At 39.1% G+C, this 62,581-nt stretch overlaps 2 protein-coding genes and 1 long non-coding RNA gene across 11 annotated transcripts; 2 read left to right on the top strand and 1 right to left on the bottom strand.

The window, feature by feature from the left end:
- Positions 1-9,398: 9,398 nt before the first annotated feature.
- LOC128071827 (uncharacterized) lies at positions 9,399-12,412 on the bottom strand. Its single transcript, XR_008202017.1, has 2 exons — positions 11,258-12,412; positions 9,399-9,794 (listed from the first exon to the last, which is right to left on the bottom strand). It is a non-coding gene; the product is annotated as an uncharacterized LOC128071827 (long non-coding RNA).
- A 212-nt stretch (positions 12,413-12,624) lies between these two features.
- LOC128071805 (interleukin-1 receptor type 1-like) lies at positions 12,625-35,415 on the top strand. The gene is made up of 13 exons (XM_052664903.1): positions 12,625-12,740; positions 13,984-14,058; positions 16,707-16,790; positions 18,023-18,089; positions 19,678-19,909; positions 21,969-22,158; positions 23,064-23,238; positions 24,178-24,243; positions 26,955-27,075; positions 27,904-28,049; positions 29,661-29,804; positions 30,575-30,739; positions 31,597-35,415. Exons 3-13 carry the CDS (start codon positions 16,788-16,790, stop codon positions 31,953-31,955), a joined length of 1,668 nt encoding a protein of 555 aa, XP_052520863.1. The 5' UTR covers positions 12,625-12,740; positions 13,984-14,058; positions 16,707-16,787; the 3' UTR covers positions 31,956-35,415.
- On the top strand, positions 32,274-56,758 carry LOC128071804 (interleukin-1 receptor type 1-like). Of its 9 annotated transcripts, none has more exons than XM_052664894.1 (13): positions 32,274-32,368; positions 39,749-39,818; positions 41,186-41,372; positions 43,517-43,583; positions 46,303-46,552; positions 46,846-47,038; positions 48,009-48,171; positions 49,328-49,393; positions 49,839-49,959; positions 52,013-52,161; positions 52,462-52,605; positions 54,400-54,561; positions 55,091-56,758. In XM_052664894.1, the coding sequence occupies exons 3-13, from the start codon at positions 41,325-41,327 to the stop codon at positions 55,480-55,482; spliced, it is 1,755 nt and encodes a 584-aa protein (XP_052520854.1). In that variant the 5' UTR covers positions 32,274-32,368; positions 39,749-39,818; positions 41,186-41,324; the 3' UTR covers positions 55,483-56,758. The 9 variants fall into 9 exon arrangements, with proteins under 9 accessions (XP_052520854.1, XP_052520853.1, XP_052520856.1 ...); XM_052664896.1 differs by lacking the exons at positions 32,274-32,368; positions 39,749-39,818 and adding exons at positions 39,947-40,073; positions 42,520-42,683; XM_052664893.1 differs by lacking the exons at positions 32,274-32,368; positions 39,749-39,818 and adding an exon at positions 39,946-40,077.
- Positions 56,759-62,581: the final 5,823 nt, after the last annotated feature.

The following is a 62,581-nucleotide window of genomic DNA, read 5'->3' on the forward strand; positions in this document are numbered from 1 at the left end:
CTCGTTTCCTAATGCCAACATCTTTAGGGCTAGTGTGTTCTGTAAAGTGCCCACTGTAGTCAAAAGGAGGAACTTGCCCAACATGGAATCCTCTGGATGGGCATGAGGCCTCCTCTGTGTGGTGCCCAGCACGCAAACCAAGCTCCTTCCCCTTCCCACCACTCACATGTGTGCTTCAATAAGTAACACAATAAAGCTAACAGAAAAGCATGGATCAGATTTGTCATGTTTTCACTAAATTAAAAGATGTGCTTGAAAAGCTGCTTTCAAATAATGAAAAATGAACTGTAAGAAATTTATGAACAAAGTGTATTTTGCCTGTTTTCTTTTAAGATGCTATAATTGGTACGCATTAGGCTGCTCTCAAAGAAGGAAAAAATGAAGTTGGAGGAATTCTATCAAGTGCAATGCCATGGGAAAATAACAGCTGTGTAACTCGCTGGACCTGTCTGCTTTACTTTCTAAAAGCAGAGGAAAGTCTGATCTGCAAGAATATATATGAGACAGCTCAGCTAACGTATACTTTGGTCATCTGCAATACTGCTGAGTAACATGGCACAAACACCACACAAATGAAGGGTGGGGAGGTAAGAACAGCACTTATTGTTGAATCATGTAGACAAAAATGATTGTCTCCAGCTTGCCTATACTTAATGTGAATTTTCACCCTCAGTATGTCCTGTTTAAGAAAAGAAAAATAAATAAATTAAAAAGGCACATTATTGTGGTTTGATTCCTCTTCCCTCATTCAGACTTCTTAAGAAGAGGAAGAAGATGAAATCAGAAGGAAGTGAAACTCACTCATCAGCTTGCAGCATAAGGAAGGCTGGGAGAATTCAGAGCTCAGAACTTTTTCTCCCGTTTGATCTAGGGAGGGAAGAAATTGATGCCTCCCATGATATCACCTTCCCAGCTCTCCAAAAAAATGGCCAGAAATCTAGCCAGAGAGTAGGAAGTACCAGTTAAATGGTAGTGCCTAGCTGATCCTCTTGCATCAGACATTCTGGTCATCCACATTATAATAATATCCACTCTGATGGTGAATTATCATCAGCTTTAGAAAATGTTCTAAAGGAGATAGTATTGAAGTCCCTTGTGCCTTCTATTTGGTTGTTCTCCTAAACTTGCTATATTGTTCGGTGTCATAAACTTGGACCTTCCTCATCTTGTTACGTCTTCTTTGAAATGGAGAAATGCCATGGCTGCTGCCATTGGTTGAGTCACCATCCCTGGACGGTGTTTAAAAACAGTTTGGATGTAGTGCTCAGGGACATGATTTAGCTGAGGGTTGTTAGAGTAAGGGTAGTGTGGTTAGGTTATGGTTGGACTTGATCATCTTAAGGCCTTTTTCAACCTGAGTGATTCTATGATTCTATGATGGTGTTGAATGAGATGGCTCTGAGGTCATTACTTAAAAAAAGAATTAATCAGTTGAAGTTTCATTCCATAATGAAAGTAAAAGAAATTACTGTTCAGTGAAGGAAAGCAACCTGTTGACTGGTAGCCTACCAGGTTACGTTCTTATACAAGCTTTCTTTGCAAAAAGAAATACAAAAAACACTCCAGACAAATCTGCATCATTGATTTGATGCCCTTTGGAATCTGTAAATAAAGCTGAGTTCCTTAATATTTACTCCTACTCAATCTCCCTGAATATTTAATTTTTATACTCTTTAATACTTAGAATCATAGAATATCCTGAGTTGGAAGGAATCCATAAGGATCATAGAGTCACAGAATCACTAAGGTTGGAAAAGGCCTCTAAGACCCTATAGTTCAACCATCCACCTACCATCGATGTTGTCCACTGAACTTCATTTCATGGCTTTTATGATTTTTATATTGGTTTTATACTGTATTATATTGTGTTATCTTGCATTCCGATATCTTATGTAGTAAATTAACTTTCCTCCTTAGATCGTTGACACTGTTTTGTTTTCAGGCCCATTTCCCCATCCTTTTTCCTTTTCCCCCCTCCCTTTTCCCTGGGACAAGGTTCCACGTGTTCCCCCACCCCATTAGTCATGGAACCAGGCTGAACCAGTCTGTAAACAAGAAACACTTTTCCGTACACCTGCTCTTTCTTTAAGCATCTCCAGAGACGGTGATTCCCTGGGTAGCCTGTTCCGATAGCACACCACACTTTCTGAGAAGAATTTTTTCCTAATATTCAATCCAAACCTCTCCTCGTACAACTTAAGGCCATTACTTCTCATCCCTTCACTAGTTATGTGGGAGACGAGGCCAGTTCCCATCTCACCACAACCTCCTTTCAGGTCATTGTAGAGAGGGATAAGTTCTCCCCTGAGCCTCCTCTTCTCCAGTCTGAACAATCCCAGTTCCCTCAGCCACTTCTCATATGACTTATGCTCCAGACCCTTGCATCATAGAGCTCAACTCTGACTCCACACAGGATCACCCAAAGATAAGACCATATGTCTGAGAGCAGTGTCCAAACGTTTCTTGAACTCCAGTAAGCTCGATGCCATGACTTCTGCCCTGGCAAGCCTGTTCCAGTGTCTGACCACCCTCTTAGTGTAGACTGTTTTCTTGGTACCCAATCTGAACCTCCCCAGTCAGGCTTCATGCTGTTTTCTCAGATTCTATCGCTGGACATCAGAAAGAGGAAACAAGTGCTGTCCCACTGCCCCTCTCATGAGGAGCTTTAGGCCACTGTGAGATCTCCCCTCCTCTTCTCTGGCTAAACAATGAATTTCAGCTGCTCCTCATATGTCTTCCTCCCTAGACACTTACCCATCTTTGTAGCACTCTTTTGGATGCACTCTAATAGTTTTAGGTCATTTTTGTATTGTGACACAGAAAACTGCACACAGTACTCAAACTGACATTCAAGACGTCTGCTTCATGTATAAAAATGATCCTGTTCCCCAAATACATGCAACTCAGTTGCCTCAAAGTAAATAAAGAATGGTAAAATAACAAAGCTCGATGACATATATCTCATTCTCTAGCTCCACTTCTACATAAAATGGTTAACCTGTGAGTCAAAGCTGTGGTTACTGTTTGGATCTCTCCACCCTCATGTCATAGTAGCCACTAGACACTGGAATTACACATTTGTATACAGATTCCATTTCAAACATATCATAAACATCTTAAAGCCTACAGCTGATCTTTTGCAGGGGATCGCAAATTAACTTTTTTTCCTACTTACAAGCACAGCCTTGCTTTACTTTATAATGGCATTTCATTTCACTTTTCTGTCTTTCTTCTTAGTATATCCTTATAACTGGCCACAAGTTTAAATGCAAGTCAATGGTTTTAGCTTACCGACTGGATTTCTTTCTCTAAATCCTTCTTACTTCCACTCCTTTTTCTCTGCTGATACAAACTCTTTTCAGCATTAGGCCATCTTTTCCAAAAGGCTGAATCTGACTGCCTCTAATAAATGCAGGTCTTACTCAAATTTCCTTCTTTTCTTCTTTACACAAATCTGTGTTCTGATAGTTTCAAAGGTCCAAGACAAAGGCTGGTACAATAATACTTCCTATATAAATAAAATTATCAAAATACAAACACATGGTTCTCTTATAACAGGGAATCAGGAACAGATTGTGTAGTCTCCCTTGAAAAACGATGCAGAGAGTCCTCATTCATTGCTATTATCACCCATGTCCTCCTATATAAACATTTCTTTTTAACAGCTTTCTGTTTTAAATGCATTCCATCTTTCTTGGGCAAAAGTGTATATTACAATTCTTTTCCCATTACTTTCTATTATGGGACAAGAGTAGGATGCAATATCATGAAAATTATCATCATAAATAATATGTATTAAGGTAAAATCCTGTTAAAAAGGCAAAGGGCGGGAGAATCAGCAACCTGTATAATTAAAGGGATCCCTTTTGCTTCTGAAGTTTGAACAATACAGGAACTTGGTATTTGATTTCTCAATGACTTTGTCTTGATACCATAGAGATAAGATGAAAGTATTTAGTATCAAATATGTTCTAAAGCTGAACTTTGATCCCTTCCTCTGAAAGAGAGTTATCAGGAAAGGTCATAGCACACTCTCAATTCGCCCATCATTCTGTCATTCTGGACAGCCTTTAGATATTCCTCTGAGTTTATCTCACAACATCTGAAGGTACCGTTTATGTTTGGTCTTGCAGAGTTTTGTGTGCTCTGAACAATGGCCTTCATCTGTGCAAGATACCATACTTAACACAGTTATTGTTTCTACAGGATGAGAAGCTGGTCTGGAGAATGGCCCTGGCAGGAGCCATAAGATGTAATATTACATATATTCAATTCCCTGATCTAATTTTGAATACTTTTAATGGTTTCATCTCCCTAGTGCAGACTGAATGTCTTTTACATTTTTTGTGCTTCTATCCTTGCTCTACTTCACCACACAGCAAAATGGAATTTCTGAGAGTCAGGCTGTGTATCCACCTCTGCAGACAGAGAACTCACGTACAGTCTAGAGAAAAGACAGAGGAGATGGGAACACAGGGAAATCCACAGAAGGCAAGAAATTGATTTCAAAGTATGTCAAAATAAACAAAATTTGTATTGGGGCATGGCAGCTTACTGTGCCATCTGTTTTTTATTTATTGTGGGTGGAGAGCTGGTTGTGATTACAACGGCACAGGCAAAATATAAACCATAGCCCAAGAATTCAGTGAACATAGCAGCAGTATTCTACTATTGCTTGCATATCAGCTGCTAACACAAGAAAGCAAGGACTATGGGAACAGAGGCAACTACTCAGGCACTATTTAGCTTGGAGAAGAGAAGGCTCTGAGAAGACCTCATTGTGACCTACCAATATTTGAAAGGAGTGTATAGGGGAATAAGTCTGCTTATGAGGGTGGATACTGATAGGACAAGGAGGAATGGTTTTAAACTGAGACAGGGGAGGCTTAGGTTAGATATTAGAAGGAAGTTTTTCACACAGAGGGAGGTGACACACTGGAACAGGTTGCCCAAGGAGGCTGTGGATGCCCCATCCCTGGAGGCATTCAAGGCCAGGCTGGATGTGGCTCTGGGCAGCCTGGTCTGGTGGTTGGCGACCCTGCATGTAGCAGGGCGGTTGAAACCAGATGATCATTGTGGTCCTTTTCAACCCAGGTCATCTATGACTACGAATATGATTATTTCTACTCCTATACCAAGGTAGCCCTTGAGCATAGAAAAAATATTAAATTTTAATTAAAATACAGCACAAGAGCTCTCCGTGGCTCTGTGATTGTTGAAAGCAGCATTTCTTTTCCCCTTCCATTTCCAAAGTGCCAATGAATGGCTACAGTCCAGCTGATTTTTGTATCCACATACACACAGAATGAATGTCTCTAAGGGAGAAAGAATAATGCTATGGGAACTGGGAATGCTTAACACCACTATTTTCATTTGCCAACACATTTTAAAATATTTCACTGACAGAAAACCATCTCATAAACTACTTGTATATTCCACATGGTTACTTTCTTTTGGCTGAGGAGAATGCCAGCTCTCCAGGCAATGTTGAGTTTTAGTGCAGAGCAAAAAACCTACTGCAGGTACTACTGGAAGAAAAAAAATTTCTAGTTCAAAATGAAGTGCAGCTCATAAAAGAAATTGTCATTTTTCTCTTCTGTAACATGATCCAGTAACAAATAACAATAAAATTAATTTTAAATGCACAAAAAACGTATCATAGATGCTATAGGCTGTTCAGACATGTCTGAGTGGAATTACCTCCTCTAATGTAGACATCCAGGGCACAAGTAGATGTCTGTGGCTCAGCTAGTTACTTGGCTTCATGCCTGGTGACTGGAGTGCAGTTTGTCTCATTTTCAGGTGTCTCTTGGTGGCTCCATTTGGAGCCTGTGTTGAGATGAGCTCTAATCTTAGTATTCAAGTTATGAATTGTGGAAGGATGAGGGATGTAGGGACCAAAAGTCTTGAGGAGCTTGCCCTGAAAGGGAGGTGATAAGATTGATATATATTGCTGGGAAATAAGAAGGAAAAACAAAGTTAGAAGGGTGTGGTAGTGGAACACTGACACCTCCATAGTGAGAAAATTGTTTTTAATTTCTGCTGCGTGTTGTAAGATACAGATAGGATTTAGGAGAAACAGTTATTCTTCAATAGTTGGTTTCCTTGTGTTAAGGTGAGAGAGAAGTGAGAGAGAATAGCAAGGTTACCCTTACAAAGTCTGAGCTAATGTTTGCATTTGACAGACATGTGGAAGGAAGAGGGAAGAAGCAAAAAAAAAAAAAAAAAGAGATTTTGAATGCTGTTACGAATGCTGCTGATGACTAAAAGTCTGCTGGCAATGGGTGTGCCCTGACTGATGTGCTACAATGAACGACGGGGATGCCATAGGGAGGGCCCCGCCACAGTTAACCTTTGTTTATGTGTGGGAACTGCAGTTAAACTATGCCTCATAAGTTTTAAATCTGTCTGTTTTGGTGGTGAAACAATTTTAACTACAGCTAATATTCTGGTATTGAGTAAAAGCTATGGCACCACACAACCATAGTGGTCTCATTTCACAGAAGTGTTCATGTTAATTTCTTTCCATATGTACTGCTAATTAAATGACTGAAATCCAGTCCAATTTCACTTCTTATCTGATTCTTGTCCTTCATCTTTGCCCTTGGCTCCTCTTTTTGCAATTTGGGTTTATGGTAAAGTGAGTAGTAGGTAGTGTAGTCTAAAATGAAAAAACCTCTGTCAATTACTACATTTTGGATTTCAGAATAAGTACTAAAGAATAGTGGATAGATGTTATTGGGAGAGAAGTACAAATTCAACAATAAGCCTAACTTCTGAGGCATTCTTCCCAGACAGCCTGAAAGCACCACTTTTTTAAGTGAAGGAATATGTTGTAATTCCAGCTGCATTCACCACTCTAGATTCTTTGGTCTTTTCCTAAGGGTTCCTTGCAATTAGGCTAGCATTGTGTCCCAATTCAGTCTGTACATAAAGCTTCTACAGACTAATCAGTTAAAAACTTTGTTCTCCTTGTGCATGCAACTTGGGCATTACCTGCATCTTGGGCATTACCTGTCCTAACCTCAGCTCACAATTTCTCACAGTTTCACCTTTCTGATTCTCTCCCCTATCCCATCCATTAAAGAGCATCTGTATGGTGCTGAGCTCCCTACTAGGGTTAAACCACATTTGGTAAGGTGAGAAAACAAAAAAATGGAAGATTCTGAAACAACTCCATGACAGTGCCATCACAGAACATCTGGAAATGCATAGAAAAGACAGAAAATTGGCTGCTTAGCAAAAATAAAAAAGAAGGCAAGTATCCTGCTGAGTGTCTGGAAGCGACCAAGGCTTCATTTAGCATAATGATTTATGTTCAGCCAGTTAGAATTCAGCCCTATGAAATACAATAAATTATAGTCCTAAGGCAAAGGGTTCACTTTCCAGTCACGAGAAATAAATTACTGTACAGCATTTTTTCACCTATTTTCTCATGAACATTATCTTCCACACAGCTCCAATTTTGTTTTTCTGTGTTTTTCTGTCTCTTTTTTTTTTTTTTTTTTCCAGCAAGAAATGCCATAGCTCAGGCAAAAATAGCTCAGTTTTCTTTTCCAGTGTCTTATGCTATTCCAAGGCCATAGCTTTCATGGGTGGTAGGAGAAAACAACTGTACTGTCATTTCTACCTGCTTCTGCGGCAACAAATCCTTCTTTCTCATCTATCTAGAAATTACCAAGAATTTTCAGTGTCCACTGGGACAGAGGTTTATTTTGTAAAACTCAATCCACAGCAAGTTACTGCTTCCAGAGATTCAAGTATCATATTTCAGAATCTGCTATACCTGTGTGCATCCTTTTTTGCATTCTCCTTGCAATTCAGAGGAATTTGTCACTCTAGTTCACTTGTTGCTTTTGTTCACATAGTTTTTGTGGTTTTCTAGTAAGAGACTAAATAATCTGATTATGGACATGCAGCCTTTTTTTCCCTTAGTGCACACTCTGTTGTGTGCTGCCTCTTTCTGGCTGAAAAAGACAAAATTGAGGATCCCTTTGCTACCATTCCAGGTTCCTTTTTCTATATGTTGTCCTTTACCATATAGTTTTTACGAGCAATTTTTGAATGGCCATTGTAAATAGGAAATTCCAAATGCAGAAGCAACACAGTCTGATAGAGATAAGAGGAATTGCTTTGAATTAAAAGAGGAAAATTTTAGGTTAGATGTTAGGAGGAAATTCTTTACTCATAGGGTGGTGAGGCGCTGGCACAGCTGCCCAGAGAAGCTGCAGTGCTCTATCTCTGGAGGCACTCAAGACCTGGCTGGATGGGGCTCTGGGCAGCCTGAGCTGGTGAGGGGCAGCCCTGCCCATGGCAGGGATTGGGGATGGCTGGACTTTGAGGTCACTTTCCAACCCAAACCATTCTGTGGTTCTGTGAAGTTAGATGGCTACTTCATAACAGCAGATGGACTGTATTCACTATAGCTGAAGACATTTCAAACAAATAGCTGGATATGAAGATTAAATTGCTGCATCCATCTAAAAGACTTCATAGCAAATTACTTACAGTCATGTCAACTGTACTTTTGCTGACTCCAAGAGCTCTAACCCACAAAGCAGGATAACGTCTTGAGGTGGCTGTGCATCAATCAAGAGATATAAACTTGCGAAACCTGATTTTCATTTCACGGACCCATCTGTTGGCTGGTGAAGCCATCACTTTCTTTGGCTTTGATGATTTTTTTGCGTGCCAACATACTGTCTCTACCTCAAAGAAGTCTTAAGGATATCAGTAATACCTCTGCAAGTCATTCTGGCATCTGACTTCATTTCATACCAGAACTACTGAGGTAATGTTAGTAATACAAGTACTGATGATTTACTTAAGTAGCAATTGGTAAAGTCAAAAAAGCAGGGATTTGGAGGACCTCCTAGTTGTGGTGGGTTAAACATTGCCATGTTAAACTGTATACACCGAGTTACATTTGGGAATGAACAAGGCTATAGAACTTCTGCATGCTGAAGGCAAAAAATGAAAAATCCCCAGCAAATGTCAGCATTTCTCTCAGGAAGCAGAGAAAACAGTCACAGAAAAGATAGAACAGAAGCATCCTGTCACTCTGTAAATAAATCCACAGTGATATGCATTTATCTGGGTGGATGGAAGGAGAAAGGCACTCCTAGCACTGCTTGCATTCCTGCTTAAGAGCTGCAGTAGCAGTCACACAACTGCTGAAATCTCCTCCACTTAAGCTGCAGTTACACATGGGAACATGGAGATGTGATGAAAAATCTCTCAGCACTAGTAGAAGAAAAGAAGCTTATTTTTTATTTTAAACAAAATTCCAAATACTAAAAGCTGTCTTTTGAGATAGTTGGTGTGTTTAGGCTTTTCACCTAAAATGTCAGTTTGAGATTTTTTGCTCTAATCTGTATAAATTTGCTCCAAGTGCTGACAGATACACCTGATCAAAGAGAAACTATTTCCTTTGTGTGGAAATACTGGACAATGGGCTAGAACAAGCCTGAACACATGAAAACATGCTTCCAATTACTGCAAAGAATGTACTGAGGGAAATCCTGAGGAGAATGACTTGGAGGTGTTGGATGTTGAAAAGCTCAACACGAGCCAGTAATGTGCACTTGCAGCCCAGAAAACCAATTGTATCCTGGGCTACATCAAAGGAAGTGTGACCAGCAGGGTGATTGAGGTAGTTGTCTCCCTCTTCTCTGTTTCCTCCAGGAGTACTGCATTCAGCTCTGGGGCTCCAGCATAAGCAAAATGAGAAATTGTTCAGTGCAGGTCCAGGGAAGGGGAATGGGCTGTCCAGGGAAGTGGTTGAGTCACCATCCCTGGAAGTGTTCAAGAAACATTTAGATGTTGCACTGAGGGACATGGTTTAGTGCAGAAATATCTGTGGTAAGTGGACAGTTGGACTGGATGATCTTAGAGATCTTTTCTAATCGTGGTGATTCTCTGATTCTATGATGTTCAGAGGGCTGAAGGACTATGAAGACAGGCTGAGAAAGTTGGGATTATTTAGCCTAGAGGAGGCTCTGAAGAGCCTTCCATTATCTAGGGCCTATGGGAAAGATGGGAAGGAACTTTTTAAAAGAGCATGACCTGATAGGACAATAGGTAATGGCTTTGACTGAAAGAGAGAAAATTTAGATTGACTATTAGAAAGAAATTACTTTACTATGTGGCTGGTGGAACAGGTTGCACAGAGAAGCTGTGGATGCCCAGTCCCCAGAGGCCTTCAAAAGCCAGATTGGGTGGGGCTTTGAGTAACTTGTTCTGGTGGGAGGTGTCTCTGCCCACATCGGGGTGTAGGGTGGTCTTTAAGGTCTCTTCCAACCCCAAAATTATGTTATTCGATAAATTCTTGGACTGAGCATCCTGGTAGACACAAGCTCTGATGTTGTTGAAAAAGATGTGTTCATCTATAGATGCGTGATAGTGATGGATGTGTCAACTGTCATAACTTTCAGGGTCAACAGAATGAATCACTGCATTGCTCTGAATTTCACCTTGGTCATCTACTGCAGCATACTGAAGGACACAAGTCTCCAGCTACTTTCTTGACGCTGACTGACTTCTGAATTACACAGCCTTACTAGCAGCAACCTGCCATGTGCTCAGAGGTCTGAGTCCTGAAACATGTCCCAGAGGCCTGCAGTTGGAAGCAACAATAGGCTTTTCCCAAATGTACGTAAGCTCAGTACCCAGGTACATTCACACAGTTGAGTGTATAATTGGAGTAACAGATGGGGTTTCTCAACTCATTAGGGAAACCAGTTCTATGGCGGAATGAGAACAGATATGAGCAAAATTATTCTCCTTTAACTGGAGTCCTACTAGATGTTTCATGATAAATCCATGTAGAACACTCTTAAGAAATCCTAGGAAACATTCTCTCTGCTCTGAGAATGATGCATACTTTGCTACTGAGTCACAAATTTGGCAGTGCTTACGCTTGCGTGTGTTCTTTTAAAATTGTACTTTTGGTTCCTCATGATCAGTTTCTCTAGAATAATGTCACATTTCTCTGAGTTTTTACTTGAGAAGTGTGGTTGTAGCAGATATATCACAATTGTGGAAATTATATATTTCAGTATATTTCAGATAGGTAGGTGTTATCCTTCCTTGAAAAGGTGGGTTCCTAGCATGCTCCCTGTTTCCACGCTTTCCTTGTTATTGCCAACTACTAGGGTAGATTTCCTTCTCTGGAACCCCACCTGTCATCAACTTTCAAACTAGTGTGTGCAGCTTAATAGGAAGAGTTGCTTTAATTATTGTGCAAATAAACACTTACAGCACTCCAATATCTCTGTTCTGAGGACTGCTGAAATGGAATGTTCCAGTGTTAGCCAGTCACCTTAACACAACCCTTGACTCGAAAACTGTGAAGGAAAAAACAGCTAAAAATACTCAGTTGGCAAAGATAAAATTGAGTTTGCAAAAGCTTATGAGCACGCAGGGCAGCAGGAATAGAAAATTACACTTCTAGTTTAAAAGGGCTTCTCCTCCAGTAAGTTGGTAAATATTTCTCAGCCTTGCTCTCTGAGAACTCTGTGGCTCAAGGAAACTCTTCATCCTAATTGTCAGTATGGAAGAAGCCCAGTAGGAGAATCCCTTCTTTTCTCTAATTAGTGTTAATGAAACCAAGAGAGAAGCAATCTAGCACTTCTACCAAAAAAAAGACCAAGCTTCACCCTATGGAAATAGTAATGATAGTCTCTAAGTCTGGGAAAGAAAATATGCTCTTCTGTTTAATAAGGAAAAACATTCCTTCCCACATTTTTTCTAAACAAGTTGATGACAGTCCCTTCACAGTGGTTTGGGAATTGTTCAGACTCCAAAGGGAAGCTTCTTCTTAAATTGTTTGTAATTCATATTAAAAAGTATGCTTACATCATCTGGAATGTAAATGTAGCTAATGCCTATGGATCTTCAGAAGGTTTGAATAAAAGCAGAGGTGGGAATAGTCAACCACTTCAAGTACCCACCAGACACGTCTTTGAGGAGTGACCAAGAGTTGGAATCAAAATGAAGGAGGCAAAAGCAAATTCAGGGAGGAGAGGGCACTGAATTGAAGAGTAAGGGCAAGGAAGAAATTGAAGAGAAACTTCTTCTCTGGAAAAATTTACATTTTTAAAAATGTTTGAATATGCTTAACGTCATCATTAAACCAACGAATGAGAACAGTTACCACTTAAATCCAGAAGGAAGAAACTACTGTTTGAACTGGAGAAGCAGACACCCCAACACAGTGGTAGAGACAGGTGATCAAATGACTTCTCAGACGGCAAGCAAACAAAGCTCCGAATAGCAAAGCTGAGCTACATCAGGTCACCACGGTTTAAGACAGTGGCTGCACGGAGCCCTCATTCCCTGAGGAATCCCAGGCAGAAGGTCCGTGCACTCAGGAGTGCTGTGCCCTTTTCACCATGGACACGACGCAGCTGGGCAGCTGGGCAGCTGGACCGGTGACCGGAGCAGGTCAGAAGCCTTAGCGTGACCTTCCCGGTCACGGCTTGCCAGAAGCCCTGAGGGCAGCCCGAAGGAAAACACTCAGAGCTGAAGCCAACGCCTCCAGGCCCGGCGGTGTCGCGCCGGCAAAGCCACTCAGCTCCGCAGCCCGCCAGTCCCGCACGCGCCGCGGAGCTCCGCCGGCTGAGAGGCGGCCTCTGGGCGGGGCGAAGCTCCGGTGCGCAGCCGGGCGGAGCAGGGGCTGCCGCCCGCTCGCGGTGCGGCAGGGGCCGGGGTGGCCGCGGGGGTTCGGGGCACGGACGGAGGTGAGGAAGGGCTGCAGCATAGGGGGGGAGGGTGCGGTGCCGCGGGCTGCCCAGGGTACGGCCGTTTGCCGGAGGGCTGCGCGAGCAGGGAAGGCCTTTCTTTCCCTAGGGTCTCCCGCGTGCCCCGCGTTGTGCGGCATCCCGCGGCTCCTCGGCAGATAGGCTGAAGGCTGGGTGCCCTGCCGGAGAGCTTTCTGCTGCTTTCAGGAGTGCTGCGGGCTCTGCTGAGCTTTGTTTGCCCAGTCCCACAAAATCTCTGCGCGTCTGCTGGTTTTCTAGGTTTTGTGACGCTTTTTTTTTTTAGGAGGTATTTTCCTTTGGCTTCTTCACTATGTACGGGACTATCTAAACGCGGGTAGAAAGTGCGATATACAGAGGAAAAGTGTGGGATCTCACAGCTCAGCCACGCTTCTTTTAGAAGTTCTTAGAGCAGGAAGCAGGACAAAGCTGGGTGCAAATCTTGACGTAGTACAACACTGCAGAAATGGCTTATTGCTTAACTGTGATCAAGCAAAGGCTTTTATAATTTGTTACTTCTGTGAAATCGAGAGCTTCTTGCCTCCTTCACGCTTTGGTGAGTGAAAGCAGTGCCCTGGCAGCTGCAGGACTCTGCAGCGGAGCCTGAGAGCAGCAGCCCTCACAGCCCCAGACCGTTCTGTGTGCAGTCACAGCGTGGTAGGACTGAATTAGCAGTTGTCAGCTCTTGAGCTGAAGAAATGTTTATGGTTCTTTCCAGAAGCGGCTCTTTAAGTTTGGGAAATTTCTTCAGGGATTTCTGGAAAATACTGTTTGTTGGCTTTGTTCATCCTGAGCTTGGTAACTTCAGGCTTGTTTGACTTGGACTGCTTGTATGTGCTTAGACTCTCAAAAGCAACTTAGGGTTGCTAAATGAACACTCTTCTTTCATAGCAGTTGTGAAATCAGAAAGCATTAAAAACTGCAAAATTGACATAAGGCTTTGCACAAAAATTGTTTTATAATGCGATTCCCAATTTAGATAATTTTAAGCCAGTCCCTAAAGGAGAAATAATACTTAAGTTCCTTTTTTAATAAACTCCCCCCCCAAGAATAACACATTAATTTTTATATTATTCTGCATCCCTTATCTTCTATATTTGTATTTTTATCTCTATGAGCCTTTCTGGGCCACTTAAATCGCTCTTAACTGTTCTCTGAAAGCGACAATGAAAAATTTGTAATTTACTCTGAGTTTAAATATTTTCACATTGTTTTATATTGACAGGAGCTGAAATGATACAGAAAACTGTTAGAAGCTGCGACTGCAAAATGAGCTCCTTTTACTTGATGCTGAAAGGAGGTACTGTTTTCAGTTTCTTTGAATACTGCTAAGATCTCTTCGTTCAAGGTGATTTGGATGCTCTCATTGACTCCAGCTTAATGTGCAGTGGAAATCTGTGCATAAGCATCTTTTGGTTGTGCTCAGATCCACTGATGGCTGGTTCTGTACACCTACAGATATCCATCTTTTCTTCCTCATTCTCTGCCCCCCGTGTTGTGGTGAAAGGTGAGGCAGTATGTGCAATGAACATCTTGTTTAGAATCTAGATGTACAGTAGCTAGCGCTTTTCTCAGAGCTGAGCAGGAAGTTGGCTTATAGGGATGTAACCACTTTGTAGGCATTTGATTGAGGTGACTTCATTTGAATGAAACAAAATCTGCTGAGTAATGGTTTTATACTTACAGGCATGGATTTTCTGCAGTATTGTAACTTGCAGAATTGTCTGAAAAGGAGGCAGTGAAGGAATAACATTTGTGGTCATCACTATAAACAACCAGACTACCACAGTGGCCACCCAGGTCCTCTTTCAGAGGGTGCTTGTGTATCTTTCTGTGTGACTGTTCAGGACAAGGGGAAATGGTTTCAGGACAATGAGAAATGGTTTTAAGCTGAGGGAGGGAAGATTTAGGTTGGATGTCAGGGGGAAGTTCTTTACAGAGAGAGTGGTGAGGTGCTGGAACAGGCTGCCCAGAGAGGCTGTGGATGCCCCGTTCCTGGAAGTGTTCAAGGCCAGGTTGGATGGGGCCCTGGGCAGCCTGGTCTGGTATTAAAGGGGGAGGTTGGTGTCCCTGCCTGTGGCAGGGGGGTTGGAGGTGATCATGATCTCTGAGGTCCCTTCCAACCCTGGCCATTCTGTGATTCTGCATGCCCGTGTAAAATGATCAGCTACATTCTGCTTATATATTAAGCATCTTAGAAAAAGGAGTTGGGACCTCAGGTAGAGTAGCCAGGTAACAAGGTATTGGCTGGTAGAGAATCTGTCTTGCTTTGCTTAGAGACACAAACTGGCAGGAGAATAATGCGTGATCTGTATGAATTTCTGTAAGGGGTTTAATCTTGTCTTGTTGGCTGTACTTTGGACAAATACATAGGTTTTTTGATTAATTTTTGTTTTCTCCCTTCTCACCGCTGTTTCAATTAGACTTTTATTAAAGCTTTACTGAAAAAGTTCACTCACTTAGATATGCTGCAAAATTAAGGCATTTTACACCTTCAGACTGTTATGTTGTGTGCTGACATGCTGATCAATTGCCTTAAATCTCAATTTCTGTCTTTTTTCTTCATGACTTATAGACTAAGAGTCCCCCTAGCAGTAACAAGTCCTTGTAGGTAGTGATCAATATTGAAAGCCACTTAAATTAATAGCAAATTGCTAATAATTGTAGGAGTTAAATGTTTCCTAAGCTGTCTTGAAAGTTTTGTCACTGTATTGGCCTTTGGAAGAAAATCTTCTTAAAATTTGGAAAATAAACATATAGTTTTATCTTTTGAAAAGTTTCCTGCAGGACAATTTTGCTTATCTTGCTACATGCAGACTTAGGAGCCCGATGTCTTTAAAAGCTGTTCTTACTGCATTTAGAGTTGGCATTGTGCCTAAGACAAGTAAAAGGGAGGCTCTGTGAAGAGAGATGTCCTCTCAAAACAGAAAGTTAGGTCCACATGTTTTCTGTTTTCAAGATGCTAATTTTAGAAAATTGAGGAAGTAATAAGTTATATTTCATCTATGCGAAGATAGAAAAGTAACTCGGAAATCTTTTTCAGTAGATCAAACCACAAAGATGATTGGTGGGTGAGTGGGTGTTTTTTTTTCTCTTTTTTTCTTAAAGACTATGCATACATGTTTCCTTTATGCACAGTAAGTCTTGAACTGAAAGAGTACTTCAAACTAAGTACGCAGGCAGTAAAGCTAGTGCTCTCTCTACGTAAGTGAGACTGAGTCTCTGCATCCCTATCACAGCAGCATGGCTTATTGCTGAGACTGAGTTAGAAGACAGTACAGGGTTAACCAATAGGTATGTGAACAAACAACAGTTTTCTTTAAACAAAGTTTGCTATTTCACATCAGTGATTTTAGATAAAGTTTCACTGTATATTCCGCTTGAGAAGGAATGTTTGTAAGAACCTTGTGTGTCACCTGAAACCATGCTAGCCAGAATAGAATAGCTCTGCATACTATTTGGTATTGCAACTACGAAAACTGCAGTTTTCTTTGCTTCTTTTCAGAATTTCAAAGATTTACTTTTGCAGTATTTGAACTGGTGGGGAGGGAGTTTGTAAAGAATAGAGCTACTTTAAAGGCTCAGTCTCTAGCATAGAGTAATAGTAACTTGGTTATTCTTACCCTAATTTAGGCATCATTTCCTTTTAGTGGTCAAATTAGTCTTAAATAGTAGCTGGTTATGTCTGTCTTTGTTGCTCACGTTGACTCATATGTAATGTCATCTTCATTTTTTTGGTGGAAAAAATATTCCCCAGAGATCTTTCATAGGATTTTTGGTCAATCTTCGGGTTTTGTTGGTGCTCTTTTGTGTCTCCACTGCAGACACAGTGAAGTAGGTGCTTTTATATTTAGGATGTCTGTAGAAGAAGACTGGCTCTGTGTGTGCGTACTGTTGTCCAAATCATGTGTTTCATACAATCCCTTTTTTCCCTTCTCCTTTTTACAGGTAAACCAAAGCTGCAAGAATTATGATCAGCTCTTTGACAAGTGACAGGAAAACCACATACAAGGCAACTAAATAAAGGCTATGGTACGAGTGCTTTTTCAGATATACTGTCCAAAACGAGTAAATACTTGGAAACAGTTATATTCCAATGTTGCACTCTGCTCCATGTGTCCTATCCTACTGCCCCAGCACATCTGGTTGAAACAGTATTCTGAAACAAGTAGCTAACATGGCTTATTTGCTGCTATGATGAACTACTGTGAGCATAAAAGTAATTCAAGGCAGTGTATATTTTTCAGAGAATGTATTCTCTTTTTCCAAGCCGGTTCTAGCTGAGTAGAAACCTGGCACCTGTGTTCATTACAGTTTGCAATATCTGTTGCATGGGAAACCAGATTATTTTAATGCTAGAGGGAACAGTGTGCAGTATAGTCATGTAAGAAAGGCACAACAGCTATAAGCAGACATTAACCTGCAGAAAGCTATGTCAGAAATGAAAGGGGTTAAATGTTTTCAAGCTGTCTGTCACTAGATGTTTTGGGAAGGTCTCTGATGACATTTGCCAAGAAAAAAGAAAAGAGGGAACTTGGTTAAGATACAAAGGTTTCATGAAAGCCAGTTCTGGGATACAAGGGCAGTGGTTTCTGTCCAGTCTTGCTACTGTTAGGGGAAGCTGCAGAGACCTGAGATGTCTTGAAAGTTTTGCTTTTTAGTAACCGCAGCAATTCACGTTAGCCACAGTTTACCCATTTGGTAACATTGTCACCCTTAGACAAAATTTGAATTTTTGCTTGCCTTGTAGTTACAGTGTGTTTGTTCTCCAGCAAAGGACTACAAGTTCATCTACTGTCAAAAGTAGTGCTGCCTCAACTGCACAAGCTCAGTTTGAAGAATGAAACCTTATGTATCCCTGCAGTTGTGTCTTTTGTAAATGTGTGGAGAGCAAGGGCTTAGTCGATCTTGTTATCTAAACTATACATGAATATCATTGTATGCAAGCATAATTTCATTTATGTGAAATGTTTTTGGGGGGCTTTAACCTGCTGGCAGATGAAAAATACACATTTACACAAGAGTTTTTCCAGTAGAAAATAGGAAGCTGTAGTGTAAAGCTGAAAACTCAGCAGCCTTTTGCAGGCACCAACTATTCCAATGGCTGCAATTTTCCAAGGCTGGGGTTAAACTGCCAAACCCATTTTACCCTCCTCAAGATGACTAATGCTTGTCCTCAATTTTTAAGAGTAATGTGGGGGGCAGATGACAGTGCAGCTTGGAATGCTCTCACCATACTAACGGAAAATAATTTTGCCTTACAGCATAAGATGACATCTACATTTTTGCTTATTGGTCATCTAATTCTAGTCATACCTTTGTTCAGTGCTGGTAAGTTAGATGTGTTTTTGAAATTGCTATTTTAAAAAGAAAGCCTAAGAGACACAAGTTGAGTATGTGTAGTAGAGAAGAGGGAAATCACTGTATTTAGTATTTGTTTTTGTTTTAGCATACTGAAAATATTCCAAATGTTTCTTCTTGGATCGAAGCTGTGCTGGGGGTGGTTAGGACAGGCTGGCATAAATTCAGAGTACTGAGGCTTTGAGTAGCCTCTCCCTAATTCCTTTAAAGAAAGTGTGAAGAGGCTGGCGTCCTTGAAGTCGCATTAGCTTTTAAATGTCTTCTTTAAGAGTGGTACTGTATCTCTTGCCCTGAGAACAGACTGGTAGTGAGCTCTACCAGTTATTAATTAATAATTAATTAGTAATTAATTAATAATTTGCTATTACTATTACAATATTTTAATGGTAGATCTAAGTTCTCAGTAGATTTTAGGCTACATAAATTAATAGTGTTTATCTTGCTGTTCTTGGCATAAGCAGGCTTATATTAAGGAAATAGCTCTCTAGGAAACTATTTGAATTAGGTGGCAAGATGGTGTTAAGGTAGGAAAATTACTGAAGACTTTTTTTAAAAAAAATCATGAGATGAGCTTTGAATTTACATAATCATTCATCAAAATTTGCAAAATAAATTGCCAGTGGTTCCCCCCTCCCTCGGAATTCAGTGTTGCATATTCAGAAGCTTTTAAAATCTGCTTCATAGCCAACTGGCTGACTCTGAGAAATGGGTATTTTCTAAAAAAATTTAAGCATATAGACTTCTTGATGACTTCTTGCAGTATTTGTTGTTCTCCTGTATTATTTTAAACTGATGCTTAGAAATTCCTTATTAAGACACCTGATTGTGTAATGTCAACTTGTTACATAGCCATAATTATAAAGGGATGGTGCTCTGGACAGAGAGGAGAGAAATTGCAAACACAGTAAGGAAATAATATATTGTAGTCAAGATTTCCTAATATAAAAACCTCATCTCTTCAAATTTAGATTGTATTATGTGTTGGTTCACAGACTTAATTTTATTTATGTGGAGATCTTAATCTAATTCCACACAGTCATGTGCTTCAGGTCAGACTCTTCTTTTTTTCCTCCCCTTATTTGTTTTTGGCTTTACAGTCATAATGGCCAGGGTAGTGTGTGGAGTTCCATGCTGCTACCATTTGCACTGTGTCTTTTGTAGACAGATCAACTAAGAGTCTGGTAATTCTATGTAAGTGCTATCGTGCTGAAATAGGAAGGATGTGAAAGATGAGAAGCTTGTATTGCCTGGCAAATCCCACATATCTTCATATGTCATGGTTTGCTGTGTGACTATTGCTGACTATGGTAACTGAAGTTTTGACCTAAACTTTGTAGTGCTAAGCATGTGCTTACTCAACCAGAAGGTACTGAAGAGATAAAAACAGTAGTCTTCCAATGTTTTAATGGTAAATAATTATGGAAAATTTAATTATTTTAAATTGAAATGGATATATGGATATTGATACTTCTTAAAAATATACAGATTAAAAGCATTAGTAACTTTTCTTTCTCTCTCCCTCACTCTCTCTTTTTTTTTTTTTTTTTTTTTTTAATAGAAGAATGTGTTATTTGTAATTACTTTGTTCTTCTTGGAGAACCTACAGCTATCAGTTGCCCAGTAATTACATTGCCAACGCTTCATTCTGATTACAATCTGACTTGGTATAAAAATGGTAGTAATACACCGATAACCACGGAGAGACATGCCAGGATCCATCAGAGGAAGGGCTTGCTTTGGTTTATTCCTGCAACACTTGAAGATTCTGGACTTTATGAATGTGAAGTAAGGTAAGGAGTGAAACAAATGGATTACTAATGCTTACAGTGTAGTGATATCTGTGGGACTTCAAAGTACAGATGATTTTTTTTTTTTTTTTGGGGGGGGGGGGGAGGGGGAAGTGATCTTAGATTAGTTAAAAGCAGTGTCTTGACCATGCTTTTTGGTGTGCTGCCTTTTTCTCTTCCAAATGTGTTGAATTTGGCATTGCAGAAGTGTTTTGTACAGGAAACTTTTTATGTCAAAGGACAATAATATTGACCATGGTGTGGGTTTTTTTTTTTCCCTGTTTGTTTTCATTGTTTGTCTTGGCAGAATTGTAAAGTCACTGTAAAAAGTCTTAACTCCTTCAGCTATTCCCGTGTTCATATGGCTGTTTGATAGCAGCAGATCAAAATAACATTTTAATTTCTTCATTGAATGTGATTAAATGGAATAAGGAGCTATGAACAGCAAACTCTGTATGCTACACACTATCAACCATGTTACACACTATCAACGCATACAGACTTCCTGGATAGCTTTGCAAGTCTGGGGGGATCCTTTTGGGGAATTTACAAACTGAGAAGCAGAAACCCATTCTTATATGTCTTATTATAAAAAATTACCAAACGCTATTTGTCAAAAATGAGAGTGCATATGAAGAGCAAAGCAGTGTGCTAGCCATCTTTAAAGATAGTGAGAATATTGTTTCCCCAGCATTGTTAAAATGATTTACATGCATAGAGAAGAAAGAAAAGAAATAGATTCCTTTCAATTAGTGCACTGGAAATTGCCACTTCAGGTGGTCAAATCTTACTTATGGTGGCTGAAATCCACTGTGTGCTGAACAGGAAATTAATGCCAGCAAGGCACATAGAATTTTATTTATTTATTTATTTATTTATTTATTTATTTATTTATTGTCATGTCTTCCCACATCACACCAAGAACAACAAATGCAAATCTTTTCAAGGAACCCAAGTCTTGTCTTTCTTGTTTGTTTTTATATGTACATTTGTTTGTAACTCCATGTTACATTTGGATTCAGAAATGAATCCAAAATTGAAACAGGGAAGAAATGCAACCATTTCAAAGCTAACTAGGTATTACAGTAAACACAGATTTAATTTAGCCATGCTTGCTTTGTGTTTTCTTGGGCATTTGACCTCCTAAGTTTGGCTTGTGTAATAGCAGCATGCCAAAAAATATATAGTAAAGCTCAATTGTATTAACAGTAGGCTACGTTTTGTGCATCATGCATTTAAGATTTAATCTTAAAACTTATCAAGGTGCAGCATACTAAAGTTGTAGCCAAGTCTGTGAAAATATGCATCTGTCTCTTCTGAAAGCATCTCACTTAGCATGCCATGAAGAAATGAATAGTGAACAAAAGTTAATAATGGCTATTTCTTTATTTCTGTCTCAGATTTCTGTCTTGTAGTACCAAATCTCCTGCAGAGCTTTGATACCACAAATTCTTTTTGGTGTTCTGTGAGCTCTCAGTCAGAAGTGGTTTCGTGTTGATATTACACCATATTGTGCCTTGGTACATTTGGTGTATGTCTTATTCAAATGCTTTGTCTCTCTTGTGCTAAAAGTTATCCTTTGCCCCTTCAAAGATTATTATCAGTGAAATCAACCCATTTTCTTCTTCTGTTTACTTCCAGCTCAGCTGAGACTGAAAGTGTTCCAGAGCAGTTATGGTTTGGGTGACCCTGCACTAATGTGTATGGGCAAAGATAGAGCTGAAAACAAAAATGCTAGGTTGCTGCTCTGGGCTCCACAGTGTGAGCTGTGAGAAGTTCTGAATTCTCATCTGGTGAAACTTCCAGAGCAGATTTCACTTCAGTTCACTACACAACATAAGAGGTTATTCCCATCTCTCTTGCTCTGGAACAGAAAGTGAGGGAGAAACTGAGGGTGATGTTTAAGAGCTGGAGAGACTGTAGCAATAGTGATAGAGGCAAAGCTGGAGAAGATACCGAAGTCTCTGTAAGTCCTAAAATCTCTTCTCTATAAATTTCTTGACTTGCTGGAAGCAGGGGCTGTGTTGTTAATGACCTGACTTGTTTGCTCTTCTCATTACAGGAGTCTTAACCGCTCTAAACAAAAAATTATAAATTTAAAAGTTTTTGAGAATGATAATGGTTTGTGCTTTAATGGAGAAATGAAGTATGACCAAATAGTGAAGAGTGCAAATATTGGAAAGATTATGTGTCCTGATCTAGAAAACTTCAAAGATGAAGACAATATTAATCCTGAAATACACTGGTATAAGGTATTGTACATATCTATTTAAGATATAGAAGGAAATATTATTTTTAAAGTGTGCTATGAAGTAACTGTGAATTGAAGCTTTAGAAAGAAAAAGTTTGCTCTACAGTTTGAATATGGCATCAATCTTGCCACAGTTAGCAAGAGATACATATTTAAGAAGACACTATGTTGACATTTAGGCTGTAAGTTCTATCAGAATCCTGTATGTGTGTTGCTTTTGTTTGTTGATTTGTGAAATTTGCAGTTGATGTAGCTAATAAGTTGGTAGGTAAGGTATGGAGGTGATGAGTTTAAAAACTTGTGTTTTTTAAATACTAAGCTCTGCATAACTATTTCAGTTTCTCTGAATATTAGGCTTATCCATGTCATAGAATCATAGAATGGCCTAGGTTGAAAAGGACCATAATGATGATCTAGTTTCAACCCCCTGTTATGTGCAGGGTCGTCAGTATGTTGATTATAGTATAGTATTCTTACGCCTCTTGCTCTGAATCAAGCAAAATATTGTGTAGACCATGCAGACACTGAAAGGTATAGGATTTTTTCATACTGAGGTAAAATTCTAGAGCAGTTCAACTCTTAATTTTGATGCTGGCTGTCAAGTATTTGTATCAGTCTATGTATTATATTTGAAATAAAATGAACAGGTGTAGCATCAAGGCTCTTTTGAGATGAAGTGATTCTAAACTGTCTATAGGTCATGGAAAAGAAAGTCACTGCATTTGCCCTTGCCACAGAAGTGATAATACACCCAACATCATGAGTCATTGCTACAAAAGCTCAATTTCATCTCAGTGAAGTAGAAATGTAGGCACGCATTCTCTAAATTCTGCTTCAAATGTAATGATTTTTAGTTCATTTGCGTGATAAGTCCTCCTAAATCACAGGCATTTTTGATACTTCTAGGAGTGTAAGTCTGGATTTCTTGAAGACAAACGACTTGTTTTGGCAGAGGGTGGAAATGCTGTATTGATCCTCAATGCTACTATCCAAGACAAAGGAAACTACACGTGCCGTATGGTATATACATTCATGGGAAAACAATATAATGTTTCACGCACCATGAATCTGGAGGTTAAAGGTAACTACACAGGTTTTATTCACTTTTTGTTTGTTTGTTTGTTCTCTTTATTTCTAAGTTATTTGTATACAGGCGTAAGCAATCTGGCATGACATTTTTCAGCTCTGTGGGATGAGGACTGCAAATTTTCTTTAAATCAGTTTTTCCTTGAATGCAATGATTGAAGTGCAATAATGCATATTGCTACCCTTGAACATGGCTTTTGAGAAAGAATTGTCTTTGTAAAATGAAAAATCTGGGGTTAGGAATAGAAAGAAACAGTGGTTACTGGGGTGGTGTTTTTGTTTCTGTGGAAGGAAAAAAAAAAAAAAAAGACCAAACATGTGAACAACCATTAAATCAAAACCACCAAATTATTTTTATTGAGATCAGGACAGCAGAACTTTTTGTAGCCCTGCTGGTCAGTTTGTTTTTGTAGGCAGCCTTAATGGTGACCTGATCTCTACTGTGACAGTAATCCTTTCAGAAAAGTTGGCTAGAGCTGTATTGTCCATCTTCTTAGATTGAGTCAGTTTTCTTAGGTTAGATGACAATACAAGAGCAGTTGCTCGATAGCAATGATAGAAGATTGAGTCATTGTGATAATTCCTCTTTCTCTTCCTTATCTATCTCTCTGACAAAGTTCATTGCATTATTTTTGATCTTGTTTCTGTTTTGTGGTTTTGTATTACATCTATCTAAATTTCCACTGAATTTAAGACTTAAAAAAATAAAATTGTAAGGTAAACTGAAATCTGTCTTGGAAGCTAAAAGAATAATTTAGTTGGAGCGTAGCACATCTCATTAGAGATTTTCTACTGGAAATTTGAAGCTGGCAGTAGATACAGTGCTACAATAGAACCATATAGTAAAACAAAAACATTGCAAAACTTTCAGTTAGAGTAAATTGTGAAAATTGTATTGCCCAGAGGTTTCATTTACTTATTTATTTTCTTTCAGAAAGTCCACTGAAGATGAGACCGGAGTTTATTTACCCAAACAACAATACAATTGAAGTGGAACTTGGTAAGTAGTGAATATTTAAGAAATCATTAAAATTTAGTTAACAGATAAACTCCCTAATTTTCTGAAATAACGTGGTAACAGTTCAGCTGATTTCTGCAAGACTGGTATGTAGACATGTGCATTGAGAAGGATGGATGATTGAGCATGATTTCTTGCAAGTAGTTTGCAGATAGAATAACGAGTGCACCTAAGATTGGAGTCTCTTTATCAGCAATGTCAGGTTGGATGTGTCTATATTTGATTATGGCCATCTATCCTTTGTACCACTTCTCACTGCCTGTGTCTTGGCATGTCTTCAATTCATTGGAAATATGGTTATGTATATGCAACATGTTAGGATATTTACCAGATGAGCATTTTCGGTAGCTTTTCTCATCCTGTATGTTTCCTCTCTCTCTACTCTCTCTGGAAAATGGATTTTCCAGGTGATTTTCCAGATGATCTTTTAGGGAATTAAAAGATTTTTGATACTGATCTTTTGTGAAGCACTGAAATCTTAGTTTATAGATATTCCAGATGCTGTTAATCTTAGAAATTTCTTAAACAAAAGAGATTCTGACTGGATAGGAGGACCAGTGGAGTTGCACAGAGAAGCTGTGCATTCTCTGTCCTTGGAGGTTTCAAAACCTGGTTGGATAAAGCTTTCTAGTAGCCTGGGCTGATTTTGTAGCTGGCCCTGCTTTGAACAGGAAACTAGACTAGTAACGTACTGAGGTCATGCCCAATATCAGTAATCCTGTGAGTTGGTGAGCTTAGAGTATAGTATGTGAATCTTTTCCTGAGAAGACCTATACATGTTTAGATTGTACCATATATAATAAATGCGTTGTACTGATCTAGCCTAGAAGAATGAGTTTTGAAACTGTATGAACTGTGAATTTTTTTAAAATCATTTTGTACCAAGTAGAACTGTTTCCAATAAAAATCTTTGATTAAAAAGGGCTTTAACTGATCTTGGAGAAATGTGAGTGGCTGTTGCAATTACCTAGTACAGAGAGGTCTAACATGTCTGGCTCTGTTTTGAGGAAGCAATTATAACTGCTAATAAAAATATTAGCAGTTAGTTCATTAAAGAAGCCCAGAGGAAAGGTTGTGCTGGGGCTCTAGCGCCATATGGGAACCAAGGCCAGAGAATCGTGGATTACTCTTCGATACATCACACTGATGGTAGTCAAACCACTATTCAGGGGTCTGATCAGCTTAGGCCCTTAAAAGGCACTTTAATTTACTGAATGCATAAAGGACTTTTTTAATCCTTTGATAGTACTTACTGAGAAAATGGAAGATCAAGTAATTGTCATTCCAGGGGCTGCCTGTTATATTCTTGGCTTATATTAAGATGTGTTATGGGACACCTTTTTGTTTAGACAACTACATTTTAGATGAGCATTTGGATCCAAATTTGTTAAAGCTTGAACATTGTTGATTAAAATTTGCTGTTACATTATTGCTCGTCGTAACTGATCTGAGGCATCCAAACCAGCTCTAATTACTTCACAGACATTGAGAAAGCAGTCGTGCATGGGACTAAAGGGAAACACAAGGCCTTCACCTACAAGGTGGGCTTATTGTAGCTGAAGAATTAACACAAAATAAATGTTTCTTGATGACAGGGAGACTCTTTAAAGGAAGGGGTTTCTTCAGGCAAACTTTATTCTAGAGGGAGAAGGTTGAAGAGAATCTGGGATTTCTATGTAAACCCTGTTCTAGTAATTACTCTGAAATAAACCTTTAGTTCACATGCATGCTTTTGATAGAGACTATCCTTTGGTGGAAGCATCTAGATCTGTGGTTCTAGGAAATGAAACCCTGAGATCATTACATAACTTCTGTTGGTAAAATAAAGAAGGAAAGGACTCCATGAAAGATGCTTCCGTTCTTGTAAATGGAACTGTTTGAGGTACATTCGCAATAAATACATTCTGCAACTTGACTTGCTTTCTTAATGCTACTGTATGATGCTCATACTGTAAGACCTGGATTCTTGATGGCAAAGGAACTTACAGATGGGTGAACTTGCTCTGAAAATAGAGTGTCAGTGTAATCAGAAACGATTCCAGTAGACAATGTTGGCCAAAAGACTCTGATCTGATGTAGATACGCGTGGTGACTAAGAATAGGATGCAGCTCCAATTCACAGGTACCTCCCTGTGTCTGCATATGTCTTAAGGACTTAAACTTGTGCTGTTATTAATAGAAGCTTAATTCAGTTGCCTATCCATAGATGTCTAGTGCTGTTTTGGATGAACTGACTGCTCCAGCTGTGCAGGTTTCCTGAAGATTTAGAGTATTATCTACCAGCACTGTACAGATGTTTTTGAAATGTTATCACACTGTGTACAGGCAACTGATTTGAGCCTCGGAGATTTTTGAGTGTAGTCAGAGGAGTCTGGAGAGCCATTCAGATGGAAAGGCTCAGGTATCCATTCCAATAGCAGATTCCAGTGGAGGTGAACTCCTTTACTAGGTTAGATATTTAGTTCACATGTAGACATGAACATTCAGATACCTACATTTAGGGTGGAATTCACATCCAGATTGGAGACACTCAACAGTGGAGTAGAAATGGATGAGTTTTATGGACTCTGCTTTTTGTAAGGTAAGTGGGTTTTTCCTTACCCCTCTTTTTCCAGCTGTTCCCCTAACACTGGAATGTGCTTTTGTTACAAGACTTTCAATTGCTGTATTTAATTTTTTGTTTTGCTTTGTAGGCTCTCATGTAGTCATGGAATGCAATGTATCAAGTGGTGTGTATGGCTTGCTTCCATACTGGCAAGTTAATAATGAAGATGTTGATAGCTTTGACAGCACCTACAGGGAACAGTTTTATGAGTAAGTTCTTATACATTGAACTTAAGTGCATTTCTGTGTGATGCAATTGGTAGTAATTTGTGGTGAATTCACTGTAAAGTTGACTAGTAGTTAATGGCAGTAGTTGTTCAAAGAACGATTAGAAATCTGCATCAAGTACATGATATCCTTAATGCTTGATTTAAAATGTATAAGCAATTTCTTAAAAACACAAATGCAATGAAGCAACTATATTCAGACCTTCAGAAAGTTGTTATGAAACGTACCATTTTGTAAGGCTTTTTTATGTATTTGTTTTATGCAGTCCTTTTACTAATAGTTTACATCTTGTCCTCTATCATTAACGTGAGAAGGAAAGATATTTTAAGGCCAAAAAAAAAAAAAATCACTCTATTTTTATTTGTTAAATTGATATAGCTGTTGATTTTGAAGTACACGGAGGAGAAGACCTTGTTGTAGAATATTTAGGGTTATATATTTTTTTCATTTAGGTAAATTAAGTACAAATTAAACCAGAAAAAAAACACAGTAATTTCTTCCAAAACAGAAGGATCTTTGTTGCTGAGTGACTAATTTATACTGTAAGAAATTGTGGGTATGCTGTCTGTTTTATCATCACATCAACCACTGCCACTAACCATAATTCTTAAAACTAAGTGTAGAGAAGAATGGAGGCGGTTTTTCAACTGCCCATTTCAGAATCATGCAGAAGCATTGCTGTCTCCATCACCAGTGCAAAAACTGGATAATGTCATGTTGAATACTGTTTTTAAAATGATTTTTTGTATGTGATTCCAGTTTCTGTTGACGCTTCTTTTCTAATTCTTTTTCTTTTTCCCCCAATGAAAGAGAGGGAATGCCTCATGGGATTGCTGTGTCTGGAACAAAATTTAACATTTCAGAAGTGAAATTGAAGGATTATACTTATAAATTTTTTTGTCACTTCTTTTATGATTCTCAAGAATTTACATCATACATCAAATTGGAACACCCAGGTAAGCTGCCTCATCTTGATAAAATTATGATCCTTGGTGATTACTTCCTAAGTAGTTTTGACACCACATTACTTGTGGCTAAAACTGTGCAATGTACCTTTGTGCTAAGCGGGCAGTACAATTCAGTATCTTCCTCTGTGGCATCTTTATCTCATATTCCTTTTCACAGTAAGTTTAAAGAAAATATCACTTGGAACGTGCTTTGCTTTTTCTTGTTTGGTGTTTGGGAAAAATCAATGAAACATTTAAATTACATTGAAGCAAATATGAGTCCTTGGCAGAATATTGTGTTTCATTTTGCACACTGGCACATGGATCAGAGGAGATAGATCAGAAGAGCTGTGAAAATGGCCAATTCTCTTAGAGAACCAAGAGGAGACATAACTAAGAATGGAACTAGGCCTTAAAAGCAAAGAAATACATCTGTGGATCTGGTTGTTCTAACTTCACTAACAACGAATGGGCTCAGATTGCCAGGATAAGAAAAAGTTGTTTAGATAATAGGAAACGATCTTAAGGATGATAGTGAAGCTATGAAATAGTTTGTTTGGAAAGGTTATGGGATTACTGATGCATCACCTTCTAGACTCATGCACGTTGACTGGGAGCATCCAGCTGCTCGTTGGATATCTTGTAATCAGCTCAGAGACAGGATATGATTGATCTGTTGCTGACTAGCCTGAAATCTTTCTTTTTAGTATATAAACCTTATGCTAAGGGTAAAATGAGCATGTAAAACCACAGATTCAATGCTCAAGAATTTCGTTCTTTGTAGTTAAGAACAGATGCACAGAAAAGCAAACCACCAGATTTAATAAGCAGCGACTTATTTTATTTTTTGATTTAGCTATGGAAGATTATCTGGTCTGCTGAGTGGCCAAGCTGACTTGGTCAACTGTGAGCCAATCATTTGACAGAGGTTATTTTCAAACTGGCAACACGGTAAACAATAATTGACTGAAAGTGGATCAGAGCTCTAGCTTCCTACAGAAGTATAAACAAATTATTGGCTTACTGTAAACTAAAATTGTCAGGGTAGCAATTAACCTCAGAATTTTTCAAATGTGCATCAACTAAAAATTGTAGTTTGTGGAATTGTTTGTGAGTGTGATTTCTTTTTTTCTTACTTGTTTTTTGATGTGTTGAAGACGACAAAGTAGGAGGTTCAGCAGTGGATCTTTGATGAGGCTGGGTACAATGGCTGATTAGTCTGGAAAAAGCAGCATAGTCAGGAAGCCTTCTCTGACTTCCTTCCTTTCTGACTGAATAAATTTTGTACAAGAACTCTCACTGTACTGTAACACTGAGATATACATTAATATTTTGGTGTATTGGCTGAGAGAAGCCCTTCTGTCCCACTGTTAAGGTACCTTTTCTCTGAAAGATAAAATCTGACGTGTCAAATGACAGTATTTGTTAAAAGCATGCATGAAGATATTTCAATTTTGTCATTCATTGTATTTTCTACTTTTCCAATCCCTTATTGACTAAACAACACTTGAAAAAAGGTAGACAGTTTTTAACATTTCTTTTCTTTTTCTGTTCCTCATCTGTAATTCTACTTTCATTTGTTTTGTTTTGTTTCTCCTTTTATTCCATGTTTTACTGCAGTTCAGAACATTCGGGGTTACTTGATTGGAGGAGGAATTTCTTTGATATTTTTTTTGTTTCTTATACTCGTTATCTACAAGATCTTTAAAATCGATATTGTGCTTTGGTATCGGAGCTCCTGCCATCCTTTCCTGGGTAAAAAAGGTATGTTTATGTAGCAGTGCAGGTGTACTTTGAGAGTGCTGTGTGTTGCATGGAGCAGATTGTCTCCATGGAGTATGACTGGTAATTTCTCATGAGTTTTCTCTCTGTTGTGTGCTAGCATTCAGAATAACATTGAATGGTGTGCTGACTGTAAGAGCAGCATGCTGAAGTTTGGGCCATTTCCAAACACCTGAGAACAACTACATCAGTAGGGAAACAGAAAATATCTACTAGATATATTGATATTCATTGGGACTTCTGTAAAGTCTTATGTCTGGTCTTTCTGAAGTTATGTTTTCTGACATATTAAATGTGCTTCTGATCTTGAAATTTGCCAAGTATTTTGTTTTTGCGTCTAAGTGGTTGTGTTTTGGTTACAAGAATGATCTAATACTTACATGGCTGCTGGAATTCTAAAACACGCAATTGTTCTATTGCAACAGCTATTTTCTAGATAATTCAGTGGTAATGTTTTTTTTTGATAGTTGTTTTTTTTTTAATATTTAGAGTTGAATAAGAATACTCAAATATATTTAATTTACAGATCTCTTGCCTGTTTAGATCCAGCATAGTGAATTCTTGAGTCCCATTTCTACAGATATATCAGGTTCAATAGAATTATGCATGCTTAGATAATAAGATTAGAACCCAGAGTAATGTGTCAAGTGGGGGATGAAACAGAACTTAGCAATATCTTTTTTGTTTATGTCTTTGGAATCCTTTTTGTAAACTTTTTAAAACTTTTTTTATTCTCATTGCTCATTCTTTAGTTTCAGATGGAAAGATCTATGATGCTTATGTTCTATATCCAAAGAACAGAGAGAGCTGCTTGTACTCATCAGATATTTTTGCTCTGAAGATACTGCCAGAAGTCTTAGAAAGACAGTGTGGATATAACCTCTTTATATTTGGGAGAAATGATTTAGCAGGAGAAGGTGAGCTGTCTGAAAACAAATAATACTCAAGTTTTCTCATAGGTAGCTGAAGCAAGCTGCAAAAATAACTCAGGAACAGGGGTCTTTGAATGTCTTTCCACAGACCACTATTTGCTTTGTCTTCCATTTGCGTGTACCAAAAATTTGCATATCAGAACAAGCTATTAATGTGAAAAGGTCATAGCTTTATCTAGGTGTATGGTTTTGGTTGCTGTTTTTATGCAGAACTTCTGAACATCTACTCACATGTGGTCAGGTTGTGTTGTTTTAGTCAAATCTACTCTTGACAGCTAACATAGCTTGCACACTCTTATCCTGTCCCTATTTATGAGTAAAAGTTGGCTCAAATATCAAACAGTAAACAAAGCAGTTGGAATGTATGGGTACCATCTTAATAGCTGGAGCACCTCTCCGATGAAGAAAGGTTGAGGGAACAGGGCTTGTTTAGCATGGAGAAGAGAAGGCTCTGAGAAGACCTCATTGTGGCCTTCCAATATATGAAGGGAGCATATAAACAGGAGGGGCAGTAGCTGTTTATGAGGATGAATAGTGATAGGACAATGGGGAATGGTTTTAAACTGAGACAGGAGGTTTAGGTTAGATATTAGGAGGAAGTTTTTCACACAGAAGGTAGTGTCACACTGGAACAGGTTGCCCAAGGAGGCTGTGGATGCCCCATCCCTGGAGGCATTCAAGGCCAGGCTGGATGTGGCTCTGGGCAGCCTGGTCTGGTGGTCGGTGATCCTGCACATGGCAGGGGGTTGAAACCAGATGATCGCTGTGGTTCTTTTCAACCCAGGCCATTCTATGATTCCATTCTATAATTAATTTTGCTTGACCTTTTTTTCTCTCTGCAGCTGTGATCAGTATTACTGATGAAAAAATCCATCAAAGTAGAAGAGTAATAATTATCTTAGTACCAGAACCATCATGTTATGGTGTTTTAGAAGATGCATCTGAAAAACATCTTGCTGTGTATAATGCTCTTATCCAGGATGGTATAAAAATAATTCTGATTGAACTTGAAAAAATAGAAGATTATGCAAACATGCCAGAATCCATCAAATATGTTAAGCAAAAGTATGGAGCTATCCGATGGAAAGGGGACTTCTCGGAAGGGTCACACTCAGCAAGTACGAGGTTCTGGAAAAAAGTGCACTACCACATGCCGTCCAGAAAACATGGATCTTCATCAGGGTTTCATTTGTCACCATGAGACTTGAATTCTCCCCAGGCAACAACAGAAAAATGAAGTGACTGACAAAGTTTATGTAATTGGTGATGGACTGGCAGAAGGTCGCATGTTTTTGTACAAACAATCTCACCCAAATTTTCTGGATTGAAGGTACTACAACTTTATCTGCAGACGTGAATCATATTTTCTTCTGACCACATCAGCAGAATGTCTTGAAATGTCATCAACAGCACAGTGATGGCACGGAAACATTTAGGAAGTACTGAAGGACTCTTCCAAGAATTGCACTGTGATTTTCTAAAACATTTTTTAATTTTGTAAAACAAGAAGAAAGACCCGGAAAAATACTTTCTAGCAATTGAAGGATGAGTATGAAGGAAATCGTATAAATTAATTATAATTGTGATGTTATATATTGGACTTGGTTGATGCTGGTAAGTGATTTTGTTGTTGTTGTTGTTTTATGAAATGACATGAATTTTATTTGTTACAAGTTTATTTGCTGCTTTGTTCATTTTGCTCAAAGGTAATACCATCATTGTTAGTGCACCTGTGTGGTATCACCCAAGAGAAAAGGTAAGAGACAATCCCAGCTTCCCCAGAACGCTACTCAGTCTGACAAAGAGTAAATTCTCTTTCCTGATCTATCTTACATTTAAAGAACTGCATGGTTCTCGGCCCCTAATGCCATTCAAACACCATTAAAAGTATCATTGTATTGCTGTTCCTAGTCTTAAAATGTTTAATGTCCAGAAGACTTTTATCTTGTTAAGTGCCTTAGTATATTTGTCCTTTATTACCATGTGGAGCTACGAGGTCATGACTGATTCTCTCATGCAGACTAGAGAATTGTTGGCTTTTTGTTGGCATCTCAGGGACCAAAGGTGCTTCAGGGCACAGACTACAAAGCTGGGTTGTCCCTATGTGTTGCTGATGCTGGAAGTGAGCATGTTTCTCCTCCTGTTCCCAGCCAAGGTGCTGGCTCCAGCATTTGTCAAATCTGAAAGCTTATGCTACCTGAACAGGCTAATGTGGCAGAGAGGCTTTTCTGTTCTCCCACATCAGTGAGTTTATCATTCCTGGAAGGGTCATTGTGCAGTGGAAAAGGAAAAAGGGTAGAGTGGTCATGCTTGGTAGCGCTGTATGCATTTAGAAAATAGAGCTGAAATAACACTGTTGCCCAGAGATGGCTGGAGTCCAATGGGTTTACACGAAAACTGTTAAAACTTATTGTGGATGCTGAATGCTTTTTCTTTCCCTCTTTCTCACTTTTGCTTTTTTAGCAACTTTATATACAACATGGAATTGTTAACTCCGAAGCTAAGACTCATGTGTGGACAGTGATGCAGTCTGTAATGATAAATTCTCTTGATGGGGGATTGTCTATTTTCAAAGAAATCACCAAATTTAGTGTCATGTTTGTAGATAGAAGATTTACAGGAATAAGAGATATGGGAGTTAAACCATCTGTGCTTTTCATTTTCTGCCCAAGTTTCTACTTCTAAGTTAGAGATTTAGTTTTGTATGGAAGCTTCAGTGTTCATCTGTTACGAGTGGACTCTGTAGTCTAAGTATAAGGCATAGATGGTTCTTGTGAACAAACTTAGAAAATTTCAGTTTGGTGAACTCTATGCCATCTGAAAACTAACTTGTGGTTCAAGTTATCATACACAGGCATTGCTTGGTTTTGCTGCTAGTGACATTTGATTATTAATTAGTTCCTTTTTAAAAACAAACAAAAAAAATGCTCTGGGAAGATAAGTATTGAACTGTTTTTGTGATTTTTAAAATGTAGGTGTAATGACCAATTGCCTGTGTTCTCAAGGAAAAAGTATGACAGCTCTGGTAACATTGTGCGGGTAGGGAAAAGGCACAAGGCTGGTTAATAAACTTAAAGTGAAGATCTGGTTTATGTAACAGTTGCAAAATAGCTAGGTAATTATACATAAGGGAGAGAGAATTGAGAGAGAATTGAGAGAATGAAGGCAGCAAAAAAAAGAAAGCTCTGCAGTTGTGTACACTAACTCCTTTGTGATTGTTTGCTCTAGTGTTAATAATTGTCCTAGTACAGAATTTGAAGACAAGGCATCTGATCAGACTGTGATGGTTGATTTGCAACACGAGTTTCGGATCTGCCTTTAATTTCTGCTTGTGATTCTGGATTTCTGTTTGTGTTCATGTCCTCTTAAATTCTGTTTTGCAGAACTTTTTTTTTCCCAATTCAAATTTCAGTAAATCTTATTACATACTGCAGAACAATCAGCTTACTACTACGTAAAATTCCTTTGCTTTCCAAGCTGTTCTCAAAGGCTGCTGCTAATATGGTATTAGGCAGAATTTTTTCCTTTGAATTGATCCTTTGATATCTCTGATACCACTTTTTAATTTGAAAAACTTATGTTCTGCATCCCTCAGAATTCTTCTACTCTTTGAGTACCGCTTCCTTCATTTTGACACTGTAGTGTTATTTTTTGTTTGTTTGTTTTTTCTGTCATTGGCTCTTTTCTTCCTTCCCCATCCTCAACCAAAAGAAACTGATGGTCTGAGGTGCCATCCCTCAAAACTGCCATTAGGATGACCATAGGATAGTGGTGACCTTTGTGTTGTGCCTCACAGATGACAAAGCCAATGGAAATAACTTTCTTTCCCACTATAAGTTATTTGATTACTTTGGTGTATGCTGAAAATTTGATATTCTTTGCCTTCTCAGCTTTGTGAGCTGAGTGTATATCTGACCAGAATGGAATGAGATTCTATTTCAGGACAAGAGGGGGTGGGGGGGAAGTTATATGGGAAATGTCAGGGTATTTCCAACTGTTTTGGTACTGGAATATTTTATCAAAGAATGTCATGTATGTGTAGACCAATTCACACGCTTATCTTCTGTTCTCATTCTATGTTTTATTCAAGACAGAATTGTCTTGGGAGAAACACTTCTGGTCATGAGGTGTCACATTCACATAGCTGTTGCACTAGATCTGCTTTTCAATATAGTGTTTGTTTGGTGATAGTCCATCATGGTAAAAGAGCCTTGAGATCCATCTCAAGTTACTGAAATTCATCTGGACAAGGTGAATGTGCTAATTGGTATGGTTCACATTGATAAAAGAATTTAGTGGGACAGAAGCTGTATGGTTTGGTCTTTTGTCAGAGGATCCCAATATCAAATGTGAAGACTAGACACTGGAAGTATCATATTTTTACTTGGAGGACTAATATTGACTTTGCATTTTCACCTTGACAGTTTGCAAGCCAGCCAACAGAGTTCCACCAACCTCTGGCCTCTTCAGTTTTTGTGTTTATGAAAAACTGCTACTTGTTATGCCTTCCTTTAGTGGAAAGTTATTTTACTGAGCCAAAATACTGTTAATTGTTTGTTTTGATATATTTGTATGACTGAAGTTTTCATGTGTGTTATGTAAAGACACTTTGAAGAAAGGCTGTTTTTAATTCAATAAAACACTACCTAATTTTTTTCTTACAGCGTTGCTTTTTTCTCCTCATTTCTCCACTAAAGCATGCTGAAAATGAACAATAGCAAACAGCTGTCTTAATTTGAAGTGTTTTGGACACACTGATTTATTTGTATCATATAATCATAGAATCACAGAATCGTGGAATGGTCTGGGTTGGAAAGGACCACAGTGATCATCTGGTTTCAACCCCCTGCTATGTGCAGGGTCACCAACCACCAGACCAGGCTGCCCAGAGCCACATCCAGCCTGGCCTTGAATGCCTCCAGGGATGGGGCATCCACAGCCTCCTTGTGCAACCTGTTCCAGTGTGTCACCACCCTCTGTGAAAAACCTCCTCCTAATATCTAATCTAAACCTCCCCTGTCTCAGTTTAAACATTCCCCTCTTCCCTTCCCATTTGCGCCACATTCAATCTGCTATTCTCAGAACTGGGCGAGGGGGGGAAGAGTCTCAGTAACCACTGGGGCAAATCTAGGTTGTCTCAGTACAACCTTAGCACTAGCCACCTCACTCTGGCTGGGTAGCCAGGAGCTGAGAGCTTGGCTTTGCCCTATCCTGTGCTTTCCTTGCAGGGAAGTGAAGCTAGATCAACTCCAAGCCTGCAGCGTCATGCACTGGGAGCAGCACAGTGATTTAACATGTTGAATCCTGATGAAACAGTTGAGTTTCTTATCTTGCTTAGGAATCTCATTTTATTTTTATTATTATTTTGAAAGTTAGAAATTTCTAGCATTAACATATTAATTGCTAGCCGAGACTTCTCATTTTTCCTAGTTTGCTAGTAGGTCCTTCTCCCATGCAAGTCTTCTCAAAGTGGTTATCGTGTTGGCTGGGACAGCACACAGTATTTCAGCTGAAGGTGAGCTAGTACCCTATATGGTGGTAGGGTGCTAAGAAATGTGTGTGTGTGTGATGGAGATGGTGATCCTCATAATAGTTGGTGGGAGTAGGTACAGGGCTGAGCTCTGCTGCTTGTACCATTCAGTTATTGGATGTACCAGAAGGATCTCATGGCAGCAGAATAATCGTAGCACATTGATTGCAATGGAAGAAGCCTTCAGGCAGCTCCCACAGGTCTCAGGTTACTTGGGAGAGAAGCAGTTTTTTTGTCATATACCACTCTTTCTCTTAACAGTAGGAATGATGAACAGTGCTATCTGTTTTAAGGACATTGGATTAAAGCCGTAAAGTCTTCAGTTCTGGCAGACCTTACCAGCTGGAGGTCTGTATGATGTGGCAGAGCTCAGGGCTTCCAGCATCTGAAAAGACATACAATTATCTGTGAAATCTCTTATTACCTTTTCAGATTACCTCCAATCAGCAGTATTTTAATCAACATCCTGATGAAGTCAGAATGCCTTTCTTATTAGGTCTTATGAATGCTTGCATCAGTGCACTGCAGGATGCAATAGATACATCGCCAACTCCGTTGGAAATAGTTCTCCCAATTTAAGACAGCGCTTTATTTTGTTTTGTTACTCAACTGGTGACTTGGATTTTCTCCTTAATCTGTGTTTCTGGATTGCAAGTAGTTATTTTTGTATAAGAAACTAGTGGTGTCACTTCTGCATGTACGAGGAGCATAAGCAAACACTGTTATGAGCCAGGCCTCACACAGTTCTCTTTCAGCTTTTGTGACACAGATAAATCACACAGAAAACTTCTGTGTATTGTGCTGAGAGCACTAATAAAAACATTGATGTGAAAGCAATGGCTGATCCCATGGCAAGATCCCTGTGACACTAACTACCACCATACCTTAGCTGTTCCCTTTTAAAGTATCTGCTCCAGCTTTCCATGAGCTGCTTCACAACCAGCCTTGCAGTCAGGTTTTGCAGTGCAACTCAGCTTTTCCTGCTCTATCTTGATAATTGATTTCCAAGATGAAAGTGATAAGGATATCAAAGATGAATAAAAACCAGCATAACGTGATGTGACTGAACACTGTGACAGTCCATTTCTGTTTTCCAGTTATTGGATTCCTATTTTAAACTATCTAAGTGATATATATTTTCTTGCACCTTACAAATTAATTTTGAATATTTATTTGGTGTCAGATGTTTTTCTGTGCTTCAATTGTATTGTGCGTACTTTTTTAATGCTGAAAAGCTTGTCTGCTCCTATTTTAGATGGTCCACAGAAAGATGCTGTTTCTTGAAGCAGATCTTGCTGTCTTTAAAGATTACTAGATTAAAGATTAAAGATTACTGCTGCTGGATCTGTAATTCCATATGTCGGTTACTCTAGAATTTGGGATAGAAATAGTTTTGCCTCCCTGAGCGAAATATGTGGAAAACTTAGCATTTTGCTTTCTTCTTAGTTATCATAATTTCTGGGATTGTGTCTTCATTTCTATTAGCTCTGCTGCCTTCTCACCTAGTTGCCAATACTCTTCTCAAAGCAAGTGGAAAGCTTAAATTGTTTTTGGGGCCACGTGTAATTCTTTTTTTCATTCTGATTGCACTGAAGACCTATTTAACTGGGCATTTTTGAGCTAAAGCGCATCTTATTCAGTGTTTTAATTTACCTTAAATATGAGCTCTGCCTTATTTTTGTCACTTCTCATGGTTATGAGCTTGAAAATGGGTCTTGTTAGTTTCATGTCTCAATTCTGAAATGTTTTTTTGCCAAAACAGATTCCTCAAGGTGAGTTTTAAGCTTCACACTTGTGCAGGTAAAGAGAGAGGATGTAGATTTGTTGAAGGGATGAAAATCAATGAATTGTTTTCTGTGAGAGGGAAGAAAAGGACAGATTTGGCTATAAAAAGAGGCCCCAGCTCCTTTGTTAGAAACTGGATATGTACTTACCAGAAGTACAAATGACTTTCTATGCTCTACTAGTGAATAAATTGTAACTGCAAGATGTTTAATTACCACACCATGAGTGCAGAAATATTCCTGCAAATTGGATGTAAATGCTTAAGCCGGTTGCTCATTGTGGAATTGTTCATTAAAATGGAATTACACATGCTTAGCAATAAAAGAACATTTAGACAGTTTTGACATTCTTAATAAACTGAGTTTGGATGAACGATATTAAGAAAGCCTGTTTCCTGCAGCTTTAATCGTATATAGGTAACTAAGTGCAATGACATTTTGTGATATATTTTCCTGTAGACTCAACAAGTTTATACTATCATATGTGTAAGGATATTCTGAATGTCTTTAGCAAAGGTTAAAGTTGCAGAAAAATATACATAAAGGGCTTTAAACTTCTGCTAGCTTTAGATTTGCTCTGCTCAGTTTCTTTTCAGAAAGAGATAGTTGACTGTGATTGGCTACAAACTATATAGCTTTGCCCTAAAAACTCTTCTGGGTGCTTTAGAGATACTGTGTGACTATAGTCTCTTTTCATGTGGAAGGGATTTACCAGCACCACATAACACAAAGTGTATAGAATTCTGTAATTTCCTTTTTAAAAATAGCAATTACATTTGCTTGCCAATGTCACAAGTCTTAAAAGCAAACAAACAAATATTCCCCTACCCCTAAAAAAACTCCAAAGGTCAAGAGTGCCTTGTGCTAGTACCCAAGGTTAGACCTATACAAGTAAGCATCACCTTGATTTTTGCAGGGTAAATCAAGCAGGTGTTCAGGACATGGTGTCCACCCAACATTACTGCCAGGCAGCTTCCTTCCCACCCATATGTAAGTGAATATTCTTGCTCCTGCTGACTGCACTATTTCTGATACAAACCACGAGAGCCATCGTCCTTCTTGGCCACCTGGGCACACTACTGACTCATGTTTAGCTGGCTGTCAACCAGCATCCCCAGATCCTTTTCCTCCATACAATCTTCCAGCCACTGTGCTCTAAGCCTGCAGTGTTGCCTAGGGTTGCTGAGACCAAAGCGCAGGACCTGGTTGCTGCTCTTGATCTTGCTGAACCTCATACAGTTGGCCTCAGCCTACTGATCCAGCACGTGTCACAGCGTGCCTCCTTCTAACACCACATCCCTTGCTTTGGTGGAGGACAACATGTGCAGGCATAGCAGGGCGTAAACTCTTATCTGTGGTTATCATGCGGTGAGCAGGATGGCAGATTAGATTATGTTTATATTTGGTAAATACAATTTAGAAATAGTACCTGAAAAAGCATGGAGGGAGGAGTAGGAGAGGATTATTCTCCACGGAGACCTTTGTAGCTGGCGTAGCAAACGTGCTTACACAGTACTTCTAGCAGGGATGAGAACCTGTCTTGGCAGTTCCACAGAGCCCAGATTTCTGCTCGTTGGGAGGAACCTTTGCTCTGCCTTGCTGTGTGTTTTTGGGTCGCTCAGTCAGTAACAGCACAGTGTTAGAATGCCCATGTGATTTTGTTCACGCTTCTTATTCCAGCAGCAGTACGTGAGTGAAGCAGAGAACCGAAGAATACTGGTGCAGCGCTCCCAGGGCAGCAACAAGCTTAGTAAGCTCTGAATAAATAAAGAAAGAAAGAAAAGAAAAGAAAAAAATCGAAAGCAAATCAACGAGTGATGGCTTGTTGAGATCGCAGCTGAGGCAATCGCACGCCGGGCGGGGAGGGGAGGGAAACAGAACTGACGCGGGGCCGTCTCACCAGCGCAGCCAGGGTAAGGGAGGTTTCTCCGGCTGCTGCTGCCGCGACACGGGGCTTTTCCGCCTCTATCAGCTCCGTACGGCAGGGCCGGGAGCCCAGCGGAAGGTAGGTAGCTGCGGGGCTTCAGCCGAAGGGCTTTTTCGAGGTGGGAATCTGTCATTGCGCTGGGCGGGAGGGAAGCTGCCATCCCGATCTGGGTTGTTTTAGATCCACGTGTGGTAATGGGGTGTCGCTGGTTCATGGAATAACGGCTAAAAGTAGATGGGGGTGAGACCCTCAGTTCTGTAACTGGCTCCGTATAGGGGTGCTGAGACAGCTCTTGTGTGTGTAACAGTGGGGAAGGAACACAGGGGTATGTCACGACTGTTTTTCCTGTATTAGAGGGGAGAGGCTTGATAAGCTCTTGTGAAGACTCACAGCAGTCAAGTAGTCAAGAGAAGCGGATAAGGTACACATGTTGAATGATTTATGTAAAAGAAATGTCTGTTAGTTCTCTACTCTGCCCTGATGAGGCCTCACCTGGAGGCATTGTGTTCAGTTCTGGGCTTCCCAGTACAAAAAAGGCATGGATCTCCTGGAGAGAGTCCAGCAAAGCACCGCAAAGATGATAAAAGGCCTGCAGCATCTCCCAGATAAGGGTCTGATCAGCCTTGAGAAAAGAAAACGGAGGGGAGCTGATCAATGTCTAAATATCTAAGGTGAGGGAGGCAAAGGGATGTGGCCAATCTCTCTTTTCAGTGGTGTGTGGTGATAGGAAAAGGGGAAGCGGCCACAAACTGAAGCATAGGAAGCTCCACACAAATGTGCATAAGAAATTCTTCATGGTAAAGGTGACAGACACCGAAACAGGCTGCCAAGAGGTTGTGGACTTGTTTGTGCAACAACTTGTGATTGTTGCACTTTTTAATCTATCCATGTGTTTGAATAAGGCAAAGTACCTTAAGTGTGCAGCAGTTCCTGAGAGCCAAAGTTGTAATGAAACAGGTGTCTTGCTTCTTTTTCTTTTTTCTTCATTCTTTTTTAATTGAACAGATCGACTTTGAAAGGACTAAACAGCAGAGGAACAGGTGGCTATACTAACTTAGTCTCAGATTTTTATGAAAATTTTGCTTTACATCTGTTGTCATGTATGCTGTCATTGTAATTCAGTTGCATACATCAACAGAGACCTTTTTTTCCCTCTCTTTGCCTCAACTGATGAGATTTTTTTCTTCCAGGCTGAAACTCTGTGGGCATGGCCTTGGATACAAGGAGCTTTTTCTCCTCTGGAAAATTTGGGCAAAGGTAGCACCAACTGGTTGCTATCCTGAACAATAAAGCTGTGTAAGTCAATTGCAGGATCAAGATGTGGACAAAATGGCTGAGAAAAGGAAGATATTTATCTCTTTGTCATGGCAGAATATGGTGGGTAAGACATTTTCACTTGACTCTGCAGTCATAGTTTTTTTCATTATGACTTATGCAAAGAGATGTACAGAGCAGAGCCTAGTTTTCTTGTCATTTGTAACTTCCATATATATGATTTTTTTTCTTTATGAAAAGTCAGATACAAGTGTGGGTCTCCTCAGAAGAGTTCATTTGACTGGTTTTACATAGTGCTATGTATTTGCAGCAATTCTGTGTTGGCAACTAGATAAGTTAAAAATTGAAGTATTTAGAAAGAAACAGAATTTATAGAGAAATAGATTCTGAAGAATAGTTCTTCAGAACATGGAAAAATATTACTTTTGTATAGTTTCCATGTCCACTCTTGGGGGAAAAAAACTGCTTGGGAAAGAATTTGAGGAAGAACGATAAAGTAAAGTAACACAGTAATAAACAGAACTTTTGAAGAGCTGATAATGAAAAAGTTATAAAGACAATACCTGGTCATTACTGAAGTCAATTCAGTCCTAATTTCTCTTTAACCTGTTTCCATTAAAGCATTGTCATCTTCTTTAAAATTTAAGTATAGAAAATCTAAGGATTATTGTCCATTACAATTCGTGAAGAAAGTTTTTGTACAAACACACGTGAACTCCCTCTAGCGATTTGGAGCCTAGTGTGTTTCTTGTTATGTTCAGCATTCTTTTGAGGGACAACACCCCTCCTTATGAGCTAAGCAAGAAATGACGTGCCTGGTAATTAGAGCAGAAATTTGCAGCGAGGAGGTAGGGAAAAGAAGGGGAAGAAGGAAAGCAGACACTGCAAGAAGCAGTGAGTATGACTCAATATGTGGCATGCTCCTGAGTCAGTTTTGTGAAGAAAGACACAGCAGCTGGAAGTGTCATCTTTAGCTGGTGATAGCTGGTGAAGATTTTTAATAGGACAGGATTGTCCAGATTGTTCTTCAATTTGAATGACTGCGTTTTTGCTTTTATAGTCGTGTAAAAAAAAAATAGGTATCTGCAGCAGGTAGCTGTGTGGAAACTTGTGAAAATGGAACTAGCAAAAGTGTTGATAAATTATTATGAAGTAGTATAGAATACATCATAGATTTGCTTTATTGATCTGTACTGCACAAATATTTTGAAGACTGGATGCCATTTCTGGTCTCCCTTCCTCCTCTCAGACAAGCTGTGGTGTACCTGGAGAACTGGAAATAGTTGAGGTGGGGAAGGAGTTCTGGTGGTCACCTCGTCCAACCTCTGCTTCAGCTAGGCCACCCACATTAGAGTGCCCAGGCCTCCATCCAGGTGGCTTCTGGAGATCTCCAGGGAGATACAGAAGAGAATGGTAAAGATGACCAGAAGTGTGAAATCAAGTTCCATTTAAGGGTCAGTTAAAGAGACTGAGATGAGCCCAGGGAAACAAGAACTGGGGAGAAGCTTACTGGAGATGTACAAAATCCCAAGTGTGTGACATGCACAATAGGAAATATTCACTCATTTTTTTTTCTTCATTCTTCTAGTACAATAAATGGGGGCTGTCAGGTGAGATGAGCAGGTAACATGCTCAAAATAAGCAAAGGCTGTTCCTGTGTTTTCTGTGTCAGTATATGAACTTCAGGGCTCTTTGCCAAATGATGTTTCTGAGCTCAGAGGGTGTTACACTACATTCTTGGGAAAGAATCTACTGAGGGCTACCAGCTATTGAGAAACTAACTGCAATGTCATAAATTGATGAAGTAAGGGAGACTCTGAGGAATGTCTGTATATTCTCATTCTTTTGCACTTTTGTTCTCAAGTCATCTGCTATTGACCACAACTTGACATAGAATGCTGCTTTAAGAGGAGGCTTTGATGTTGCTGGTACAGATGTACATATATATACTTCCCCTTTATGTTCACTCAGAAGTTAGCTTTCCAGTTCTAAGAAAATACATGTTTTGTAGTGGGATTGCTCTGTAATTGTTGCTTTTGCTCTGTGATTGTGTTTTCCTGTGAGGCAGATAGTTCCTTTTACTATGCTACACCATGTAACTCATGTTGAAAGCCTAGTGTAAGAAAAGTACAGTTTATAAAAGACACCAAATTGGTAGTAGAAACTGTAATGCACATGTGGATTTTCATTCTGTGGAAGTTTATCTTGGAAAGCACTAATTTAAGAGTTTCTTTCCTTTTCTGTAGGGAAAAATGACAGCAAAAATACTTTCCTGTAAGATCGCAACAGCATTTCTTTCTTTAATTATTGCAGGTGAGTTAATTGGTGACTACAGAATGTCTTATTCTGAAATTTAATTTTTCACACAAGTAATACTGTTTTGTTGTTTGTTTGTTTGTTTTGTGCAAATGGTTGTGCATGTCAGTGAGGTTTTTTAAAGAGTTCTGAAAGCAGAAGCCTATAAAACATGTAAAATGTGACATTATGTGTAGCAACTACATAACACTTAAGTTGGAAGACACCTCTTGAGAACATCAGTGTTCGATCAACCTCTGTTAAAAAAATAAATAAATAAATAAATAAATAAAATTCTTGTGTTCAGATGGAATCTCACAATGTAAGCCCCTTGTATCTTGTCCTGTCAGGGGGCACTGCTGTGAAGGATCTGGCTCCCTCTTCTTCATTCTCTTTCATCAGAGGTATACATTTGCACATTGATAAGGATCTGTTCCGCTATTGATCATCTTCTCCAGGCTGAACAGTTCCAGCTCTCTCAGCCTGCCTTTGTCTGAAAGAGTTCCACTCTCCTAATAATCTGGGTGGCCCTGAGCTGCATTCACTCCAGTAAAACCATGTCTTATGCTTGGAAGTCCCACTCCAGATTTGTCTCACCAGTGCTAAATGAAGGAAAATTGGTCTCCTTCATCCTTTGGATGATTCTCTTCCTAATGCAGCTCAGGACACTTTTAAGCCATTTTTACTGTAATGGAGTGTTGCTGGCTTATGGTCAGCTGCTTTCCTGGGTAGTCTCCAGTGTGTGCTGGTGCCTGGGGGATTTCTCCTCATATGCAAAACTTTGCATTTCCCTTTGTTAAATTTCCATGAGGTTTCTCTGAGCCCATATCTCCAGCCTGTTGAGATTCCTCTGAATGACAATGTAACCTTCTGGTGTATGAACTGATTAAAGGAATTGTAATTCTGATCTTCTTAGAATCATAGAATGGTTTGGGTTGAAAGAGACCTTTAAGATCATCTAGTTTCAACCCCCTGCTATAGGCAGTGACACCTCAGACCAGGTTGCTCAAAGCCCCATCCAGCCTGGCCTTGAATACTTTCAGGGAGGGGGCATCTGCAACCTCACTGGAGAACCTGTTCCACTGTCTCACCACCCTCACAGTAAAGAATTCCTTCCTAATATCTAGTTTAAATCTACTCTCTTCCAATTTAAAACCATTTCCCTTCATCCTGTTGCTACATGTCATTGTAAAAAGTCCCTCCCCAGCTTTTCTGTCAGCCCCCTTCAGGTACTGATAGTAGTTGAGGAGAATGGTACTTTGACATGTATGAACACTCTCTGGAAGCATTAGCTCTATCTTCACTGATGATGAAAAGAAAAAGAAAACCAGAATTCTTGGGAAAGAGTAGAAAGTGAAGCTTTTTTATGCTACAGGATAACACCATAGTTAATGTGCAGCAATTAAACTACAATTCTGATTATTCCATCTCAGAAAGATTATGTTAAGAGGAAGTAAAGAGATGAGTGACAATATTCTTTGAAGTGGATGGCCTCTGTATGAGATGTCATTAAATAAATGAAGAGTCTGAGGTAAAGATGTGGTATCTGATAGAGGTTTGAAAAATAATTAATACTACAGAGAAGGCAAATAAGGGAATGCTTAGGTTGCCATTTCTCATAACAAGAAATGCATGATTTCCAGTGAAATGTTAGAAGGCAAGAATTTTGGGCTGCACAAAAACTTTGATGGCCATGTCTGGTTGTTCTTCTATTGTAATGAAGTGAGAGTACTGACTCTGGAATGTGATCAGTATATCTACAGTTGGTGCCTATTTTCATTGTACTGACAAAATCTCCTGGTGTTGCTTTTTCCCTTGTAAATCTTCCTGGATTCAGGGAAAGAAAATGAGTTCATTGCTAAGCATTTGAATGATTTCTCATGAAGCAAGGGGTGAGTTGAAATTTTATTTGCAAGTTTAATATTTGCAGCCTTTCAGTACCTAAAGGGAGCCTATAGAAGGGAGGGGAATCAACTCTTTGAAAGGGTTGATATGTGTAGGACGAGGGGAAATGGTTTTAAGTTGAGGGAGGGAAGACTTAGGTCGAACATCAGGGGGAAATTCTTTACCCAGAGTGTGGAGGTACTGGAACAGGCTGCCCAGAGAGGTTGTGGATGCCCCGTTCTTGGAGGTGTTCAAGGCCAGGTTGGATGGGGCCCTGGGCAGCCTGGTTGAGCATTAAACGTGGAGGTGGCCCTGCATGTGGCAGGGGGGTTGGAGATTCATGATCCTTGAGGTCCCTTCCAACCCTGGCCATTCTGTGATTCTGTGATTTGTGCAACTAGAACTTTAACTTTCTGTGTCCCCTTAGGATATCTGAGTACTGCAGGATTCACTTCAACTATAGATAAGTGAAAGTAATAAATAAAGACACTGAATATGAAATTTGTGCATCCACATGTGTGTGTTCTTGGAACAGCCTGGAGAAATACGAGTACCTTAATCATATACATCTGAAATAAAGCAGACAAATGATAGTCTATGCAAACAAAGAGATCCTGTTGAGTGTGAAGTTTATATTCAGAAAACAGCATTTCATTTCAATGGCGTAACTATATCAGTATATTATTCAATAATGCTTTGAACTCCGAAGACACAAGGTTGAGACAGTATTGTTAGATGACTTAAGAATGAAGGTGGAAACTCAATGCACTTTGCAAGTATGATCAAGAAGCAAGTTCAGTGTTTTGTTTCACACTGTTTGAGATTTTCTTTAATGTTTATCTCTTTCCCTTAGAGAAATGCGGAGCTTATGATGTGATGTTCAAGCATAGTCTTGTGCCTGATGGGCAGCCTCTTGTTATTAAATGTTCACTGGAAAAGAGCTTCAATTTTAAAAGTGGAGACTGCAACTTAACATGGTATAAAGTTGGTAACCAAACTGCAGTGCCTAGAGACAAACTTTCTAGAATTCATCAGCAGAAGAGTTTAATTTGGTTTCTCCCTGCAATATTAGAAGATTCTGGAAATTATGAATGTGTCATAAGGTGAAGCTTAAAAAAATTAAATTGCTATAGAAATGTGTTGCAAAGAGAATAACTTTTAGAAAGAAAATAGGGCTTGGGGGCAAGAGAAATGCTATTTGAGAGAGTATGTTCACTAAAACTGACTTTATGTTGGGGAATGGAAGTGCTTTTTTTTTTTTTTTCTCTACTTGGTAAAACTTGTAAAAGGATTTGTACAGTTCTGGCCCTCTCTTTCTCCTCCAAAAAGAATACTGTGTATTTTCAAGTTGGAAAATATTTCAAGTATCTAATTTAATTTAATTATGTTATATTAGTTGCAGAAATTTGACAAGCTGCAGCAAAATGTCTACAGAAGTAACAGTTTTTGAGAGGACCAATGGCTTATGCTTAAATGAAAAATTTGCTGTAGAGGAGGTGGTATTCACTTCGTCATCTGCAAAGCTTGTGTGTCCACACTTGGATCACTTCAGGAATGAGGAAAATAATCTACCTGTTCATTGGTATAAGGTAAAAACAGCCCGTTTTATCACAGAATCATAGAATGGCCTGGGTTGAAAAGGACCACAATGATCATCTGGTTTCAACCTCCTGCTGTGTGCAGGGTCACCAACCACCAGACCAGGCTGCTCAGAGCCACATCCAGCCTGGCCTTGAATGCCTGCCGGGATGGGGCATCCACAGCCTCCTTGGGCAACCTGTTCCAGTGATTAGAACTGTCACAGTGGTCAGTTATTTAAAATACAAGCAACTGATGTTTATGAATTGTAGTAGAAAAATTACAGATTTATTATAAATGTTAAAGAAAAAAAGCTTTAAAAAAAATTGGATGAGGGAATTAAGGCATTTCACCTTGTAAAGGTGTATACAGTTTTTTTTTTTTTTGAGTAGCAGAGTAGAAATTCAGTTCCTACATTTAGTAGGAAATGTTAACCCGTATATCCACTAGATGGCACCTTTATACGTGCTAGCAAAACATCCATTTCTTTTGTTTGGAAACGGATTTAGTATGTAATTTGTGACGGACAGCATATCCACTGTGCATTCAGTATTGCTCCATCAAATAAATGTTATTTCATGTGGTTCGTAAGTATTTAAAGTCTTGTTCTGTTAAGAATGTATTGCCTTCTTCTTGTGCTTGTGCAGTCCTTAAGGTACTATATTTAAGTACTTGAAAAAATAAAGTTTAATTATTGAGTAATTCTTTGTCAATTAATACTTTTAAAATCCTGGCCCTTATATCACATTTCCTTACATCTCTCATTTTTTTTTTTCTGTAGGAAATGTATAGGTGTATCTGTGAATTAAAAACTCAGAGCCAAAACAAAGCATGTTTTCCTTTTGATTCCAGCCCTCTTCCTCTTCCTCCCACTCCACAAGGCATCCATCCCTATGTTGTGGTCCACTGAGAGTTTGATATGTTAAAGAGAGACAAACTATGGAAAGTGACATGAATTAACAGAGTTCTTTGTATGTTTAGGACTGTCAGCTACTGGAAGGAAAAAGATTTGCCTTCTTAAACAGTGACCTTGTGATTTTCAATGTGACTGTGCAAGATCAAGGAAACTATACATGCAAAACAACATATACCTATAATGGAAAGCAATATGACATTGCACGAGACATAAGATTGATTGTAGAAGGTAAGTAGATAAATTCACTGTGACTCTCCAAAATTTTGTCCAGGTTTCTAATTGCAGCTAAAAATTCAATTTGTGTATAGGTAAGCTGTAGGCTATTGCTTTCCCCCTTACTTAGATGAAAAGAAATGCTTGCTGAAGTTTTTCTGTTGTTACTGTGTTCGTGATTGAACATGGGATCAGAATTGCAGTACATCAGCGCTTTGGTTAATGGGCCAGCTGCTGAGGTCCCTAAATGGGTCCCATTACACCTGCTCTATCCTGCCCATCTTACTTCTCTCTCTTTTACATCATCCCCTTACCACAAGAGCAACCAGTTAAACCAAGACAAACTGTAGTGATATCTTGGTTTAATGTGTTCTATGTCCTTCATTTTTTGTATAGTTTTTTACATTCCCACTGAAACACATTTTCAGGTCTACTCATCTATTGCTTTCCCACCTGATGTTCTGGTTTTTGTGTGTGCATGTTTTCTCTGTATGTGTATGTATGTTTACATATATATGTATCTATATTTATGTGTTGTGAATATGTGATATAAATGTCATGTTTATATGATGTGAATAAACAAAATATGAGGAATAGATAGCCAGAAGTGACTGACTTATGGCTGGCTGTTTTTTAAAACCTGCCCTTTAGACTTCTCTCTCAGTGTAGTTTCAGCTTCAGCAGCTCACTAAAGCAGACATATAACTCAAACATATAATTTTGCTGTTAATGCCTGAAAGCATCTCAGTTGCTCAAAGACTTCAGCTGAGCAAGTTTGCACTAAAATGGGTGATTTGTGGTCCAACCAATAACACAGAGACAGTTATAAGAGGAGGAAGGGAGGGATGTATCTGTGGCAATCTGTGTTTCACATCAGGATGCTTTATGACTTTCTTGTTGATGTGTGTGCATAGAGAAGTTTCCTTGAGCTTTCAATATCTGATAAGAAGTATTCCAGAAAGTCCTATAGATATCTGACAGAGCTTCTACTCAGAAGTAACAAGACTATCTTCAAAACTCTTGATTTGAATATCGAATGATGTCTGTAGTAAAATTGCTGACAACCCTGTCTGTAGGGCAATATGTGTTTAGGTTGCCCTTGGGTTGTGCAGCATTAACAGGGTGCAATCACTCCTGCTTTTCTGAAAATAACTTTCTTTCTTTTGGTTAGTGAGCCCACCAAAAATGCCCCCAGAAATATCTTATCCACAGAACAATTCAATTGAAGTGGAACTTGGTAAGTACTTTTCACTATAAGAAAATATTATTTTGTATCCTAGTGAAAATTCTTGCTCAAGAAGAGTGCCACATTGTGTGTTTGTTTTGTCTGGGCAAAAACTAATTCAGTGACCAGCTCATTTTCTCCTTTACATTACTTTCTCAAAGGAAGATTGTTTCATGGTGGGAAGGAAGGAGACAAGGAGTATTCCTTCCAAAGCTGCAGAAAAACTTCAGGGAAAAGTGACTCTGTAGAGGGAGATGCTGTGCCCCTGATTTGGCTTCTGTAATATCAGTCTCTTTGAACATGCAGATTACTGAATGGATAGACACTCTGTTAGAGGAACATTTCTGAAAGGCTGTGGGACCATCCTGTGGTCTGAGTGGGGATCTATAAACAGAATTGCATAGCTTTTAATTAGAGCATGAAAATTAACTTTTCACTTTGTAATACAATTTTATAGGTTCACTGGTCACAGTGGATTGCAATACAACTGGTGCTGATGGGTTTGAGGTGTTTTGGACAGGCAACGGTGTGTACATTGATGTGTTTTATGTGAGCAGAATTTTTGCAAAGCCCAATAAGTAAGTACATTTTCAGATTAGAAAATACTGGGTTGGCAACAAAAGTGGAAATTTCTCCCTCTGACTCATGTCAATGCTTGCCTCTACCAATTCATTTTCTTTTTGAAGTAGAAACTTAAAACATAGTAGGTGCATGGATGCATGAAATTGGGCTTCTTAGAGTCATTATAAAAATCTGTCTGAATTTCCAGCCATGGAAAAAGGTATTCCGTAGAGGCTTATGGTCTCATAACTATAATACTGTTTCTCATAACTATAATACTGTTTCTACTGAGCAAGCTCTAGACTGGCAGAGACTTCTTTCAAGTGAGACTGAACATGTGAGGTTCAGACTATCTCCTGTGTTCTCCTTTTTTTTTTCCCAGCTGTCTGTCTGGGAGGCTGTAAGAGGTGGAACCTGTGCTTTGCAGGAGAACTTTAGATTTCTAGTTTTAAGAGCCTTGAGATAGGGAAGTGTAACTGAGATTAGATGGAGAGCTAATAGAAGACTTTGTTGAGGACATTTGTACTGAAGCTTAGTGGATTGAGAGGAGAAAAGGATGAGATACTTGCAGTGATGGGTTGGGATTTAGGAGGAAGACTTGGAGGACATGAACTGCATAAAGCAACTGGGAGATAATGTGAGGATGAAAGGTAGTTTAAGCAGAGCTAGGAGGGAAAGAAATTAGACTTGACTTGGAAAAGACAATTTACAGTTGGAGCAGAAGGCAATCTGAAAAGGTATCAGTGGTTGGGAACCAGGGAACTGAAAACTATAGCTTTTGTCAGCCCTTGTCTCCTGGTGATACTATGAAGGAAAAATATGAGCACTTTATAAAAGTTTTCAAGCAGCATCTATGAGGGAGAAATGGGAATGGTATCTTCAACGTAAGATTATGGTTTGTAGAAATAAATAAGTCCTCATCATAAAACAAAAGGGGAATAAAATGCTGAATTCTTTTAATGCTCGCTGAGAGAAAACCCTATACAAAAGTCATATATTGTAATGTTATAAACAATTGGGCTATTATTGCAGAGGCATGCAGTCACTAATGGTATCATAAAAACAATGTTTTTTTTATTTTATTTTATTTTATTTTATTTTATTTTATTTTATTTTATTTTATTTTATTTTATTTTATTTTATTTCCTAGCACTTAAATGATTGTCTTACAATATTATCATAATTATGTTAGTACTTAAAATATTGTCTTATTGTATTTGTAGCCATAATATTTTCTGGGTCTAGTCATTTGTATTAACGATGTTGATTCATTTACTCCCTATACTAGTGTTCAAACTACTATGACCTAGAATCAGAGAACTATAGAACCACAAGGTTGGACAGGACCTACAAGATCATCTAGTCCAACCATCCTCCCATTACCGTTGCTACCACAAGCCACTAAATCATATCTTGTAGCTCCTTGTGATACAACAGGTCACAATGTGTGACCTGTTGCTCACACATTGTTTTGTGTGATCTTACACATGCTCTATATATGCTCTTTATGATTTATTTCAAGTTTTTACTTTGCATTTTTAATGGTAATTAGAGTACATTTTTGGAGAAGAAAAGCATTTCGCTAAGTAGACTAGTTAGTTAATTTTGCATATGAGCTGTACTGTTAACGAGGTAGTAACATCTCTCGTTTGGTGCTGGTTAAAAAGTCACGTATTTTGCACATCAGACATGAGACTCAGTGCAGATTACTCAGTGAATGTGCAGCAAAATTAGCATTTTTTCTGCCCCTGTACTGGGGCTTCTTTTTTTTTAAACATTTCAGATTGTGGAACTTCTCTTCCACCAAGCACTGGGATGCTCCACCTACTTTTACAGATGCTGAGAACCCCCTGCAAGATGGGTTTGCAAGATAGGTTTGTAAGATATGTTTTTTGTACTGTAGCCCATAGAGACCATTGGGTTTCCCTCACATAATGCAATTATTCATCTGTTCTGAAGTGTGATTGGTATTTGCAGATGGAAATGACCATTGTCATGTTGCACCTGTTAGTGATGAAACCTTTATAGAAAGGCGTGGTTTTATGTCTCTGTTTGTCACTTTTTGGATAGCGAGGAAACTGCTTACGATGGACGCCCTATGTATTCTGTGAAGCTCATAATTTCAGAAGTGCATAGTGAAGATTATGAACAACCATTCATCTGTCAAGCTTCAAATGCCTTTGGACAGGTTGCATCCTATATTATATTAAAACACAGAGGTAAGGAATAATGCTGTTTTTTCTGGCTTGTGGTTGACTTGGCATTTGTAGAAGTATTGTGGTCTTGGTTCCAAATGCTCGTATATCACATCAATAGAAGGTGCATGGATTACACTTTCCTGTATTTAAGCATGTAGATGTGTGGAGGGGAAGAGTCACTGTAGTAGTGTATTTATCTATTAAAATAATAGTGAGGTGGAAGTGAAAAATGTGATACTCAAATGTATATTACATTTGTGTGAAAGTTCAGATCTGGACAAATCCAACATTTTCTTTCTACTCTTACCATATTTTGTGCAGTTCCTGATGTACAAAGATGGCTGACTGGAGTGTTTGTCTCTTTCTTACTGTTAACGTTTATTATTCTGATCATCTATAAGATTTTCAAGATCGACTTGGTGCTTTGGTATCGTAATTCTGGATGTGCCTTTGTAAGTAAGGAAGGTATGTGCATGTAATCAATGCATGTCAGTATAACTAGCCTATTGCTTTTTATTTCTTTTTTTTTTCCATTTGCTATTACTCCCAAACAATCATATGATTATTTAATGGAATGTATTTTGAATTTCTTTGAGAAGTTTCAGATACGTATGGAAAGATCTTTTCATTCACATAGGTGAAATATGTAATCCAAACACATAATATTTAAGGCACTTAAGGTGAGAAAAAGGTTAAGGTCAAAAAGAACCACCTATTTCTTCCAAAGAAAGTTGTTTGTGTGTAGATTTATGGCCACACTGATGGTGGTCAATAGGTGTCAGCAGAGCTACATCCTGTAGACTAGCTGTAGAAAAATGCACATTAGATATTTACATTGAAAATGAAACTTTCATTTGCCAAGGTGTTTTTTTTCCTCTTCCAACTTTTCTCTTTTACACATAACTTTAAATGTAAATCCAGCAACTTATGATGGTTACATTCTACTAGTTTTCTATTCTGTGATACTTCTAATGTTTTTCTACTGTAGCAGTTGTACTGCTACTGCGAATGATGGAAATAAGTGCAACATAATATGTTTTGTGCTTGAGCAGCCCTCAGAATTAGACTGTCTCAAATTCCCAAGAGCTCAAAAGTGAACGGATTATGTGCATTGATATAGTTAACATTTATTCATGGCAGTTTGAAATATTTTCACATGAAAGTCATTTCAACTTTTAACAAAAGACAAGTTTTCCTAGAAAACTTGCTCTATTTTTCTAATGAAAAATAGATCAAAGAAACGATGTTTTATAATTTGTCCCAAACTTAACTTACTAAGTTTGGCTCTGGGCAGCCTGGTCTACTGGTTGTTGACCCTGTCCATAGCAGGGGGACTGAAACTAGATGGTCTTTGAGGTCCTTTTCAACCCAGGCCATTCTGTGACTATGAATGTGTTGGTTCCTCTCAGTCTGGGGGCTCCTTTCTGCAGCCGCCAAGGTCCTACATCCAGCTCTCTTGCTGGCACATTACTCCCCATGATGGGAAAAGAGATCAGGTTCTGTGGCTCATCTTCTTTCTTTTAATCTGTAGAGCATTTTAGTGCTTTGCTGTTACTCTGCCAGACAGCTATGAATCAACTATTATAACATCAGAAGAGGAGTGGCCAGCAGGGACAGGGAGGAGATTGTTGCCCTCTACTCTGCTCTTGTGAGGCCCCGTCTGGAGTACTGTGTCCAGGTCTGGAGCCCCAGTACAAGAAAGACAGGGAGCTGTTGGAGAGGGTCCAGAGAAGAGCCACAAAAATGGTCAGAGGACTGGAGCACCTCCCCTACAAAGACAGGCTGAGGGAGCTGGGCTTGTTCAGCCTGGAGAACAGAAGGCTGTGAGTTGACCTCATTGCAGCCTTTCAGTACCTAAAGGGAGCCTACAGAAGGGAGAGGAATCAACTCCTTGAAAGGGTAGATAACAGCAGGACAAGGGGAAATGATTTTAAGTTGAGGGAGGGAAGATTTAGGCTGGATGTCAGGGGGAAGTTCTTTACAGAGAGAGTGGTGAGATGCTGGAACAGGCTGCCCAGAGAGATTGTGGATGCCCGAAGGCAAGGCCAGGTTGGATGGGGCCCTGGGCAGCCTGGTCTAGTATTAAATGTGGAGATTGGTGGCCCTGCATGTGGCAGAGGGTTGGAGATTCATGATCCTTGAGGTCCCTTCCAACCCTGGCCATTCTGTGATTCTGTGATATTTTAAGTAATCCAAAATGAAATTTTGCAATATAGAATGGTTTTTAGTTTTTAACAGAAATATTTTTGTTTGTATTAGACGGAAAAATCTACGATGCATGTGTCCTGTACACAAAAGGCTGTGAAGGCAGCAACTTCTATCGTCTGGAAACCTTTGTTCTTAGAATACTCCCCAACGTTTTAGAGCAACAGTGTGGATATAATCTCTTTATATTAGGAAGGGATGACCTACCAGGAGAAGGTATGATTTAATTAGCAGAGTTGATACATTGCTTTTTTTACACATTGCTCTAGGGTTAAAAGATTATATTTACTACTGAGAAAACGTTTATTATTATGAACCAAATTCAAAACTGTAGGTTCTTTTTTATTTGTTTTTAATGGAAAATTAGATCTCTTATCTGATGGCCAACTTATTTCTAGTTTTCTTGTTATTTTTGAATCAAATTTCTGTTCTGTTATAATGGTAGGATCTGCTCTTTCTTTCTAAGGAAAGCAAATCAGTACTCTACTCTGTAAAATTATTACTATTATTATTATTATTATTAATACTGCTGAGGTCTTTTGAATAATAATTCTTCCTGGGAAGTGCAGGAAACATTTTCGTTCAGTGATTTCGTGCAATGGATTATGGCAGTTGGAGATCTTAGACCTTCCAGTTCTGTGAGCTAATCACTCTTCTATATATATGCAATTTAAAGATGGTGCAGTACTTTGTGTTTAAAATAAACTTTCTATACAAACTTTGATTGTTGCTTCATTACTTCCAGCTGTGGTCAGCATTGCTGATGAAACCTTCAAGCAAAGCAGAAGACTGATGATTATTTTGGGATCTGAAACATTTAGTTGCATCCAGTTGGAAGACGCCTCTGAACAGCAATTAGCTTTGTATAGTGCTCTTATCCGTGATGAGACTCAAGTGATTCTTATAGAAATGGATGGAATGCAGGACTACACAAGCATGCCAGAATCAATCAGATATATTAAGCAAAAGCATGGGGCAATCCAGTGGAAAGGAGATTTCTCAGAGAAATCTTGTTCAGCAAATACAAGATTCTGGAAAAACGTGCGCTATCAAATGCCAGCCAAGAAAAAAGTGTCGTTTTCTGAAGTTTATTTGTCACCTCAAACTTTGAACAATTCTGCAGCAAAGAGGAATTAAGATCTACTTACTAAAATAGTACTGAGAAGGTAATTTGGAAATATGTTTTCTACACAAATTCTTTGTATTACAAACAGAGCTTTTTTTGGTCAAGAAGTAAAAACTGCTCATCTCTTCCTGAAATTACACCTTAAAAGGAAAACTGTGCAACTGTGTTTCTGTTTCAGCTACAAATAATGGCACAACTTACTCAGGCTTATGCCTGAATTAAGCATTGTGGATGTTGGTATACTGTTCAGGAGTGGTAATCCACATTAGTTTAATGTCCACTGAAGAATCAACTGTGAGGTCTGTTTGTTTTCTAATTCAAACTGCTGTTGATGTTTATGTAGACTGCATTTTCCTAGCAGTTCTGTTCCTCTTGTTTTTGCCCCTCCAGAATTATCTGACCTCATTACCGTAAAAATCTGTACTGTGCAAGTTTTGGAGTCCACTCTTGAGTAACAAGCCTTACCCTTGCAGGGGATAGGGAAATACTGGGGAGATTTGAAACGCCTCACAGTTCTGCATGCATTTCAGTTGAACCAGTGATTACCAAATATGCTTAACAAATGGAGTGGAATTCATGAATTCTCACACATTTATTAAATAATTCTCTAATACCTGGTTTGTGGAGTGTTTCTAAACTTTGTCCCTTGAAATGGTCAGGAAACTGAAAATATTTATGACTTCTTTCAAAAGGGAAGCTTTCTAGACTTTGTTGCTATTCAGGAAAACATGTTCTCATTCTGTTTCTCACCTGTATTAAGTGCAAACCTAGAAATTTCACTCAGTCTGTCAATGGACTGTAGTTGGGCAGGGCATTCTTGGGAGTGGAAAGTGTCCAGTTCTGAAACCTGATTAGGAGTTGATGGCAAGAGATGATAATAATTTGTGTACTTGTGAAAGAAAAAAAGTAGAGGTGTGTGGCTATCTCTGTTTGCTTGGAAGTAGTTCTGTATTTTTGGATACTAACCCATTGTTCTGTGTGCACTGCTGTGTAAAAGGGATGAGTCACAATGGTCTGAAATTGCAGCTATTTTCATTCACCATCCCTGAAGAGTGTCATCTGAATGCAGACATGAATTCTGCTTGCTTTATAGGTGTTCTTATCTAAAATTGAGCAGGTTCTTAAATTATCTTTATTACCAACATGGCATCTGTCACAGAATCCTTTCAGCTGATTCTCATAAGTGTGCATACTTTGGAATATGTACATGGTTGGGCTTTATTTATGAAGATGAGAGAGAAGGAATGGCCCAGGAGTGTAACATGTATTAAAGGAAATATTTGCAGTAGTATTTTGCGGTAGCTATTTCTTTGTGAAAGTTTAATGATACTCCTTATGTGTAGTATCCTGCTCTCCTGACCAAGGGTTTCACAGCTGTTTAATTTTCCAAACCTCTAGAAACTTTTTCTAAGATGTTGCCCCGGAAACTGAGTTCAGAATAGATCCATCAGCTGAGGTTCTGTTGCTGTAGTAGATTTTGAGTTGGTCTTTTTTAGAAATGCATAGTCTTGAGATTGGAACCTTTAAAAAATAAATTTAGAAGCCTGAGAATTTAGATAATCATTAATGTTAATTTTTACATTGTGTTTAGATGTAGGTTTGCTCAGAAAGGCATTGAAAACTACAGTTTGCTTCCAAGATGTCTTTTGACTTCTGTTTAGAAACAGAATCATCTTATTTCTGTGGGATGAAGTAAGGGAAATAATAGAAAAATCATGTTGAAAAGAAAAAAAAAAGCTTCTTTTTTTTTTTTTTTTTCCAGCTATTTATTTTCATGTGCTTTGAAATACAATTGAGAAAAAAAACCCAAAAACCCAGTGTAGCATTTGCAGTACTACTGATAAATACACTGATTTGCATGAAGGTGTACTGGTATTTTTTGTGTTTTCTGCTGTTTTAAACAACCACATTTCGTCAGTGTTTTAGCTTTGTACGTGTGTGAAAAAGAGTGTGGGAAAATAGTTTTGGCTATTGTGCTTAACTGTTAACTACTTGAGTGCAGCATGACACAGAGTGGCTTACCCTTTTACCATGGGAGATTATTCTGAAGCTGAATTTTGTAACTGGTTTCTCCCCTTGGAAACTCTTTTTTGCAAGTCACATAGGAAAATAGATGTTTTCTCTCTTTTTTTTTTTTTTTTGTAGTATAACAAATGAACTCCTGTAGAGAGAGATGTACTGATTGTTCTTGATTAAAAACACACAACAAAAAAAGATTAGTTGGCAAAAGTTTGATTCTGGAAACTTGGTAGCTTCAGAAGATAAAAAACAAATATGATATAATCTGTGAGGTATTTGTTCACTACAATGTGGTTGATATACTTCAGTATGCCGTTCAGTGTGCTGACAGAGTAAATAATCTGAATGGTATATGATAGAAGATACACTGAACATATTATCTGCATCAATTTTTATTTCAAGCCATAACTCTACAATATTTCTTCTGCTGGTTTGTGCTTTCTTTTCTTGCTTTCTGGGATACTTTCATCCTTTTGTTATTTTCCTGCCTTTCTTGCCTTTGTAAGCTAGCATGGTGAACATGTCATGCTTTGCATTTTAATGTATGCGTCTTTATGTGAAGTGTTAGGTCACAGCCTGAACCAATGATTAAGCACCTAGTGAAGGGGCATAGCCAGTCCTGGGAGCACAGGAGGAAGCAATTCATCCGTGTGACCAGAAGGGTTGGACTCTGGCTTCACTCTTCCCTAACTTCATGGAAAGGCTGGCAGGCACAAGGGAAATATCTCTGCTTGGAAATCATCTCCTTTGAAGTGTTCAGTGAGCCTAGATCCTCAGAAAGGAGTGAGTGGTTCCTTTCTTATTACTAGATTGTGGCCGTAACCTTTCCTAGGTGATCTAAGGTCACTGTGTCATTACAGTTGGTGTTATAGTTCTGCTTGATGATTACCATGACTGTGTGGAGTCAGCATTTCACTCTGAAGGAAAGTAGAAATCTCACCAAATCATTTGGGTGAATTTTCTACTCCAGAAAGGTTGGAGTTCAATTGCTACTCCAGATTGGGTGACTTAGATGTAGGTTCTTTTTTTTGTGTGTTTGCTCCTCGGCCAACTCATATGATCTTCCCTGAATGTTTTTGAACAAAGAAGTGGCTGTAGTTGAAGGGATTATTTCAAAAACTCTCTCTTTTTTTTTTTTTTTTTTTTCCCCACCAGGTTTCCTTGGTGGGTGTTATTTCTGTTTGCAGTTATTAAAATCCTTATTCTCTCCCATATCTAACTAGTGACATGTCAGTGGAGCGCTTCCTTGTTCTGCATCACCCCAGTACTGCCTCAGCTCTTTCATTTTTTAGTGCTATTCTTTGATCTTTTCTGCTTGCTCGTTTTCTACTGTGAACATATACAATTACAGACGTGAAAGTTTGGAAGGGCCTAATTCAAGTCCATAAGAATATATTTATAAATATTTTTCTCTTTGAGCACATTGGTCCTGGTACCCATGTTTCTTGTGTTTTCCCCCTCCGCCAGTTTTTTTCAGATATGCCTACTTCTCTTCTGTTCAGTGGAAGTGGGTGATTTAGAAAGCAATTTAGCCTGTCTACACTTATTATATTTCTCACTTCTATGGAAGCATGCCCACACTTTATCAGTGAGGTCTTTATTTTTGGGGTAAGGTGTGTCACGATCACATAATTACAAATAGAGCACAGGAAAAATAGAGGAATAAGTGCATCCTTGCAAGAGTAAAGAACTTAGGGATAGGCAAAGGATGTTGGAGATTTCCCCCACTTCTGAAATGGTAAATAATATTCATCTGTCCCTTTAATACAGAAAAAAAATGGCAATTAACTCCCTCACATATTGCATACAGGAGCAAATAGTGAAACAGTTAAGAAGTTTGCTTGACAGGTCCCTAGAAGTGTTCAAGGCCATATTGGATGGGGCCCTGAGCAGCCTAGTGTAGTATTAAATGGGGAGATTGGTGGCCCTGCATGTGGCAGGGGGGTTGGAGATTCATGATCCCTGAGGCCCCTTCCAACCCTGACCATTCTGTGATTCTGTGACCGGGGAATTCACAGTGGAAAAGAATTTGTATGCCATATGTCCCCATAGCATCTGTTTACTCTCTCTTTTGGGTCATGACATCTGATTCTACTTGATATCTGGCTCTGATTTCAATGTTTTTAGAGACTGAAGAGAATAGAACACATGCTGACTACTGCAAGAAAGACAAGCTTTCCATAGAAGTGCATCATCTCAGCCTAAATCTGAATGGCTTGATATATGTATATATTTAAATGAGCCAAGGACGTGCTGGTGTGCCGCCTGCTATCACTTTTTAAAACAGCTCCTAGTGTTGTTGTGTTTGGCATTTTTGGAGTGTCATATGGTTCGTTGGACACATCTAGTAGATGAATTAACTTATTTTTTATAAAAAAAGTCACATCCAAAATGCCAAAGGATGGGAAAGGATCAGGGGATGGCAGAGTGAGGGCTGGTGGCAGTAACACCCTGCCCTGAAAAACAGCTGTAGGAATCAGTGGGATAATTCCCTCCACCCCAGGTACCAGGGAGGTGAGCAGCAGCCTTGTGCTGTGCAATGCTCCTACCTACTGACGCTGGGGAGGGAGGCAGGAGTGCAGCTCTTGCAATTTGCAAAAGCCTTTTTTACATCAGATGATAACAAAATGCTGTTACCTATAGTGACATGCCACCCCTTTGGATATAATATAAAGGAAGAATTAAAAAAAAAAAAGAAAAAAAAAAGTATGTATTCTGACTGCTGTTCTGAATTATACTAATTACTATTTTTAGTGCTTTTCTCATCCTTTGTAGGAACCAGCAGGGGATGTAGTGGAAAATGACATTTTTGACCTTTGTGTCTGTACATCTGTTAATTCTGTACCTCTGAATTATTTGAGAAGAATTATCCTCTGTAGAATTGTGGGTTTTTTTATCACTATCCAGCATAGACAAATTGAGACTGACTGCTTAATGTTGAGCAGTGCTCCCCATTGATCATTCAAGGCTAAGAGCACAAAATGTACAGCATTTTATTTCAGAGAGTCATTCCAACAAAACAAATCAACCACACGTGATGGCTGGAGGACCATTACCAATCATGTGCTCTCTAGGCAATCCACAGAGCACTTGATATGTTGAACTGTAGAGAATTTGTGCCTAATTAACTGCCTAGACCACAGACTCAATCCCAAATGGATCCAGTGAATGCAGAGAAAGTCTTGATGTCTGGGATGTTGAAGAGTTTGTAAAAGCCACCTTCTGCAGATGGCTGGTGAGCAAAATTCAGCAATTCCAGAGTTCTCTAAGAGAGATTATTTCAGGATTGACTCTCAGGTTGTAAACTGAAGACAGTTTGCAAAATGAAAGTGATTGGGAATTTCAAATCCTAGCTAGAAAACTTTGCAAAAGTCTCAGAGGAGCAGACTCTTGTACCTGGGTTAATGCAGTCCAATCAAAAGATCCCACCTTGTCTCAGGCAAAATGTAGATGGAGTTCCAGAGCTAAATGTGAAGATGAACCTTAGGAGAAAGTGATTAAATGAAATAACACAGGGATGTGAGACAGAACAATCAGTAATGCTATTTTCTATTCAAGGAGCTCTCACTAATGGATGCTTGTGGCAAGCACTCAGATGGCAGTTCTTAACCTGTTATGGCAAAGGGCCTTCAGGCATCGTAATGCGAATGCTGGTGAGCGAAGGGTGGAAGAGCTCCAGGCAGGCCTTGTGTAGCTCTAAATGTACAGTGCTACCAAAGCTGAAAATGTCTGCTCCAGCTGTGGATTCATCTCTGGATTTAGCTGTGTGGTTCACCTCTCAAACTTAGAGGCATGTAGCTGCTTCTCAACCCCCCAAACGAACAAAGAAATCAAAATCCAAACTTACTTGTTTCCCTGTACTGTGAATTACAGCAGATCCTAGGTGGAAGTGAGCCAGGAGCCTTCAGAGAAGGCTGAGAAGTGGTGCGCAGTGTTAGGTGGTCTTTCACACAAAATAAAATGAAAATGCTTGTCAATAGTGTAATGGGACAGGGGATTTTAAATGAAAATGAATATTTAAAAAAAAAAAAAAAAAAAAAGCCTTAAAAACTGGCCTTTTTTTTTAAATAACCATAAGGCTTCCTCTTCGGCAGCTAAATAACATCTCAACTGAGCAAGAAGCTTATTGAAAGCAACCACACCCTTGTAATGTTTTAAAAGTTTTTATCTAATTTGACCTGGACCTCGCAGCCTTAGAAGATCTTTGTGGCCTGGCTGCTATTGAGGGAGAAGAAGAGAGGAGGAGAGGAATAATAAAGCCAGTAGCATCTTGTTTAGTTACTGATTAGGATCACATGTACCCTTTGAGCTGCCTATAGGGCATGTGAAGCAGCAAAGTACATTTTTATCTGTGTATGTACCTCCCTATAACCACAGATGTACTTAAAATGGGCACGTTTCACTGATCTTCTGATTTACCAAGCAACGCCACCTCCTGCCTCACAGCGTTCCTCTCATAAGACCCAGCATTGTGGAAATTCCCTTTACTTAGATGCAGAGCAGATTCTTGCTTCCCCTAAATGGTGTGGGTTTGCTATCGACAAAGCCTATTCAGGCAGTGAGAACAGAGTACTTGTGAGCAGGAGGAGAAGGGGAATAGGAATTTTACATACTACGCAGGTTTTGGCTGCAGAAGCAATTGATTGTGGCCTACACTGAGAATCTTCAACTCTGGAACAGTGTGGGATGTATCCATTGAGAGATGTCCCAAATGGCTTGAAGATGGGGAGGAAAAAAAAAACAAAAACAAAAACTTGATGCAATGAAGTGTGGTCACAGACGGTGCAAGCCTATGTGCTCCTTGGAACAAGGCCTTGTAGCAGCTGGAGGGAGCTTGCTGCAATGGCTCCAGCTGATGTTCTTCAGGACAAGGGCAGTTTCCCTTTGCTGGGAAGAAAAGACAGAAAACGTGCTGGAGCAGAGCGTGAGTAATGCTCTGCAGAGTCAGGCCAACAGTTGACTAAGCATCTCACTTTCTCTTCAACAAAAAAAGAGTAACTGCTGAAAATCTGTTACCTCTACAGCAACCCTTCACCAGGCCTCTGGGCTGGCTCTATTGCTGTTGGAAGTGGAAGAAAAGAAATGAGAAGG

Source organism: Tympanuchus pallidicinctus, unplaced genomic scaffold, assembly GCF_026119805.1.
Source record: "Tympanuchus pallidicinctus isolate F22 unplaced genomic scaffold, pur_lepc_1.0 scaffold6, whole genome shotgun sequence".
NCBI lineage: Eukaryota > Metazoa > Chordata > Aves > Galliformes > Phasianidae > Tympanuchus > Tympanuchus pallidicinctus.

Coding starts and splice junctions, on each gene's coding strand:
- LOC128071804 (XM_052664894.1), top strand. CDS start 41,325: ATGGCTGAGAAAAGGAAGATATTTATCTCTTTGTCATGGCAGAATATG. Junction 43,584..46,302: donor TCTTTCTTTAATTATTGCAG/GTGAGTTAATTG, acceptor TCTTTCCCTTAG/AGAAATGCGGAGCTTATGAT. Junction 46,553..46,845: donor AATTATGAATGTGTCATAAG/GTGAAGCTTAAA, acceptor ATGTTATATTAG/TTGCAGAAATTTGACAAGCT.
- LOC128071805 (XM_052664903.1), top strand. Junction 23,239..24,177: donor CATGAATCTGGAGGTTAAAG/GTAACTACACAG, acceptor ATTTTCTTTCAG/AAAGTCCACTGAAGATGAGA. Junction 29,805..30,574: donor TCCTTTCCTGGGTAAAAAAG/GTATGTTTATGT, acceptor CTCATTCTTTAG/TTTCAGATGGAAAGATCTAT.